General features: G+C 45.1%; 1 protein-coding gene across 1 annotated transcript; it reads left to right on the forward strand.

The window, feature by feature from the left end:
- Positions 1-16,319: 16,319 nt before the first annotated feature.
- Positions 16,320-19,969, forward strand: LOC144607747 (interferon alpha-H-like). The gene is made up of 3 exons (XM_078424786.1): positions 16,320-16,601; positions 19,525-19,764; positions 19,871-19,969. Exons 1-3 carry the CDS (start codon positions 16,320-16,322, stop codon positions 19,967-19,969), a joined length of 621 nt encoding a protein of 206 aa, XP_078280912.1.
- The last annotated feature ends 52,120 nt before the right edge of the window (positions 19,970-72,089 follow it).

Raw genomic sequence — 72,089 nt, forward strand, 5'->3', positions numbered from 1 at the left:
TACATTGGCGCCAACCAGACGACATCGAATTCAACCGCCTCCCCAGAACGACCAGATCCATTTACTTTAACTGTTCCTGTGCGCCAGACTTTAATTGTTTTCCTTCTGTCTACACCTCATCCACATTACTCTGCTCCCCTTACACTGGCCCATGCTCCCTGCGACAATCCTGTCCCGCCCTAATTCGCCGAATAGTTTGACTGTCCTGATTAATTTTACTGTTTGTATGCCTCCTTATCACCTCCGCCTCAGCCAATAACGAACCATTCTACATTTCCTTCGTCAGGCGTGCTTTCATCTTTCGTTTTCACATATCACCCTTCCATATCTCCAGTTTCCTTCTCCCCTGACTCTTAGTCTGAAGAAGTGTCTCGACCCAAAATGTCACCAATTCCTTCTCTCCAGAGATGCTGCCTGTCCCGCTGAGTTACTCCGGCATTTAGTGTCCGCCCCCCACTCTCTGATCATTTCCCCTTTCTCTGCAGCCGGCGGCTCGCTTGGTTGCAAACGTTCTCAGCTGTGGAGAGGTCGTCGAGCTGAAACATTAACGCTGCTTGTCGCGCTACAGCGGCCGCCTGCCCACTTACAGTTCCACCGAGGTCTGTTTCTGACAACATCACACTGATATTCACACTTCACTCACTTTAGTACTACAATGCGCTTCTCTATTTGTACTTACCATTTCATTCAGCACAATCTGAGCTTGCTGATTAATTTCTTCCTGCACATGCGGACCCCGGCAGCCCTGCGCCAGGACCACCGCCAACAACACTGGTAAAGCGCAGAATCTCCATGCGTTCGCGAAGGACATGTTCAACCAACCCAGGGACAGACGGCAGTCTGGAATCTGAGCAGTGGCGAGACCAGGAATCAGGTCGGAATGCAATATCTGTCGAGATGACCTGCGTTGCTCTTGGATTGAAACGATAGCCTCTGCTCGAGGCGATGGGCCCATCTTAAGGTGTACATCAGGATATTCCTTTGACGTTTCAAAATCAAACCCCTTTTGCTTCTCACCGCAATACTTGGAGGGAATCTTTAATTTCGTTGCGAGCTGAGTGAGTATAGCTGAAACCTTTCACTTTCTGCTCCATTCAAAGAGTGAATTGCCTCTGACCAACAGACTTAATTGAGGTCGGTTGGTTTTCAGTATCTCAGGGGCGATGTTCTTAGATACCGTGATTCATAAAGCCAATGAGTAAAATTCCATTTTTTGCATATTTAATTTTCTACCAATGCAGAATGATTTCAGTATTGGAAATCAAGGTACTGTCTGACGATTAGAAGGGGATTTTCTTTGGGTGTTTCAGGCTTTTGAGGGGGGATCTTATAGAAGCTTACAAAATTCTTAAGGGGTTGGACAGGCTAGATGCAGGAAGATTGTTCCCGATGTTGGGGAAGTCCAGAACAAGGGGTCACAGTTTAAGGATAAGGGGGAAGTCTTTTAGGACCGAGATGAAAAAGGTTTTTTTCACACAGAGAATGGTGAATCTGTGGAATTCTCTGCCACAGAAGGTAGTTGACGCCAGTTCATTGGCTATATTTAAGAGGGAGTTAGATGTGGCCCTTGTGGCTAAAGGGATCATGGGGTATGGAGAGAAGGCAGGTACAGGATACTGAGTGGGATGATGAGCCATGATCATATTGAATGGCGGTGCAGGCTCGAAGGGCCGAATGGCCTACTCCTGCACCTATTTTCTATGTTTTTATGTTTCTATGTTTTTTGATCCCTCACTCCACTGCAAGGGGAAAACAAAGCCATGTTCCTTGTACCTTTTCAAACCTCTTCCCCTGACTGCAACTGTTGAAAATCTTGAGACAATATTAGCGAATAATTTAAATAGCTATAATGCGCTGGTTGATGCCTGGTTAGTGGGTTTATAAATAGTGAGATACTAAAACTTATTATGAATATCCGAAATATCAGAAGATGTTTAGTTTAGTTTAGAGATACAGAGTGGAAACATGCCCTTCGGCTACTGAGTCGCGCCAACGATCGCCGTACACTAGTACTGTCCTACACACACTGGGGACGATTTACAATACTACCAAGCCAATTAACCTACAAACCTGCACACCTTTGGAGTGTGGGAGGAAACCGGAGCACCCGGAGAAACCCCACGCAGGTCACGTGAAAACGTGCAAACTCCTTGCAGACACCTCCCGTAGTCAGGTTCAAATCTGGGTCTCTGGTCTGTAAGTCAGCAACTCTCCCGCCGCGCCTTAAAGCGGTTATATTTTTATTCGGTTGTCGCGGGCAACCAAGCCGGTTGCCTTGTGGGGCTTGAGTGAAGATTGAAATATCTGCCCATCATTTACCCTTTATCTCACCTTACTAAAATGCATCAGCATTCTCTCCAAAGCGTTGATATACTTTAAAAAAAAAGTAAATTGCCAGATTTGAGGATAACTTTGACCTAACACGACAGCTATTGCCAGGTGAGTAAATTGTAAATGGCTAATATGATTGCCATATTTACCTTGTAATGGTCCTGCTTACAAAGTCAACGATTTGCAGCGTTTACTTGCCCGTTTATCAACTTGCCCTTAAATATCTGAGAATACATAGCAGCTAACGCTGTTACTCTGCTTTTTCTTCCCCTCAAGACAGAACCATTTGGATGGCCCTGTCTTTCCAAGCGGATTCACTCAATATATATTCCTATTCAATTTCATTTCCCCATTATGCCTCCCATTTTCCCTGACATATTTTTTCTGAATTCTGTAATTAGCATGCTCGCTATTTGCCAAGGCGCGTCCGATTTCCTGAAAACTATCTGCGGTGATATTATCATTATCCACTCCTCTGATGAAGACGACGCCTCTGAAATCACTTTTCATTCTTTATCCGTAATCAGATTCAATTAAAGGACAGAACGGACCCACAAGGCAACCGGCTTGTTTGTCCGCTATAACCGAAGTAAGATCATATCGGGTAGATGCACATTGATCGACAGAAGGGAATCAAGAAGTAGAGGGCATGGGTTAAAGGTGAGAGGAAATGGAGGAACCTGGGGGCAATATTTTTCACACAATTTATCTTGTGGTTATGTGGGACATGCTGCCAGAGGAGGTAGTTGAGGCAGGTATTATAACAACATTTAAAATACATTTAGACAAATACATTCATTGGGAATGTTTAGAGGGATATGTGACAAATGCGGCAGGTGGGACGTGTAGATGTGGCATCTTAGTCGTAATGTGCAAGTTGTGCCGAAGAGTATGTTTGCATGTGGTGTGTCTCTATGACTTGATGACTCGATAACTGATTCTGATGAATTCATTCAACTTATTTGTATATATGTCAAATCAAAAATAACAAAAGCAATACATATATTTTCAAGTGACATGTTCATTGAAAATTATAATATTAAATTAATTAATTTATTTCATAAAGTTATATTTTTTGTACATCAAATATATGGTCAGTTTCCAAAGGGGCTGACTTGATTCGTTGTCACAGTTGGAGTCAGAGTGGTGGATTGAACACCTCTGAAAGGGAATAGCAGCTTTCATTTTGTTTTTGTTTTCCACGGCAGCATCTCTGTTTTGGTTATTGACAACTCAGCAGACGAGCAGTATCCCACCCAGCAGTATCCCACCCAGCAGTATCCCATCCAGCAGTATCCCATCCAGCAGTATCCCATCCAGCAGTATCCCATCCAGCAGTATCCCATCCAGCAGTATCCCATCCAGCAGTCATCTCTGTCATTTTCTGAATAGCACCATTCGGCATTCAAAGTGTGGATTTTCAAACCAGAACCCTTTTCCCTGATTTGCAATGACCTCTGCATATTCAGTATGTTGTGCCATACACATTCAGTTAGTCCAGATCAAGACCTATGTTCATTAATATTGTATTAAATTGTGTTTTTAATGGAATGACTTTTCATTTTTAATTATTTTCAAATGTCTGTGTTGATCTGGGTCAGTTGGAAATAAGAATATGCCTTCCGAACACGTGCCTGGCCTGTGTATTATAGTCATGTACCACATCACCAGCTTATACCTTTTATTGATTTTTAAGCACACACCTGCTTATCATGTTGATCAAATCAAGGCACGGCCACAAAATAATATTGATCACCGCTAGATGCCAACATTGATCTGTTTGATTCATCAGGTTCTGTGACACCCAGGGTTACTATCATGGAACTAGAGTCATTCTGAATCTGGCACAGAATGGAGTTAAAATGAAGTAGGTATGGTGGTCAACAGAATCTTTCACCAGTAGGCAGCCTGGAAACCTAGCAAAGGCACAGGTTCCATCCACTTAATTTGGCGACAGAGAATGCAATGTGTTTATCTCGCTTAAAAACACCTCAGTGATCGTCTTGGCAAAATCATGTATTGTCTTTCTGTTGAATGGTTAGCACGCAACAAAAGCTTTTCACTGTACCTCGGTACACGTGACAATAGATTAAACTCAACTCAAACTCAACTCATAATCAAGGAAGAGGGCCACTCCCTCTTCTCCCCTCTCCCATCGTGTGAAAACGCCCAGCTCCAGGTTCAGGAACAGCTTCTTCCCTGCTGTTATGAGGTAACTGAACTATTCTACCACAAATAGAGAGCAGTCCTGAACTACTATCTACCTATTTGGAGACACTCGGACTATCTCTGATCGGACTTTATCTGTTTTATCTTGCATGAAATGATATTCACGTTATTTCCTTTATCATGTATCTGTACACTGTGGATGGCTCAATTGTAATCATGTACTGTCTTTCTGCTGGCATGTTAGTGCATGACAAAAGCTTTTCACTGTACTTTGGTACATGCGACAATAACCTAAGCTCAAGCTCATATTCAGGGTCAAAGCATGGCGGAATTAACTGGGGCTTCCAAAATGCACTTTAAAACAAACTTTGAAGTTCTCACCTTGCAAGATAAGTGATGGTTTTGGCATTATGTTCAGCATGGACATTGTGGGCCATAGGGTCTGTTCTTGTGTAGGAAGGAACTGCAGATGCTGCTTTAAATGGACTATAGACACAAATGCTGGAGTAACTCAGCGGGACAGGCAGCATCTCAGGAGAGAAGGAATAGGTGACATTTTAGGTCGAGAACCTGAGAGTTAGGGGAGGGGGAGGGGGACATACACAGATAAGGTAGTGTAAGATGTGAGAATGAGACATCAAAGGGGGTGGAGATCAAGGGAAATGTAGAATAGATGATTGTTAGCAAGGAGAAGGTAACAATAAAGCAAACAGAGATAAAATGTAATCATGGACAGTCAGACTGGTCTGAGAACTGTGGAAGGGAGAAGGATGGAGAGAGAGAGAGAGGGAAAGCAAAGGCAACTTGAAATGAGAGAAGTCAATGTTCATACCACTGGGGTGTAAGCTGCCCAAACGAAATATGAGGTGTTGTTCCTCCAATTTGCTCTGGGCCTCACTCTGACAATGGAGGAGGCCCAGGACAGAAAGGTCAGTGTGGGAATTGGAAGGGGAGTTAAAGTGTTTAGCAACAAGGAGATCAGGTAGCTGTAGGCGGACTGAGCGGAGGTGTTCAGCGAAACGATTGCGGTGCCTGCATTTGGTCTCACCGGTATATAGGAGTCCACAGCTGGAACAGCGCATACAGTAGATGAGTTTGGAGGAGGTGCAAGTGAACCTCTGCCTCACCTGAAAAGACTAACGGGGTATTTGGATGGTGACGGTGATGGTGACTGGTCTGTTCTTGTGTTGTATGTGCTCTGTAGCATAGCTAGACATGGTGGTTAAGAAATCACACAGGATTCTGACCTTCATTTGTCCAGATATGGAGTATGGGAGCATGGAACATGGAAAGCTTAGTCTGTTTGCTTTGCTGTGGAGGTAGCTGAAGAGTGACTTGACTGAGATTTGCAAAATTATGCTGACATCGGTAGGATAGATAGTGAGAAACGTTTCCTTACATTGAAGATATGAAAAAACAGGGGACTTGGTTTAAGGTGATGCGTGTGAGTACTGAAGGGGATCTGAGGGGAATCAAGATTACCGAGATGGTGTTTTCAATCTAGAAACCATTTACTGAGAAGGTGGTGGCTGCAGGTACTCTTACACCATTTTAAAAGCACCTAGACAAGTACATAAATTGCCAAGGGACAGAAGGCTGCAGACCAAGTGCTGGCAGTGGGATTAGTGTAGATGGTTACTTGATGGTCAACATGGCATGCTGGTCCAAGTGACCCTTTTCCTGTCCGGTCTGAATACATAACTCTTTATCTCTATGAAATATGTACGTGCAATGGAGATCTTTACAAATAAATTGAACCTAATTAAATAAATCTTTCAGTGCTGTGATATATGATTTTGAAATTCTTTGATTTTTTTGCTTTCTTTCCTTTGATGTATTCCTTCATTTTCTCATTTTCAGCATTTTTTCCTTTCCTATTTTAACATTCTCCTGCTGAATGAAGGAGAGAGCCTTGAACAATAGTCTCTAGGTAAACTAACTGTAAAGTGCACTGTAGCGGTTTGCCTTAACTAACACTATAGAGTCATAATTTCATAAAGCATGGAAAAGGCCCTTTGGCCCAACTTATCCATCCCAAATAAAATGGCGTATCTAGGCTTGGCCTCCCGGCCCAGATTTCCCTTGTATCCCTCTAACCCTTTCCCTTCCATCTACCTGTCCAAATGTATTTTAAGTGCTGTTATATTACTTGCCTCGTCTACCTCATCTGACACCACATTCCATATACCCACTGTCAGGACATTACATCCACCATTACCTGTGTGGAAAGGTGCCTCTTAGGTTCCTTTATAATCTTGCAACTTACACCTTAAACCTGTCCTCTGGTTCTTGATTGCTCTCCCATGGGAAGAAGACTGCAATCTCCCTATCTGTTCCCCTCATGAAGGAGACTGCAATCTCCCTATCTGTTCCTCTCATGATTTTATGCTCTATAGATCAGCTGTAGCCTCCTTTGTTCCAAGGAATACAGTCCTACTTGATAATGGAATGAGTTGGTCAGATGTCCCTCTATGTTGCCACAACCTAATATATTTCCTGCAAGAGTATTTGAATAGTTTCCTTAATTTTTTTTCTTTGCCTTTGGTTCTCTTTCTCACGGTGGTGTGGCGGTGACCTCCATTAATCACCGCCAGTCTTCTGCAAGTTTCACAGTTGCTGTCAGTCTGAGTATCACTTTCATCTTATTTTAATCAACTGTGGGGAGTGAGGTTTGTCAGTGTGTGTAGTTGGTCAAAAGCATTCTCCTGCATAGGTCAGGAAGGAAGCTTAAACCACCAACAAATGCGATGTGGTGACACCCCTGAAAGTTAGGTTTCCGCACACAACGTTTGCAGCTTCTTGCTGAACTTAAAAATACTTTACACACAGTGGCTGGTTATAGGAAATGGAAAATGTTACAATGGCGTAAGAGGGCAATCTTCAGAATTCTAGGTTAAGTCCCTTCCATAGCCTCCACCTCCACACCACACGGCACTGTGGGCACAGCGGAATAGTTGCTTCCTTACAGTAACCGGGTTCGATCCTGACTACGGTTACTGTCTGTACTGAGTTTATGCGTTCTCCCTGTGACCAGCTGGGTTTTCTCCTGGTGCTCTGGTTTCCTTACACAATCCAAATGTGTACAGGTTTGTGGGATAAATGGGATTGGTAAAAATTGGAAGTTGTCCCTGATGTGCAGGAAAGCACTAGTGTGTAAGGACCACTGATCGGCATAGACTTAGTGGTCCAAAGGAACTGTTTCTTTGTGGTATCTCTAAACTAAACTAAAAACTAAACTAAGCCACACTCTCAACATCATCCCATTCCCAATTCCTGTAAGGAAAGATTCCCAGAAATGTGTGGAATACTGCAGCAGAGAAAGAGGTCCTCCTGCCCATCGTCCAACCTGACCTTCAACCACCCATTTATACTAATCCAATACTAACTTAACATCTTTTCTCTTCATATTTCGCAAAGTTATACCACTCACCTACATACTAGGGACAGTTTATAGTAATCAAACCATATGACTTTTACATGTGGGAAAAATCCGGAGCACCCAGATAAAATCCACGAGCCACAATAGAAATGTGCAAACTCCACGGAGACAGGTCAGGATTGAATCCATGTCACTGTGAGGCAGCATCTCTACCAACTACACCACTGTTCCACCCTGTTTGCTGTGGGCTGTTTGGGAAAATATTTATTTTTTCTAAATAATAACATTTAATGAGGGAGGTCCTAAAAATTCTTAAAACCAGAAGAAGTAGGAACTCTGACGCATTCAAAAAGATCTGCTGGACCATTCAAAAGGATCATGGCTGATTGATTTCCGCAAATCCATTCCCCTCTCTTTTCGCATAGCCTGTGGTTCCCTCACCAAGTCTATATAACTCAATCTTACATGTATTCAGGTGTAGGGACATACGGATTGGCGGGGGGGTCTCGAACCCTCGGTTGGGCTAACGGGTCAAGTGGTGCGGGAGCGCGACGTATAGGAGTGTCTGGCGCCAAACTAGACAGATTAGATTAGAATATATTAGCTAGTTAAGTAGTGTGTGTCCCGCTTCCGTGCCTGGAGGTCGGGACTGGATCCAGAGAACCCACCCGTGCCCGGAGGGAACCCAACACCGATGTGACGGGCGGCGGCAAGGCGGGGGCGGAAGGGAGAATGTCACCCGGCACCCGCAGGGGCGAACCGTAGACGAGCTCGGCCGAGGATGTGCCTAGCTCAGCCTTTGGGGCCGTACGAATGCCGAGGAGGACCCAAGGCAACTGGTCTGCCCAATCGTGGCCGGTCAGTCAGGCACAGAGGGACGCCTTCAGCTGCCGATGGAAACGCTCAACCATCCCGTTGGATTAGGGATGGTAGGCGGTGGTCTGCTGTAAGCGAGACCCATACAGCTGTGCCAGTGCGGCCCAGAGGGAGGAGGTGAACTGGGCTCCCCGATCTGTGGTGATGATAGCCGGGACGCCGAAACAGGCCACCCAATGCAACGCCAGGGCCCGTGCACAGGAGGCCGCCGAGGTGTCCGGCAACAGGAGCGCATCCGGCCAATGTGTAAACCGATCAACCACCGTCAGCAGATGAGTATAACCCCTGGAATAGGGCAATGGACCCCTCCAAATCCGCGTGGATGTGGAAAAAACGGACGGGGGGAACCTCGAATCTCTGGTATGGGGGCTGGACATGGCGATGAACTTTGGAGGTCCGGCACGGAATGCAGGCACGTGCCCAGGCCGCCACCTGCTTCCGCAGGCCGTGCCAGACAAACCGGGCGGCCACCATGGCTGAAGTCGCTCTGATGGACGGATGTGCCAGGCCATGAATGGCCTCAAAAACCTTACGCCGCAGGGCGGCAGGCACCTCCGGGCGAGGGCGTGGAAAGGAAACGTCACACCACAACTTGGTACCTGTGGGGCCACACGCCACCTGTTCCAAACGAAGTCCCGAGTTTGTGGAGGCGTACACCGCGGCAGTTCCTTCCAGGCGCTGAGCCTCCGCTAGCTCCTGGAAATCCACCTGTCTGCCTACCACGGCTACAGAGGGAATGGCCGGCCGGGACAGGGCATCAGCAACAGCATTAAGCCTACCCGCAATATGACGGACATCGGTGGTAAACTCCGAAATCAGGGTGAGGTGCCGCTGCTGGCGAGCCAACCACGGATCAGAAACCTTAGCAAAAGCGAATGTCAGAGGTTTGTGATCCGTGTAGGCCACAAAAGAGCGGCCTTCCAAAAAATAACGGAAGTGGCGGACTGCTAAATAGAGGGCCAGGAGCTCCCTATCAAACGCACTATATTTGAGCTCGGCTCGCGAGAGCTGCTGGCTGAAAAACGCCAGTGGCTACCAGCGACCTTCGACCTGCTGCTCCAAAACCCCACCCACCGCCATGTCTGAGGCGTCCACCATCAGAGCCGTGGGGATGGAGTAGCGCGGGTGCACCAGCATGGTGGAATTGGCGAGGGCCTGTTTGATCGCGACAAAAGCCGTCTCTGCAACTGCGGACCATACTAACTCAGCGGGGTTACCTACGAGGCATTGAAAAAGGGGGCGCATGACCCGAGCTGCTGCAGGCGCGAACCGGTGATAAAAGTTCACCATGCCCACGAATTCCTGCAAACTCTTGATGGTAGTAGGGCGTGGAAAAGAGCGGACTGCGTCCACCTTAGCTGGCAAAGGAGTGGCACCGGCTGGTGTAACCCGGTGACCCAAAAAATCTATCACCGACAGGCCGAATTGGCATTTGGACGGATGGAGAATCAGGCCGTGGTCTTGCAGCCTCTGGAATACAGTGTGGAGGTGGACTAAGTGCTCCTGGACCGAACGGCTGCCCAATCAAAATGACATCGAGGTAAATAAACACGAACGGCAAACATTGACCCACACGGTCCATCAGACGCTGGAATGCCTGAGCTGCGTTTTTAAGGCTGAAAGGCATGTGCAACCACTCAAACAACCTGAACGGAGTAATGGTAGCCGTCTTTGGAACGTCCAGTGGGTGGACCGGGATCTGATGATATCCCCGCACTAAATCGATCTTAGAAAAAATTGTAGCCCCCTCCAGGCTGGCTGAAAAGTCCTGTATGTGCGGAATCGGGTAGCGGTCCGGCCGTGTTGCCGCGTTAAGTCGTCGGAAATCCCCACATGGTCTCCACCCCCCAGATGCTTTGGAAACCATATGCAAGGGGAAGGCCCACGGACTACTCGAAGGCCGCACAATTCCCAGCCTCTCCAAGTTTAGGAACTCCTCTCGAGCCATGGCCAGCTTGTCGGGTGGGAGGCGCTGTGCCCGGGCAAAAACCGGCGGCCCCTCGGTCGGAATGAAATGCACGACCCCATGCTTCTCGGAAGGTGCATCGAACCGCTGAACGAGGAGCTGCGGGAAGTACGCTAGGACCGCATCGAACTGACCGGGGGCCGTTGTAATGGTCTGGATTGCTGAACTGGGTGGGGTGGCGCTTGGAGGGGCCACAGGCCCCGTACCTCGGGGCTGTACGCTAGCCGAGGGCTGCAGGCCCCTCCCGCGGACGTCTACGACCAACGAAAACGCCCATAGGAAATCCGCACCCAAAATGGCCTGGCCCACATCCGCAACGATGAAATCCCAACGGTAGGTCCTGGACTCGAAGGACAGGGACATAGCCCTTTTACCGCAATGAGGGGCGGCCCCTCCCCCCCCCCCCCCCCCCCGCTTGAACTTCGCAGTCATAGGGGGGCACAATACTCACAACCGCTCCCGTATCCACCAGAAAAACGACCCCGGTACCTTGGTCCGTCGAATAGAGGCGGCAATTACGGCCAATCGAGACTGCCTCTACATTCGATCGGCCCAGGCATTTCCCAGATACGAACACGGGGCTCTGCAGCTTCGAGCCTCACTGCCCCACCGCCGATGGAAGAAACACCAGCCGCGCCTATTCGGCCCTGTTGCTCGAGCCCGCGACCAATAAACATGTTCCGCAGCCCCTTCTTGGCGGGCTGACTGCGAAATAGCGGCCGATGCGTCGCTCTCTCGGCCGCTCCACCGACTGCCGCTGGGCCTCGAGACCCGATTAACTGAGTCGTCTCGGGTGTGTCGCTCCCTGACGAGCGCGTCGGCTTTCTCGGCGAACGCTACCGGATCTTCAAACGAGATGTCGGCCAACACTAGCCGGACGTCCCGGGGTAGTTTCTCCCGAAAAGCCGCTTCGAAAACCATGCACGGCTGATGGTCGCCCACCAAGGTCAGCATCTCGGTCATCAACTCCGACGGTAGCCGCTGCCCCAGCTCTGGTAAATGGAGGAGCTTCAGAGCCCGCTGGTTCTGGCTCCAGCCAAAAGTCCTCAGTAGGAGCCTCTTGAGCCCCACGTACTGCTCCGTTTGGGGTGGACTGGTCAGGTATTGACTGACCCGCGCAGCCACCTCCGACTGCAGACAGCTCACCAGGTGGTGGAACTTCTCCTGGTCTTTCTCCACCCTCTTAAGATGGAACTGGGATTCCGCCTGCACAAACCACAGGTGCGGCTGATGGGCCCAGAACGGCGGTAGGTGAACCTCGCCCGCGCTCGCTCCCACCTGTGACATTCTGCGTGTTCGCTTCAGATCTTACGTTCGAGGTCACCAATGTAGCGAGTCCAAATCGAGCGATGTTATCAAAAGACTTTATTCTTGGTAAAAAATCTTGGTCTTTTGATAACATCGCTCGATTTGGACTCGCTACACAGGGAACTTTTCTGACACAGCTTCCTGTCCAAACATTTCCAGAGATTGATAACCCCCTGAGAGAATAAACTTTTCCTCCTTATTCTGAGACCATCCCTCTGGTGCTGGACTCTCCCGTGAGTGTCGTGTTGGCATTTATTCTTTCTTGTCCTCAATCTTACATGTTTCCCGACTTAAGGACATCCAAATCCTTTTGTTCTGGTGCTTTCTGGTGTTTCTCCATTTTACATAATGCCCTGTTATTTTGTTCTTCCTACAAAAATGAACTGCTTGAATTTCCCCACGTATATATCGAGGAGGGCTATCAAACTAGACAGGGGGATATAGATCAGCTGCAGAAATGGGCGGAGAAATTGCAGATGGAGTTTAATCTAAGCAAGTGTAAGGTGTTGCACTTTGGGAGATTCAATGTAAGGAGAGAATATATAATTAATGGCAAGACCCTTATCTTCTTTAATGTACCGAGGGATCTTGGGCTCCAAGCCCATAACTCCTTAAAAGTGACAACACAAGAAGATAGAATGGTAAAGGTATTGTATGCTTGCTTTCATTGGCCGAGGCATTGAGTGTAAAAGCTGGGAAGTCATGATGCAGCATCTTAGGACTTTGGTTAGGCTCCATGTGCAGTATTGCATGCAGTTATGGTCACACAAGTACTGGAAGGATGTGAAGGCTTTATAAAGGTGCAAAGAAGATTTACCACAATGATACCTGGATTAGAGCATAGTAGTTGGAGTCTTGGATCTTCGCCCTTGTGAGATTGTTGTGCTTTGGTAAGTAGTTGAAACCTATTCCTGAGAGCCATCACCTCCCCTATTCGTTCTGTTCTCCTCCAATAAGACTGTTTTTTTCCTGGTTTAGGTTCCAACCCAATTTGGCCAACTTCAGGTAGAAACAAAAACAGCAGATGCTGGTATATACCAAAGAGAGATACAAAGTGCTGGAGTAACTCAGTGGGTCAGGTAGCCGCCGGAAAAAAAGGATAGGTGACGTTTCGGGGTGGGTCCCTCTGAAGAGGTGTCCCAACTTAAAATGTCACTATCCTTTTTCTCCAGAGATATGCCTGACCTAATGAGTTACTACAGCACATTGTGTCTATCTTTGGCTAACTTCGTTCCTTACATAACAGGGACAGCAAAATCTATTGGCAACCAGGGAAGAATGAAAGCTCGGTAGAGATACAGCCAAAGGTAGACACAAAGAGTTGGAGTTCCACAGTGGTTCAGGCAGCATCTCAGGAGACCATGGATAGGCTACGTACGTAGGTACAGCTGCTGAAGGATCAGAAAGAGTTACATACAAAATAAATCTGAAAATAAAAGAGAAACTATTGGAAATACTCAGGACATCAATCATGATCATCGAGAAAAATGTGGTTAGAAGAATTGTTTTCAAAACCAGTGTCCTTTAATTTCCTGTTCATTTCAAAGTACCAGTACAAGTAATTTTAATTTATAACTCATATAAATAATACATATGTATGTATATTATGGATATTATAATAAACATATAAGTATGAAATAAAAAAGTTCAACATGGAAACATTAATGGTGTGTCTTTGGAAGTGGTTTTAGGTGTAATATAGACTCTCGGAAGTAGGACAGACAGCATCTTTGGAGAGAAGGAATAAGTAACATTTCAGGTCGAGACCCTTCTTCAGACTAGTCAGCGGAAAGGGAAACGATAGATGATGTAGAGAGATATAGAACGACAGTAATGTAGAGAGATATAGAACAAATGAATGAAAGATATGCAAAAAAGTAACGATAATAAACAAACAGGCCATTGTTAGCTGTTTGCTAGGTGAGAACGAGAACCTGGTGCGACTTGGATGGGGAGGGATGGACTGAAAGGGAAGGCAGGGGTTACTTGAAGTTAGATAAATCATATTCATACCACTGGGTTGAAAGCTGCCCAAGCAAAATATGAAATGCTGTTCTTCCAATTTGCGATTAGCCTCATTATGCCAAGTCCAAAACATCACCCACTCCTTCACTCCAGAGACGCTACCTGTCCGCTGCGTTACTTCAGCATTTTGTGTCTATCGTCGGTTTTAACCAGCATCTGCAGTTCCTTCCTACATATTTCCTCTGAAGAATAGTTTTGACTCAAAATGTCACCAATCCATGTTCTCCACACATGCTGCTTGACCTGCTGAGATAGTCCAGCACTGTGTTTGGCAGTTTATACCAGAACATGCCAGCACAGACAAAGGAGCAGGAGCAGACCACTCTGCCATACTGTATGTGTGTCCTCTGCCATACTATACGACCATGAATCATCTCCTCTTCTGTGCCAGTTCCATGAAGCCCTCAGTTCCATGATCTTCTAAATAATCATTGTGTTCCTTTTTAAGGTTACAGGTGCTACTGGTGGGATAGAGTTGGAAGAAAGAGAGTAAAAGGGAGTGTATTTTTGCTTAAGGAGAATATCACTATAGTAGTTTGAGACGAAATTAATGATTTACAGGAATGAGTTTAGTTTAGTTTAGAGTTACAGCGCAAAAACAGCCACTTCGGCCCACTGAGACTGCACCGACCAGCGACCCCCACACATTAACAGTATCCTACTCACACTGCGGACAATTTCACACACACACCAAGCCAATTAACATACATACTGTATCTGTACGTCCTTGGTGTGGGATGAAACCGAAGATCTCAGTGAAAACCCACGCAGTCACAGGGATAACGTAATTAGTCTCATGAATTCCCTTTGTATTGTCCCCATTAACAATATATAATTTATAATGGTCATGGGATAGCATCGTGGCGCAGTGGTAGAGTTGCTGCATCACAGCACTAAGGGCTCGGGTTCGATCCTGACGATGGGTGCAGTCCGTACGGAGTTCGTATGTTCCCCCTGTGACCACGTAGGGTTTCTCCAGGGGCGCCGGTTTCCTCCCACATTCCAAAGACGTGCAGGTTTGTAGGTTTATTGATTTCTTTAAATTGGAATTGTCCCTAGTGTGTAGGATAGTGCTAGTGTACGGGGTGATTGCTGGTTGATGTGGAATCGGTGGGCTAAAGGACCCTTTTCGCACCTGTATCTCTAAAGACTAAAGTAAAGTCTAAATAAAAGGACAAAAACTGTGTACAGTACTCATCCACTTTGCGTACAATTTGAACAAAATGTTCGTACATCTACAATCAAACCCTCTTATAATAAAGGCCTATATACCATTTACCTTTTGTTCACCCCTGTCTGCTATCTTTTTGTAGGTTCAGATATAAGAACACCTGAACACCATCAATCATCTGCAATCTTTCTCCATTTAGATTCATCTTATGGAAGTGCACGACCTCACACTTTTCCATACCAAATGTTATTTGCCAAATTCCTCACTCATTCAATCTATCTAGATCCTGTTACAGACTCCTAATATCCTAATATCCCCATCATAATCTTTCCAGTTACAGGTCTTCAATTGCATATCCAAGTACCTTGTAAAATGGATGATGGTTTTTGCATCTTCTACCCTTGTAGGCATCGAGTCGCTGACTCTTCCCATACTCCTCAACTCCTCTGTATTTATTCTACCGTTACTTTAAAACCACGCCTTTGGTCATTTATGTCTCTGCTGTGGGAAAGTAGGTAATTCCTATCAATTGCATCATGATACCTCAAACATTTAAGTACTGCTGTTAAATTTCTAGTGAAATATGTACCTAACCTTATTAATACTTAATATTCTGCACTAAGGGGGGGGGGGGGGGGGAACAGATGATGTTTTGGGCAGAGACCTTTCAGACTGAGAGTCATGGGAGATGGAAGCTGGAGGTACTGAAAAGGTACAAAGCACATGTCTTTGTTTTCCCCTTGCAGTAGAGAGGGATGAATAGAGCCTGAACGCCCCCAAAAATCCCCGTCTAATCATCAGATAGTACCATGATTCCCAACACTGAAAACATTCTGCATTTATAGAAAACGAAACATTCATAATATGGAATTTTACTAATTGGCTTTGTGAATCCCTATATCTAAGAACATCCCACCTGAGATACTGAGAACCAGCCGGCCTCTATGTTGGTCAGAAGCAAGTCGTTCTTTGAATGGAGCAGAAAGTGAAAGGTTTCAGCTATACTCAGCTCGCTACGAAATTAAAGATTCCCTCCAACTATTGCGGTGAGAAGCAAAAGCGATTTGATTTTATAACGTCAAAGGAATATCCTGATGTACACCTTAAAATGGGCCCATCGCCTCGAGCAGATCATTTCAATCCAAGAGCAACGCAGGTCATCTCGACAGATATTGCATTCCGACCTGATTCCTGGTCTCGCCACTGCTCAGAACTGCCGTCTGTTCCTGGGTTGCTTGAACATGTCCTTCGCGAACGCATGGAGACTCTGCGTTTTACCAGTGTTTTTGTTGGCGGGGGTCCTGGCGCAGGACTGCCGGGGTACGCATGTGCAGGAGGAAATTAATCAGCAAGCTCAGATTGTGCTGAATGAAATGGTAAGTACAAATAGAGAAGCGCATTGTAGCACTAAAGTGAATGAAGTGTGAATATCAGTGTGATGTTGTCAGAAACAGGCCCTGGTTGAGCTGTCAGTGGGCCAGGCGGCCGCTGTAGCGCGACAAGCAGCGTTAATGTTTCAGCTCGACGACCTCTCCACAGCTGAGAACGTTTGCAAAGAAGCGAGCCTCCGGCTGCAGAGAAAGGGGAAATGATCAGAGAGTGGGGGGCGGACACTAAATGCCGGAGTAACTAAGCGGGACAGGCAGCATCTCTGGAGAGAAGGAATTGGTGACGTTTCGGGTCAAGACCATTCTTCAGACTGAGTTAGGGGAGAAGGAAACTGGAGATATGGAAGGGCAGATGCTGACCAAGGAAGTTTAGAATGGTTGATTGTTGACTGAGGGATTGGTGTCAACGAGGCATGCAATCAGTACAATTAGTCAGGAGGACAGTGAAACTAGTCAGAATACCAGGGCGGGACAGGATTGTCACAGGGAGCATGGGCCAGTGTAAGGGGAGCAGAGTAATGTGGAGGAGGTGTAGACAGAAGGAAAACAATTAAAGTCTGGCGCACAGGAACAGTCAAAGTAAATGGATCTGGTCGTTCTGGGGAGGCGGTTGAATTCGACGTCGTCCGGTTGGCGCCAATGTAGCGAGTGGGCGGGTGAGCCTCGCTGAAGAAGTGGGAAGATGGAGTAGACCCCAGTCAGCTCCGCATCGCACTTGCCGACTGAACTGAAAGTTCAGCAGAGCGGTCACTCAAACTGCGTCTGGTTTCTCCACTATAGCGGAGAACACGCGGTGTGCGGGATGCGCGGTGCAATAAACCGCATGCAGAACTGTACCGCTTCACGTCGGATGAGAGAAGGGGAGGGGGCAATAGGGCGGGTGCGTTCAAATAGTCAGGTGTAACCCAAAGGGTTGCCCGATAGCAAACCATGTTGTTAGAGATAAAGTTGCCGTGAGTGTGAACTGTGTGCCGGAACCGGACTTGACCGCTTCCCTTGTTGCAGGGAGTCCCCCTGACCCGGCGGTGCGCAGCTGAAAGGATATCATTGGAAGTCAGGACATTAAACTTGTCTAAACTCATGGAGAGAGGACGGGTGAGTGTGCATTTATCAGCGTCGTTTAATGTATCCGCGAATGTTCCCGGGGACAATGAATATAAGGGGCGCATGTAAATTTAATCAGGGACGCGTTGTTTGGAAGATAATCACATTATTTTGCCCAATTTAATAAATACCCACAACTCCTGGGGTTTCAACGAACGCAGCAGTTCTGGGAAGAACGCTTTCATGTCCGTTGGTTGAAGGAGTTAGTCTGCTAACGTAAAACATGGCACAGAATGCTAGAGTAACTCAGCGGGTAAGGGAGTATCTCTGGAGAGAAGGAATAGGTGATGTTTCGGGTCGAGACCCTTCTTCCGACGGGTCAGTGACTATCTGAAGAGTGGTATCGACCCGAAACGTCACCTATTCCTATTCTCCATAGATGCTTCCCGACCCACTGAGTTACTCCAGCATTGTGTGTCTATCTTCGGTGTAAACCAGCATCTGCAGTTCTTTCCTAACGTGAGTTGTGTAGGAAAGAACTGCAGATGCTGGTTTAAATCGAAGGTGGATCTGAAAATGCTGGAGTAACTCAGCGGGATAGGCAGCATCTCTGGAGAGAAGGAATGGGTGACGCTTCAGTACGAGACCCTTCTTCAGACTGATCTCACGCCGTAAAGGTGCCAACAAAAATGGTTATACAAGGTTTTCAAGACAATTTTTGTAAACATGCATAAACTATTGATTATTCTCCGACTTCAAGTAACCATTGCTTTCCCTCTGTCCCCATCCCGCTCCCTTCCTAGTTCTCCGACCACTCTGACTGCCCCCAGATTAGATTTTGCCATTGTATGCTTCGTTGTCACCTTCTCCTAGCTAACAATGACCTATTCTACATTTCTGAGCTGCATCCCCTTTGATGTTTCGTTTTCAGACCTTACCATTCCTTATCTTTGTACCTCCCTCTCCCCTGACTCTCAGTCTGAAGAAGGGTATCGACCCGAATCGTCATCCGTTCCTTCTACCCGGAGATAAAACATAGACATAGAAAATAGTTGCAGGAGGAGGCCATTCGGATCTTCGAGCCAATACCGCCATTCATTGTGATCGTGGCTGATCATCCACAATCATTAACCTGTGCCTGCCTTCTCCCCATATCCCTTGAAACCACTAGCCCCTATCTAACTCTCTCTTAAATCCATCCAGTGATTTGGCTTCCACTGCCCTATGTGGCAGAGAATTCCACAAATTCACAACTCTCTGGGTGAAAAAGTTTATTCTCAGTTTTAAATGGCCTCCCCTTTATTCTAAGACTGGTTCTGGACTCGCCCAACATTGGGAACATTTTTCCTGCATCTTGCTTGTCCAGACCTTTTTATAATTTTATATGTTTCTATAAGATCCCCTCTCATCCTTCTAAACTCCAGTGAATACAAGCCTAGTCCTTTCGATCTTTCCTCATATGTCAGTCCCGCCATCCCAGGGATCATTCTCGTGAACCTACGCTGCACTGCCTCAATTACAAGGATGTCCTTCCTCAAATTAGGAGACCAAAACTGTACACAATACTCCAGATGTGGCCATATACAACTGCAGAATAACCTCTTTACTCCTATACTGAAATCCTCTTGTTATGAAGGCCAACATTCCATTAGCTTTCTGGCTGTCCCGCTGAGTTACTCCAACTACATCTGCAGTTCCTACTGACACATCTGTATGCAGTTGCTTCCACATTGTATTACACTATGGCTCTATGGCTCTATGACTTCTATTGATCACTATTGGATTTGGAAATGAGTGTAATATTGTCCCCTCCCGGCCGTTGTCACGGGTCCATGGGCGCGCTCATGTATCTCTGTGTTGTGTGCAGGCCCCGGACGCGGTCCGTGTTGTCTACCAAGTGTTGCGTCAGTTCAGCAAGATCTACAGCATGAACATGGCCTCGGTCACATGGCCCCGGGACAAGGTGGAGAATCTCAGGCTTCTCCTGGATGCGCAGGTCAGAGAGCTGGAAAACTGTGTGAGGAACCGAGGCTCCGGGACCCGGCCACGGAGAAGCGCCGCGATTCACAACTACTTCAGGAAACTCAGCAAGTTTCTTAAACGGAAGGTGAGACGGTTGAAACTTATCATCTAACGAAACGCGGGAAATTATTTCACTCAATCTAAATCTATTTATTCTCTGATGCGTGTTTCTGAACGTTTCTCTTTTGCAGAGATTCGGCGCCTGCGCCTGGGAGGTTACCCGCGCCGAGACCAGGGCGTCTTTCCAACAGTTGCCTGGCGTAATGGCAAGAATCAGCGAGGCGAACTGAAGATGTGGCCAATATACATTTAACCAGATTTATGTTATTTATTTACATAGTTGAAAAGATAACCTATTTTTACACTATTAACATGCTGTCAGTATTTATTTTACAATACTGTCAGTATTTATTTTATTTTGAAGAATTTTCCTGGAAGTTACCAATATACATTTAACCAGATTAATGTTATTTATCCACAGTTGAAAATGACACCTATTTTATAACATTAACATGCAAAAGTATACTGTCAGTATTTATTTTATTTTGAGGATGTTTACTGGAAGTCTGTTGCTTACTATGTAGAGAATATACACATTAATATAAGTTAGAGACTATTTATTTAAAACTGCTGTTTTTAATTGAAACGAGGTAATAAAGATTTTGTATTGGAGCACTTTTGAAATTCTTATTTTTAGAAAAGTCTTTGTGCCTCTTGCCCGTCGGTGAATGTTGAAATGAGTAGACTCTTGGTCGTTGAAGTTTCGTCCAAAGTAACGCGACCCTCGGGCATTCAATCGGAAAAATCCCCCACCTACTCCCTAAAGAACTCCACTGAACACTCTTTGCGGTCCAGTCCTTTCTTATTTTATACTTTACTTTAGATTTTGGAGATAGGCCCTTCCGCGCAATGAGTTCACGCTGACCAGCCTGCACTACCCAACAACACACCAGCGCGACTTTCTCTCTTGTCATGTCGTTTCTGATGATACTGCCGTGAGCGGATGTTCTTATGAATTAAGTATACAATATAAAGGCCTGTTTTAATTTTGATAAATTTTGTAAATATGAATAAATTTAGGCTTAAGAGATACAGCGCGGAAACAGAGGGAAGTGACCAACAAACAAGTCCTGGGGTTTGGTGCGATGAGCGTGGTAATGGGGGGACTCTTTGCCATGTTTAATTTAAATACCCCCTACTGTGTAGGGAGTGGATGCGAAAGTGGGATAACAGAACTAGTGTGAACCCGGCGATCGATGGTCAGTGTGGACTCGGTGGGCCGAAGTGCCTGTTTCCATATTGCACCTTTCCTTCAAATAAATCTATAAGTTCCGCGTCTTATGGGTGGGGGCATGCGATTGATTTTCTTCAGAGAATTGTGGCCCCAGTAAGCTTCTGTGAAAGACAAGGTGCGATGCGAAGAATAAATGCTGGTATAACCCAAGTTTAACACAAACCATCGTCCTCGGGAGTTGCAGCTGCGCCGGGCTTCAACACTCTGGAGTTTAGGAGCTGCCTTCTCGCACTCTTGCGGAGGCCGCACGGCTTGCAGCTGGGAAGAAGGCGACACTGTAGTCGGCTCCAACTGTACAAGGTCTGGGCGGATTGAGAGATATACGCTCCCAGCTCCACAAGTTGCTTTAATAAAAGTACTTCAATATTTTAAAAAGGGAAAGGCGGAAACCGGAAGATTTTCTTTTTACTGGAACCTGTTATGTCCGAGTATTTCAACATTGTTTATTAGTTATATCTGTCCAGAGATGATCTGGTACCTTGGAGACAACTGTGATTCGCCGCAGGACATTTAGTCTACAAGTATGTTGTTGGGAGGCCGTTATTTTAAAATTGTATGGCGCAGGAGGCAGCGCGGTCTTAGTTATCATCGCGCCCTTTCTTACTTTATGGAGGCTGAAGAAAACAATAAACCTGGGGTTTGGTCCGATGAGCGATGTGAATAGGGTAGATGTTTGCGCTGGTTGGCCTGGAATCGCGGGTCAATAAGGAGCAGTGATCCGCTGGCGGGAAATAGTTACGGAGAAGTCCGGAGAGTGCAGGAACTACGAGAGCGAGGTTCAAGCGAGACACAGAGAGGACGAGGGTTGGACTAGTGACCACAGTGAGATGAGGGAGTTAACCTGTTGATGGGAGGGTTGGAGTTGTGGAACAGCCGAGATATTTCAGTCTTTCAAATATACACACCATTTTATTCAGTGCAATTGGTGTTTCCATATTAATTCCTCTGCACCTACAGACATCTGGAACAAGATCCCTGCTAAGAAATGTAACACAATGCATCATCTCCAGACGTTTCAGAGCAGTATTACAACAAAGATATGTAAAGGAAATGGGCGACAGAATAGGTCAATACATTTTTATCGGGATATTTCTTGAGTGAATCAACGTGGAAAGACGGGGTCATTCAGGGGAAGGAAAAGTAAACACTGATAATCGTTGCATTTGTAAACAGGACCATTACAAGGTAAATCCGGCAATCATATTAAAATTTTACAACTCACTAACCGGGCATCTACTGGCGTGATATAGTCAAATCTGGCAATCTAAGTTCAAAAATGAACGTCAAAGCTTTGGAGAGAATGCAGATGCATTTTAGGGAGACGATATCAAGAATAAAAGACGTGCAGACATTTCAATAAAGTAGAGATTCACTCAAGTATTCAGAAGAAAAAAAGGTTAAGGGAAAATTTAACAGAAGTGTTCAAAACCCCGAAGAGTTCTTGGAGATAATATATTGGGAAATTGCTTTTTCTCGTAAATTAATCTACAAAAATTGTAAGTCGGAGCGGGAGTCGGTAACCTGGTCCAACCCGCGCTATGCATTGGGTCGTGCTGATCCTCTGCTTAATACCACGTTCCGGTCCCCTCCCCCTCCCCATGCCTATTTTCTCTAGAAAATTTCCTCCTTCTTCAATATGTTGAGGCACTTGTATGCTACCTCAGTCCTAAATGACTTTTACCATAGGTTTAAGGTGAGGGGGAAAAGATTTAAAGGAATCTGAGGGGTATTTTTTTGACATGTATGGAGCAAGCTGCCAGAGGAGGTAGTTGAGGCAGGTACTATCCCAACATTTAAGAAGTGGTTACACAGGTACATGGATGGGACAGGTTTGGAGGGATATGGACTAAATGTAGGCAGGTGGGACTAGTGTAGCTGGAACATGTTGGCCGGTGTGGGCAAGTTAGGCCGAAGGGCCTGTATCACTGTATCACTCCATGACTCTATGACTCTATCCTATGGTCCCTCATTCCCCAACCAGAAGAAACTTGCTTCATGCACCAAGCCTGTTTTGCTTGTCAGAATATTATTACTTACATGTACAACTATGGTTGTATGTTGCAACTTGCACGTACAACGGGAAATGCGTGATAATTAAATAAATGGGACCGTAAACCTTTAATACATATTTTATTTTTTTAATATTTGAAATAAATTCTATTTAATATACAAGTGAAATAAGAGTCATGTTTTTTTTTAAATATATAAAGACTGTTGATTAGAGCGTGCTACCTGAATGGATGTGGGATTTCATTCTTATGTCATTTTCACCCAAAAATATATTTGATCATTTAAGTTTCAAAAGTTAAGAATAGGCAGTGAAAGATTTCAAGTGAACATAGATGGGAACGAAATTAAAGATTTCCTCAAAACAATTCGATTGGAAGTATTTTTGTTCCTAACATCAGAGAAGTAATATTGTTTGCACCTTAAAAAACCCACAGATCTCATCGAGAAAGAACGAACGTTTCATGACACCGGGTTCCTGGCAGGAAGATGCCGCTGTTTTCTCACCTCCTCTTTTCAAATCACAAAAAAAAGGATATAAAATGCTGGAGAAACTCAGCAGGTCAGGCAGCATCTTTGGAGAACAAGGGCAGGAGACGGAGACCCTTCTTCAGACTCTAAAGTGTGCATTAAAGCACAGTGTGTTACTGGGAGTCCCATTCTTGCATCTGCACTGCCCCAGGCAGGCGTGGAGCAAGTTTGAGCCGGCTACCGTCTCACGTCCTTTCGCCAGACGCTGAGCCGCCACCTTAAGGAAAATAGATAGGTCCAGGTTGTCCAGGCTCCAGGTTGTCTTTGCCCGGAACAGCTCCAACACATTTCCCAGCTGATGTGGTGTGTTAAACGTCAGACCCGCCCTTGCCCATCTCTGAAGCTGGCCTTAATTATCGAGAAAAAGTGAGGCCCACTTTTCCATCCTTAAGTTTGAAGTTCTATTTGGATTGATTTAAAGGCACTCCATCAACAGATACTGCCAAGAGCGACACAGTAGCGTTGTAGGTAGAGCTGCAACCTCATAGCGCCAGACACCGGTTTCGATCCTCACCTCGGAGGCTCTCTGTGTGGAGTTTGCACGTTCTCAATGTGACCGCGAGGGGAACTGGTTTCCACCCAAATTCCAAAGACGCGCGTGTAGACGCGTAGGTTAATTGGCCTCTGTAAATTGCCCCTAATGTGCAGGGAGTGATGTGAAAGTGGGATAGCATGGAACTTGTGTGAAGGGTGGAAGTGGGATCGAGGGGCCGAAGTGCTTGTTTCCATGCTGCCTATCTAAACACCGAACTTCAACGATGATACTCCGAACCCTGGTATCTTTGCTCCAGCAGTCACAAAGCCGCTTCGAAAACCATGCACGGCTGATGGTCGACCACCAAGGTCAGCATCTCGGTCATCAACTCCGACGGTAGCCGCTGCCCCAGCTCTGGCAAATGGAGGAGCTTCAGAGCCCGCTGGTTCTGGCTCCAGCCAAAAGTCCTCAGTAGGAGCCCCTTGAGCCCCACGTACTGCTCCGTTTGGGGTGGACTGGTCAGGTACTGACCCACCTGCGCAGCCACCTCCGACTGCAAACAGCTCACCAGGTGGTGGAACTTCTCCTGGTCTTTCTCCACCCTCTTAAGATGGAACTGGGATTCCGCCTGCACAAACCACAGGTGCGGCTGATGGGCCCAGAACGGCGGTAGGTGAACCTCGCCCGCGCTCGCTCCCACCTGTGACATTCTGCGTGTTCGCTTCAGATCTTACGTTCGAGGTCACCAATGTAGCGAGTCCAAATCGAGCGATGTTATCAAAAGACTTTATTCTTGGTAACAATTCTTGGTCTTTTGATAACATCGCTCGATTTGGACTCGCTACACAGGGAACTTTCCTGAAACAGCTTCCTGTCCAAACATTTCCAGAGATTGATAACCCCCTGAGAGAATAAACTTTTCCTCCTTATTCTGAGACCATCCCTCTGGTGCTGGACTCTCCCGTGAGTGTCGTGTTGGCATTTATTCTTTCTTGTCCTCAATCTTACATGTTTCCCGATTTAAGGACATCCAAATCCTTTTGTTCTGCTGCTTTCTGGTGTTTCTCCATTTTACATAATGCCCTGTTATTTTGTTCTTCCTACCAAAATTAACTGCTTGAATTTCCCCACGTATATATCGAGGAGGGCTATCAAACTAGACAGGGGGATATAGATCAGCTGCAGAAATGGGCGGAGAAATTGCAGATGGAGTTTAATCTAAGCAAGTGTAAGGTGTTGCACTTTGGGAGATTCAATGTAAGGAGAGAATATATAATTAATGGCAAGACCCTTATCTTCTTTAATGTACCGAGGGATCTTGGGCTCCAAGCCCATAACTCCTTAAAAGTGACAACACAAGAAGATAGAATGGTAAAGGTATTGTATGCTTGCTTTCATTGGGCGAGGCATTGAGTGTAAAAGCTGGGAAGTCATGATGCAGCATCTTAGGACTTTGGTTAGGCTCCATGAGCAGTATTACGTGCAGTTCTGGTCACACAAGTACTGGAAGGATGTGAAGGCTTTATAAAGGTGCAAAGAAGATTTACCACAATGATACCTGGATTAGAGCATAGTAGTTGGAGTCTTGGATCTTCGCCCTTGTGAGATTGTTGTGTTTTGGTAAGTAGTTGAAACCTATTCCTGAGAGCCATCACCTCCCCTATTCGTTCTGTTCTCCTCCAATAAGACTGTTTTTTTTCCTGGTTTAGGTTCCAACCCAATTTGGCCAACTTCAGGTAGAAACAAAAACAGCAGATGCTGGTATATACCAAAGAGAGACACAAAGTGCTGGAGTAACTCAGTGGGTCAGGTAGCCACTCTGGAAAAAAAGGATAGGTGACGTTTCGGGGTGGGTCCCTCTGAAGAGGTGTCCCAACTTATAATGTCACTATCCTTTTTCTCCAGAGATATGCCTGACCTAATGAGTTACTACAGCACTTTGTGTCTATCTTTGGCTAACTTCATTCCTTACATAACAGGGACAGCAAAATCTATTGGCAACCAGGGAAGAATGAAAGCTCGGTAGAGATACAGCCAAAGGTAGACACAAAGAGTTGGAGTTCCACAGTGGGTCAGGCAGCATCTCAGGAGACCATGGATAGGCTACGTACGTAGGTACAGCTGCTGAAGGATCAGAAAGAGTTACATACAAAATAAATCTGAAAATAAAAGAGAAACTATTGGAAATACTCAGAACATCAATCATGATCATCGAGAAAAATGTGGTTAGAAGAATTGTTTTCAAAACCAGTGTCCTTTAATTTCCTGTTCATTTCAAAGTACCAGTACAAGTAATTTTAATTTATAACTCATATAAATAATACATATGTATGTATATTATGGATATTATAATAAACATATAAGTATGTAATAAAAAAGTTCAGCATGGAAACATTAATGGTGTGTCTTTGGAAGTGGTTTTAGGTGTAATATAGACTCTCGGAAGTAGGACAGACAGCATCTTTGGAGAGAAGGAATGAGTGACATTTCAGGTCGAGACCCTTCTTCAGACTAGTCAGCGGAAAGGGAAACGATAGATGATGTAGAGAGATATAGAACGACAGTGATGTAGAGAGATATAGAACAAATGAATGAAAGATATGCAAAAAAGTAATGATAATAAACAAACAGGCCATTGTTAGCTGTTTGCTAGGTGAGAACGAGAACCTGGTGCGACTTGGATGGGGGAGGGATGGACTGAAAGGGAAGGCAGGGGTTACTTGAAGTTAGATAAATCATATTCATACCACTGGGTTGAAAGCTGCCCAAGCAAAATATGAAATGCTGTTCTTCCAATTTGCGATTAGCCTCATTATGCCAAGTCCAAAACATCACCCACTCCTTCACTCCAGAGACGCTACCTGTCCGCTGAGTTACTTCAGCATTTTTTGTCTATCGTCGGTTTTAACCAGCATCTGAAGTTCCTTCCTACATATTTCCTCTGAAGAATAATTTTGACTCAAAATGTCACCAATCCATGTTCTCCACACATGCTGCTTGACCTGCTGAGATGGTCCAGCACTGTGTTTTGGCAGTGTAATATGGCTCCTCTCCTCAAGAATTCCATGAGTTAGGTCCCTTCAAACACATGTCTGTCTGCAGGTCCCCAAGGTTCACAAAACCATAGAAGCATATAAAACCATTCCTCATGCCTGTGGTAGCTGAATTTCATTTACAAGGTTTTGGTCAGAACCTTTTATATCCTTTATGCCAGAACATGCCAGCACAGACAAAGGAGCAGGAGCAGACCACTCTGCCATACTGCATGTGTGTCCTCTGCCATACTATACGATCATGAATCATCTCCTCTTCTGTGCCAGTTCCATGAAGCCCTCAGTTCCCTGATCTTCTAAATAATGACTGTGTTCCTTTTTAAGGTTACAGGTGCTACTGGTGGGATAGAGTTGGAAGAAAGAGAGTAAAAGGAGTGTATTTTTGCTTAAGAATATCACTATAGTAGTTTGAGCCGAAATTAATGATTTACAGGAATGAGTTTAGTTTAGTTTAGAGTTACAGCGCAAAAACAGCCCCTTCGGCCCACTGAGACTGCACCGACCAGCGACCCCCACACATTAACAGTATCCTACTCACACTGCGGACAATTTCACACACACACCAAGCCAATTAACATATATTGTATCTGTACGTCCTTGGAGTGTGGGAGGAAACCGAAGATCTCAGTGAAAACCCACGCAGTCACAGGGATAACGTAATTAGTCTCATGAATTCCCTTTGTATTGTCCCCATTAACAATATATAATTTATAATGGTCATGGGATAGCATCGTGGCGCAGTGGTAGAGTTGCTGCATCACAGCACTAAGGGCTCGGGTTCGATCCTGACGATGGGTGCAGTCCGTACGGAGTTCGTACGTTCCCCCTGTGACCATATAGGTTTTCTCCAGGGGCTCCGGTTTCCTCCCACATTCCAAAGACGTGCAGGTTTGTAGGTTTATTGATTTCTTTAAATTGGAATTGTCCCTAGTGTGTAGGATAGTGCTAGTGTACGGGGTGATTGCTGGTTGATGTGGAATCGGTGGGCTAAAGGACCCTTTTCGCACCTGTATCTCTAAAGACCAAAGTAAAGTCTAAATAAAAGGACAAAAACTGTGTACAGTACTCATCCACTGCGTACAATTTGAACAAAATGTTCGTACATCTACAATCAAACCCTCTTATAATAAAGGCCTATATACCATTTACCTTTTGTTCCCCCCTGTCTGCTATCTTTTTGTAGGTTCAGATATAAGAACACCTGAACACCATCAATCATCTGCAATCTTTCTCCATTTAGATTCATCTTATGGAAGTGCACGACCTCACACTTTTCCATACCAAATGTTATTTGCCAAATTCCTCACTCATTCAATCTATCTAGATCCTGGTACAGACTCCTAATATCCTAATATCCCCATCATAACCTTTCCAGTGACAGGTCTTCAATTGCATATCCAAGTACCTTGTAAAATGGATGATGGTTTTTGCATCTTCTACCCTTGTAGGCATCGAGTCACTGACTCTTCCCATACTCCTCAACTCCTCTGTATTTATTCTACCGTTACTTTAAAACCACGCCTTTGGTCATTTATGTCTCTGCTGTGGAAAAGTAGGTAATTCCTATCAATTGCATCATGATACCTCAAAAGTTTATGTACTGCTGTTAAATTTCTAGTGAAATATGTACCTAACCTTATTAATACCTAATATTCTGTACAAAGGGGGGGGGGGGACAGATGATGTTTTGGGCAGAGACCTTTCAGACTGAGAGTCATGGGAGATGGAAGCTGGAGGTACTGAAAATGTACAAAGCACATGTCTTTGTTTTCCCCTTGCAGTAGAGAGGGATGAATAGAGCCTGAACGCCCCCAAAAATCCCCGTCTAATCATCAGATAGTACCATGATTCCCAACACTGAAAACATTCTGCATTTATAGAAAACTAAACATTCATAATACGGAATTTTACTAATTGGCTTTGTGAATCCCTATATCTAAGAACATCCCACCTGAGATACTGAGAACCAGCCGGCCTCTTTGTTGGTCAGAAGCAAGTCGTTCATTGAATGGAGCAGAAAGTGAAAGGTTTCAGCTATACTCAGCTCGCTACGAAATTAAAGATTCCCTCCAACTATTGCGGTGAGAAGCAAAAGCGATTTGATTTTATAACGTCAAAGGAATATCCTGATGTACACCTTAAAATGGGTCCATCGCCTCGAGCAGATCATTTCAATCCAAGATCAACGTCGGTCATCTCGACAGATATTGCATTCCGACCTGATTCCTGGTCTCGCCACTGCTCAGATTCTAGACTGCCGTCTGTCCCTGGGTTGGTTGAACATGTCCTTCGCGAACGCATGGAGACTCTGCGTTTTACCAGTGTTGTTGGCGGGGGTCCTGGCGCAGGACTGCCGGGGTCCGCATGTGCAGTGGGAAATTAATCAGCAAGCTCAGATTGTGCTGAATGAAATGGTAAGTGCAAATAGAGAAGCGCATTGTAGCACTAAAGTGAGTGAAGTGTGAATATCAGTGTGATGTTGTCAGAAACAGGCCCTGGTTGAGCTGTCAGTGGGCCAGGCGGCCGCTGTAGCGCGACAAGCAGCGTTAATGTTTCAGCTCGACGACCTCTCCACAGCTGAGAACGTTTGCAAAGAAGCGAGCCTCCGGCTGCAGAGAAAGGGGAAATGATCAGAGAGTGGGGGGCGGACACTAAATGCCGGAGTAACTAAGCGGGACAGGCAGCATCTCTGGAGAGAAGGAATTGGTGACGTTTCGGGTCAAGACCATTCTTCAGACTGAGTTAGGGGAGAAGGAAACTGGAGATATGGAAGGGCAGATGCTGACCAAGGAAGTTTAGAATGGTTGATTGTTGACTGAGGGATTGGTGTCAACGAGGCATGCAATCAGTACAATTAGTCAGGAGGACAGTGAAACTAGTCAGAGTACCAGGGCGGGACAGGATTGTCACAGGGAGCATGGGCCAGTGTAAGGGGAGCAGAGTAATGTGGAGGAGGTGTAGACAGAAGGAAAACAATTAAAGTCTGGCGCACAGGAACAGTCAAAGTAAATGGATCTGGTCGTTCTGGGGAGGCGGTTGAATTCGACGTCGTCCGGTTGGCGCCAATGTAGCGAGTGGGCGGGTGAGCCTCGCTGAAGAAGTGGGAAGATGGAGTAGACCCCAGTCAGCTCCGCATCGCACTTGCCGACTGAACTGAAAGTTCAGCAGAGCGGTCACTCAAACTGCGTCTGGTTTCTCCACTATAGCGGAGAACACGCGGTGTGCGGGATGCGCGGTGCAATAAACCGCACGCAGAACTGTACCGCTTCACGTCGGATGAGAGAAGGGGAGGGGGCGATAGGGCGGGTGCGTTCAAATAGTCAGGTGTAACCCAAAGGGTTGCCCGATAGCAAACCATGTTGTTAGAGATAAAGTTGCCGTGAGTGTGAACTGTGTGCCGGAACCGGACTTGACCGCTTCCCTTGTTGCAGGGAGTCCCCCTGACCCGGCGGTGCGCAGCTGAAAGGATATCATTGGAAGTCAGGACATTGAACTTGTCTAAACTCATGGAGAGAGGACGGGTGAGTGTGCATTTATCAGCGTCGTTTAATGTATCCGCGAATGTTCCCGGGGACAATGAATATAAGGGGCGCATGTAAATTTAATCAGGGACGCGTTGTTTTGAAGACAATCACATTATTTTGCCCAATTTAATAAATACCCACAACTCCTGGGGTTTCAACGAACGCAGCAGTTCTGGGAAGAACGCTTTCATGTCCGTTGGTTGAAGGAGTTAGTCTGCTAACGTAAAACATGGCACAGAATGCTGGAGTAACTCAGCGGGTAAGGGAGTATCTCTGGAGAGAAGGAATAGGTGATGTTTCGGGTCGAGACCCTTCTTCCGACGGGTCAGTGACTATCTGAAGAATGGTATCGACCCGAAACGTCACCTATTCCTATTCTCCATAGATGCTTCCCGACCCACTGAGTTACTCCAGCATTGTGTGTCTATCTTCGGTGTAAACCAGCATCTGCAGTTCTTTCCTAACGTGAGTTGTGTAGGAAAGAACTGCAGATGCTGGTTTAAATCGAAGGTGGATCTGAAAATGCTGGAGTAACTCAGCGGGATAGGCAGCATCTCTGGAGAGAAGGAATGGATGACGCTTCAGTACGAGACCCTTCTTCAGACTGATCTCACGCCGTAAAGGTGCCAACAAAAATGGTTATACAAGGTTTTCAAGACAATTTTTGTAAACATGCATAAACTATTGATTATTCTCCGACTTCAAGTAACCATTGCTTTCCCTCTCTCCCCATCCCGCTCCCTTCCTAGTTCTCCGACCACTCTGACTGCCCCCAGATTAGATTTTGCCATTGTATGCTTCGTTGTCACCTTCTCCTAGCTAACAATGACCTATTCTACATTTCTGAGCTGCATCCCCTTTGATGTTTCGTTTTCAGACCTTACCATTCCTTATCTTTGTACCTCCCTCTCCCCTGACTCTCAGTCTGAAGAAGGGTCTCGACCCGAATCGTCATCCGTTCCTTCTACCCGGAGATAAAACATAGACATAGAAAATAGTTGCAGGAGGAGGCCATTCGGATCTTCGAGCCAGTACCGCCATTCATTGTGATCGTGGCTGATCATCCACAATCATTAACCTGTGCCTGCCTTCTCCCCATATCCCTTGAAACCACTAGCCCCTATCTAACTCTCTCTTAAATCCATCCAGTGATTTGGCTTCCACTGCCCTATGTGGCAGAGAATTCCACAAATTCACAACTCTCTGGGTGAAAAAGTTTATTCTCAGTTTTAAATGGCCTCCCCTTTATTCTAAGACTGGTTCTGGACTCGCCCAACATTGGGAACATTTTTCCTGCATCTTGCTTGTCCAGACCTTTTTATAATTTTATATGTTTCTATAAGATCCCCTCTCATCCTTCTAAACTCCAGTGAATACAAGCCTAGTCCTTTCGATCTTTCCTCATATGTCAGTCCCGCCATCCCAGGGATCATTCTCGTGAACCTACGCTGCACTGCCTCAATTACAAGGATGTCCTTCCTCAAATTAGGAGACCAAAACTGTACACAATACTCCAGATGTGGCCATATACAACTGCAGAATAACCTCTTTACTCCTATACTGAAATCCTCTTGTTATGAAGGCCAACATTCCATTAGCTTTCTGGCTGTCCCGCTGAGTTACTCCAACTACATCTGCAGTTCCTACTGACACATCTGTATGTAGTTGCTTCCACATTGTATTACACTATGGCTCTATGGCTCTATGACTTCTATTGATCACTATTGGATTTGGAAATGAGTGTAATATTGTCCCCTCCCGGCCGTAGTCACGGGTCCATGGGCGCGCTCATGTATCTCTGTGTTGTGTGCAGGCCCCGGACGCGGTCCGTGTTGTCTACCAAGTGTTGCGTCAGTTCAGCAAGATCTACAGCATGAACATGGCCTCGGTCACATGGCCCCGGGACAAGGTGGAGAATCTCAGGCTTCTCCTGGATGCGCAGGTCAGAGAGCTGGAAAACTGTGTGAGGAACCGAGGCTCCGAGACCCGGCCACGGAGAAGCGCCGCGATTCACAACTACTTCAGGAAACTCAGCAAGTTTCTTAAACGGAAGGTGAGACGGTTGAAACTTATCATCTAACGAAACGCGGGAAATTATTTCACTCAATCTAAATCTATTTATTCTCTGATGCGTGTTTCTGAACGTTTCTCTTTTGCAGAGATTCGGCGCCTGCGCCTGGGAGGTTACCCGCGCCGAGACCAGGGCGTCTTTCCAACAGTTGCCTGGCGTAATGGCAAGAATCAGCGAGGCGAACTGAAGATGTGGCCAATATACATTTAACCAGATTTATGTTATTTATTTACATCGTTGAAAAGATAACCTATTTTTACACTATTAACATGCTGTCAGTATTTATTTTACAATACTGTCAGTATTTATTTTATTTTGAAGAATTTTCCTGGAAGTTACCAATATACATTTAACCAGATTAATGTTATTTATCCACAGTTGAAAATGACACCTATTTTATAACATTAACATGCAAAAGTATACTGTCAGTATTTATTTTATTTTGAGGATGTTTACTGGAAGTCTGTTGCTTACTATGTAGAGAATATACACATTAATATAAGTTAGAGACTATTTATTTAAAACTGCTGTTTTTAATTGAAACGAGGTAATAAAGATTTTGTATTGGAGCACTTTTGAAATTCTTATTTTTAGAAAAGTCTTTGTGCCTCTTGCCCGTCGGTGAATGTTGAAATGAGTAGACTCTTGGTCGTTGAAGTTTCGTCCAAAGTAACGCGACCCTCGGGCATTCAATCGGAAAAATCCCCCACCTACTCAGGAGACGGAGACTCAGGTTCGATCCTGACTACGGGTGCTGCACTGTAAGGAGTTTGTACGTTCTCCCCGTGACCTGCGTGGGTTTTCTCCGAGATCTTCGGTTTCCTCCCACACTCCAAAGACGTACAGGTATGTAGGTTAATTGGCTGGGTAAATGTAAAAATTGTCCCTAGTGGGTGTAGGATAGTGTTAATGTACGGGGATCGTTGGGCGGCACGGACTTGGTGGGCCGAAAAGGCCTGTTTCCGGCTGTATATATATGATATGATATGATATGATATGATATGATATGATATGATATGATATGATATGATACTCCCTAAAGAACTCCACTGAACACTCTTTGCGGTCCAGTCCTTTCTTATTTTATACTTTACTTTAGATTTTGGAGATAGGCCCTTCCGCGCAATGAGTTCACGCTGACCAGCCTGCACTACCCAACAACACACCAGCGCGACTTTCTCTCTTGTCATGTCGTATCTGATGATACTGCCGTGAGCGGATGTTCTTATGAATTAAGTATACAATATAAAGGCCTGTTTTAATTTTGATAAATTTTGTAAATATGAATAAATTTAGGCTTAAGAGATACAGCGCGGAAACAGAGGGAAGTGACCAACAAACAAGTCCTGGGGTTTGGTGCGATGAGCGTGGTAATGGGGGGACTCTTTGCCATGTTTAATTTAAATACCCCCTACTGTGTAGGGAGTGGATGCGAAAGTGGGATAACAGAACTAGTGTGAACCCGGCGATCGATGGTCAGTGTGGACTCGGTGGGCCGAAGTGCCTGTTTCCATATTGCACCTTTCCTTCAAATAAATCTATAAGTTCCGCGTCTTATGGGTGGGGGCATGCGATTGATTTTCTTCAGAGAATTGTGGCCCCAGTAAGCTTCTGTGAAAGACAAGGTGCGATGCGAAGAATAAATGCTGGTATAACCCAAGTTTAACACAAACCATCGTCCTCGGGAGTTGCAGCTGCGCCGGGCTTCAACACTCTGGAGTTTAGGAGCTGCCTTCTCGCACTCTTGCGGAGGCCGCACGGCTTGCAGCTGGGAAGAAGGCGACACTGTAGTCGGCTCCAACTGTACAAGGTCTGGGCGGATTGAGAGATATACGCTCCCAGCTCCACAAGTTGCTTTAATAAAAGTACTTCAATATTTTAAAAAGGGAAAGGCGGAAACCGGAAGATTTTCTTTTTACTGGAACCTGTTATGTCCGAGCATTTCAACATTGTTTATTAGTTATATCTGTCCAGATATGATCTGGTACCTTGGAGACAACTGTGATTCGCCGCAGGACATTTAGTCTACAAGTATGTTGTTGGGAGGCCGTGATTTTAAAATTGTATGGCGCAGGAGGCAGCGCGGTCTTAGTTATCATCGCGCCCTTTCTTACTTTATGGAGGCTGAAGAAAACAATAAACCTGGGGTTTGGTCCGATGAGCGATGTGAATAGGGGAGATGTTTGCGCTGGTTGGCCTGGAATCGCGGGTCAATAAGGAGCAGTGATCCGCTGGCGGGAAATAGTTACGGAGAAGTCCGGAGAGTGGAGGAACTACGAGAGCGAGGTTCAAGCGAGACACAGAGAGGACGAGGGTTGGACTAGTGGCCACAGTGAGATGAGGGAGTTAAACTGTTGATGGGAGGGTTGGAGTTGTGGAACAGCCGAGATATTTCAGTCTTTCAAATATACACACCATTTTATTCAGTGCAATTGGTGTTTCCATATTAATTCCTCTGCACCTACAGACATCTGGAACAAGATCCCTGCTAAGAAATGTAACACAATGCATCATCTCCAGACGTTTCAGAGCAGTATTACAACAAAGATATGTAAAGGAAATGGGCGACAGAATAGGTCAATACATTTTTATAGGGATATTTCTTGAGTGAATCAACGTGGAAAGACGGGGTCATTCAGGGGAAGGAAAAGCGGAGCAGCAGTATTGTTAGCTGGTGTATATTCCCAGATATTTCAGGGCAAGTTAATAAACGGGCAAGTAAACACTGATAATCGTTGCATTTGTAAACAGGACCATTACAAGGTAAATCCGGCAATCATATTAAAATTTTACAACTCACTAACCGGGCATCTACTGGCGTGATATAGTCAAATCTGGCAATCTAAGTTCAAAAATGAACGTCAAAGCTTTGGAGAGAATGCAGATGCATTTTAGGGAGACGATATCAAGAATAAAAGACGTGCAGACATTTCAATAAAGTAGAGATTCACTCAAGTATTCAGAAGAAAAAAAGGTTAAGGGAAAATTTAACAGAAGTGTTCAAAACCCCGAAGAGTTCTTGGAGATAATATATTGGGAAATTGCTTTTTCTCGTAAATTAATCTACAAAAATTGTAAGTCGGAGCGGGAGTCGGTAACCTGGTCCAACCCGCGCTATGCATTGGGTCGTGCTGATCCTCTGCTTAATACCACGTTCGGGTCCCCTCCCCCTCCCCATGCCTATTTTCTCTAGAAAATTTCCTCCTTCTTCAATATGTTGAGGCACTTGTATGCTACCTCAGTCCTAAATGACTTTTACCATAGGTTTAAGGTGAGGGGGAAAAGATTTAAAGGAATCTGAGGGGTATTTTTTTGACATGTATGGAGCAAGCTGCCAGAGGAGGTAGTTGAGGCAGGTACTATCCCAACATTTAAGAAGTGGTTACACAGGTACATGGATGGGACAGGTTTGGAGGGATATGGACTAAATGTAGGCAGGTGGGACTAGTGTAGCTGGAACATGTTGGCCGGTGTGGGCAAGTTAGGCCGAAGGGCCTGTATCACTGTATCACTCCATGACTCTATGACTCTATCCTATGGTCCCTCATTCCCCAACCAGAAGAAACTTGCTTCATGCACCAAGCCTGTTTTGCTTGTCAGAATATTATTACTTACATGTACAACTATGGTTGTATGTTGCAACTTGCACGTACAACGGGAAATGCGTGATAATTAAATAAATGGGACCGTAAACCTTTAATACATATTTTATTTTTTTAATATTTGAAATAAATTCTATTTAATATACAAGTGAAATAAGAGTCATGTTTTTTTTAAAATATATAAAGACTGTTGATTAGAGCGTGCTACCTGAATGGATGTGGGATTTCATTCTTATGTCATTTTCACCCAAAAATATATTTGATCATTTAAGTTTCAAAAGTTAAGAATAGGCAGTGAAAGATTTCAAGTGAACATAGATGGGAACGAAATTAAAGATTTCCTCAAAACAATTCGATTGGAAGTATTTTTGTTCCTAACATCAGAGAAGTAATATTGTTTGCACCTTAAAAAACCCACAGATCTCATCGAGAAAGAACGAACGTTTCATGACACCGGGTTCCTGGCAGGAAGATGCCGCTGTTTTCTCACCTCCTCTTTTCAAATCACAAAAAAAAGGATATAAAATGCTGGAGAAACTCAGCAGGTCAGGCAGCATCTTTGGAGAACAAGGGCAGGAGACGGAGACCCTTCTTCAGACTCTAAAGTGTGCATTAAAGCACAGTGTGTTACTGGGAGTCCCATTCTTGCATCTGCACTGCCCCAGGCAGGCGTGGAGCAAGTTTGAGCCGGCTACCGTCTCACGTCCTTTCGCCAGACGCTGAGCCGCCACCTTAAGGAGAATAGATAGGTCCAGGTTGTCCAGGCTCCAGGTTGTCTTTGCCCGGAACAGCTCCAACACATTTCCCAGCTGATGTGGTGTGTTAAACGTCAGACCCGCCCTTGCCCATCTCTGAAGCTGGCCTTAATTATCGAGAAAAAGTGAGGCCCACTTTTCCATCCTTAAGTTTGAAGTTCTATTTGGATTGATTTAAAGGCACTCCATCAACAGATACTGCCAAGAGCGACACAGTAGCGTTGTAGGTAGAGCTGCAACCTCATAGCGCCAGACACCGGTTTCGATCCTCACCTCGGAGGCTCTCTGTGTGGAGTTTGCACGTTCTCAATGTGACCGCGAGGGGAACTGGTTTCCACCCAAATTCCAAAGACGCGCGTGTAGACGCGTAGGTTAATTGGCCTCTGTAAATTGCCCCTAATGTGCAGGGAGTGATGTGAAAGTGGGATAGCATGGAACTTGTGTGAAGGGTGGAAGTGGGATCGAGGGGCCGAAGTGCTTGTTTCCATGCTGCCTATCTAAACACCGAACTTCAACGATGATACTCCGAACCCTGGTATCTTTGCTCCAGCAGTCACAAAGCCGCTTCGAAAACCATGCACGGCTGATGGTCGACCACCAAGGTCAGCATCTCGGTCATCAACTCCGACGGTAGCCGCTGCCCCAGCTCTGGCAAATGGAGGAGCTTCAGAGCCCGCTGGTTCTGGCTCCAGCCAAAAGTCCTCAGTAGGAGCCCCTTGAGCCCCACGTACTGCTCCGTTTGGGGTGGACTGGTCAGGTACTGACCCACCTGCGCAGCCACCTCCGACTGCAAACAGCTCACCAGGTGGTGGAACTTCTCCTGGTCTTTCTCCACCCTCTTAAGATGGAACTGGGATTCCGCCTGCACAAACCACAGGTGCGGCTGATGGGCCCAGAACGGCGGTAGGTGAACCTCGCCCGCGCTCGCTCCCACCTGTGACATTCTGCGTGTTCGCTTCAGATCTTACGTTCGAGGTCACCAATGTAGCGAGTCCAAATCGAGCGATGTTATCAAAAGACTTTATTCTTGGTAACAATTCTTGGTCTTTTGATAACATCGCTCGATTTGGACTCGCTACACAGGGAACTTTCCTGAAACAGCTTCCTGTCCAAACATTTCCAGAGATTGATAACCCCCTGAGAGAATAAACTTTTCCTCCTTATTCTGAGACCATCCCTCTGGTGCTGGACTCTCCCGTGAGTGTCGTGTTGGCATTTATTCTTTCTTGTCCTCAATCTTACATGTTTCCCGATTTAAGGACATCCAAATCCTTTTGTTCTGCTGCTTTCTGGTGTTTCTCCATTTTACATAATACCCTGTTATTTTGTTCTTCCTACCAAAATTAACTGCTTGAATTTCCCCACGTATATATCGAGGAGGGCTATCAAACTAGACAGGGGGATATAGATCAGCTGCAGAAATGGGCGGAGAAATTGCAGATGGAGTTTAATCTAAGCAAGTGTAAGGTGTTGCACTTTGGGAGATTCAATGTAAGGAGAGAATATATAATTAATGGCAAGACCCTTATCTTCTTTAATGTACCGAGGGATCTTGGGCTCCAAGCCCATAACTCCTTAAAAGTGACAACACAAGAAGATAGAATGGTAAAGGTATTGTATGCTTGCTTTCATTGGGCGAGGCATTGAGTGTAAAAGCTGGGAAGTCATGATGCAGCATCTTAGGACTTTGGTTAGGCTCCATGAGCAGTATTACGTGCAGTTCTGGTCACACAAGTACTGGAAGGATGTGAAGGCTTTATAAAGGTGCAAAGAAGATTTACCACAATGATACCTGGATTAGAGCATAGTAGTTGGAGTCTTGGATCTTCGCCCTTGTGAGATTGTTGTGTTTTGGTAAGTAGTTGAAACCTATTCCTGAGAGCCATCACCTCCCCTATTCGTTCTGTTCTCCTCCAATAAGACTGTTTTTTTTCCTGGTTTAGGTTCCAACCCAATTTGGCCAACTTCAGGTAGAAACAAAAACAGCAGATGCTGGTATATACCAAAGAGAGACACAAAGTGCTGGAGTAACTCAGTGGGTCAGGTAGCCACTCTGGAAAAAAAGGATAGGTGACGTTTCGGGGTGGGTCCCTCTGAAGAGGTGTCCCAACTTATAATGTCACTATCCTTTTTCTCCAGAGATATGCCTGACCTAATGAGTTACTACAGCACTTTGTGTCTATCTTTGGCTAACTTCATTCCTTACATAACAGGGACAGCAAAATCTATTGGCAACCAGGGAAGAATGAAAGCTCGGTAGAGATACAGCCAAAGGTAGACACAAAGAGTTGGAGATCCACAGTGGGTCAGGCAGCATCTCAGGAGACCATGGATAGGCTACGTACGTAGGTACAGCTGCTGAAGGATCAGAAAGAGTTACATACAAAATAAATCTGAAAATAAAAGAGAAACTATTGGAAATACTCAGAACATCAATCATGATCATCGAGAAAAATGTGGTTAGAAGAATTGTTTTCAAAACCAGTGTCCTTTAATTTCCTGTTCATTTCAAAGTACCAGTACAAGTAATTTTAATTTATAACTCATATAAATAATACATATGTATGTATATTATGGATATTATAATAAACATATAAGTATGAAATAAAAAAGTTCAGCATGGAAACATTAATGGTGTGTCTTTGGAAGTGGTTTTAGGTGTAATATAGACTCTCGGAAGTAGGACAGACAGCATCTTTGGAGAGAAGGAATGAGTGACATTTCAGGTCGAGACCCTTCTTCAGACTAGTCAGCGGAAAGGGAAACGATAGATGATGTAGAGAGATATAGAACGACAGTGATGTAGAGAGATATAGAACAAATGAATGAAAGATATGCAAAAAAGTAATGATAATAAACAAACAGGCCATTGTTAGCTGTTTGCTAGGTGAGAACGAGAACCTGGTGCGACTTGGATGGGGGAGGGATGGACTGAAAGGGAAGGCAGGGGTTACTTGAAGTTAGATAAATCATATTCATACCACTGGGTTGAAAGCTGCCCAAGCAAAATATGAAATGCTGTTCTTCCAATTTGCGATTAGCCTCATTATGCCAAGTCCAAAACATCACCCACTCCTTCACTCCAGAGACGCTACCTGTCCGCTGAGTTACTTCAGCATTTTTTTGTCTATCGTCGGTTTTAACCAGCATCTGAAGTTCCTTCCTACATATTTCCTCTGAAGAATAATTTTGACTCAAAATGTCACCAATCCATGTTCTCCACACATGCTGCTTGACCTGCTGAGATGGTCCAGCACTGTGTTTTGGCAGTGTAATATGGCTCCTCTCCTCAAGAATTCCATGAGTTAGGTCCCTTCAAACACATGTCTGTCTGCAGGTCCCCAAGGTTCACAAAACCATAGAAGCATATAAAACCATTCCTCATGCCTGTGGTAGCTGAATTTCATTTACAAGGTTTTGGTCAGAACCTTTTATATCCTTTATGCCAGAACATGCCAGCACAGACAAAGGAGCAGGAGCAGACCACTCTGCCATACTGCATGTGTGTCCTCTGCCATACTATACGATCATGAATCATCTCCTCTTCTGTGCCAGTTCCATGAAGCCCTCAGTTCCCTGATCTTCTAAATAATGACTGTGTTCCTTTTTAAGGTTACAGGTGCTACTGGTGGGATAGAGTTGGAAGAAAGAGAGTAAAAGGAGTGTATTTTTGCTTAAGAATATCACTATAGTAGTTTGAGCCGAAATTAATGATTTACAGGAATGAGTTTAGTTTAGTTTAGAGTTACAGCGCAAAAACAGCCCCTTCGGCCCACTGAGACTGCACCGACCAGCGACCCCCACACAGTAACAGTATCCTACTCACACTGCGGACAATTTCACACACACACCAAGCCAATTAACATATATATTGTATCTGTACGTCCTTGGAGTGTGGGAGGAAACCGAAGATCTCAGTGAAAACCCACGCAGTCACAGGGATAACGTAATTAGTCTCATGAATTCCCTTTGTATTGTCCCCATTAACAATATATAATTTATAATGGTCATGGGATAGCATCGTGGCGCAGTGGTAGAGTTGCTGCATCACAGCACTAAGGGCTCGGGTTCGATCCTGACGATGGGTGCAGTCCGTACGGAGTTCGTACGTTCCCCCTGTGACCATATAGGTTTTCTCCAGGGGCTCCGGTTTCCTCCCACATTCCAAAGACGTGCAGGTTTGTAGGTTTATTGATTTCTTTAAATTGGAATTGTCCCTAGTGTGTAGGATAGTGCTAGTGTACGGGGTGATTGCTGGTTGATGTGGAATCGGTGGGCTAAAGGACCCTTTTCGCACCTGTATCTCTAAAGACCAAAGTAAAGTCTAAATAAAAGGACAAAAACTGTGTACAGTACTCATCCACTGCGTACAATTTGAACAAAATGTTCGTACATCTACAATCAAACCCTCTTATAATAAAGGCCTATATACCATTTACCTTTTGTTCCCCCCTGTCTGCTATCTTTTTGTAGGTTCAGATATAAGAACACCTGAACACCATCAATCATCTGCAATCTTTCTCCATTTAGATTCATCTTATGGAAGTGCACGACCTCACACTTTTCCATACCAAATGTTATTTGCCAAATTCCTCACTCATTCAATCTATCTAGATCCTGGTACAGACTCCTAATATCCTAATATCCCCATCATAACCTTTCCAGTGACAGGTCTTCAATTGCATATCCAAGTACCTTGTAAAATGGATGATGGTTTTTGCATCTTCTACCCTTGTAGGCATCGAGTCACTGACTCTTCCCATACTCCTCAACTCCTCTGTATTTATTCTACCGTTACTTTAAAACCACGCCTTTGGTCATTTATGTCTCTGCTGTGGGAAAGTAGGTAATTCCTATCAATTGCATCATGATACCTCAAACGTTTATGTACTGCTGTTAAATTTCTAGAGAAATATGTACCTAACCTTATTAATACCTAATATTCTGTACAAAGGGGGGGGGGGGACAGATGATGTTTTGAGCAGAGACCTTTCAGACTGAGAGTCATGGGAGATGGAAGCTGGAGGTACTGAAAAGGTACAAAGCACATGTCTTTGTTTTCCCCTTGCAGTAGAGAGGGATGAATAGAGCCTGAACGCCCCCAAAAATCCCCGTCTAATCATCAGATAGTACCATGATTCCCAACACTGAAAACATTCTGCATTTATAGAAAACTAAACATTCATAATACGGAATTTTACTAATTGGCTTTTTGAATCCCTATATCTAAGAACATCCCACCTGAGATACTGAGAACCAGCCGGCCTCTTTGTTGGTCAGAAGCAAGTCGTTCTTTGAATGGAGCAGAAAGTGAAAGGTTTCAGCTATACTCAGCTCGCTACGAAATTAAAGATTCCCTCCAACTATTGCGGTGAGAAGCAAAAGCGATTTGATTTTATAACGTCAAAGGAATATCCTGATGCACACCTTAAAATGGGTCCATCGCCTCGAGCAGATCATTTCAATCCAAGATCAACGTAGGTCATCTCGACAGATATTGCATTCCGACCTGATTCCTGGTCTCGCCACTGCTCAGATTCTAGACTGCCGTCTGTCCCTGGGTTGGTTGAACATGTCCTTCGCGAACGCATGGAGACTCTGCGTTTTACCAGTGTTGTTGGCGGGGGTCCTGGCGCAGGACTGCCGGGGTCCGCATGTGCAGGGGGAAATTAATCAGCAAGCTCAGATTGTGCTGAATGAAATGGTAAGTGCAAATAGAGAAGCGCATTGTAGCAGTAAAGTGAGTGAAGCGTGAATATCAGTGTGATGTTGTCAGAAACAGGCCCTGGTTGAGCTGTCAGTGGGCCAGGCGGCCGCTGTAGCGCGACAAGCAGCGTTAATGTTTCAGCTCGACGACCTCTCCACAGCTGAGAACGTTTGCAAAGAAGCGAGCCTCCGGCTGCAGAGAAAGGGGAAATGATCAGAGAGTGGGGGGCGGACACTAAATGCCGGAGTAACTCAGCGGGACAGGCAGCATCTCTGGAGAGAAGGAATTGGTGACGTTTCGGGTCAAGACCATTCTTCAGACTGAGTTAGGGGAGAAGGAAACTGGAGATATGGAAGGGCAGATGCTGACCAAGGAAGTTTAGAATGGTTGATTGTTGACTGAGGGATTGGTGTCAACGAGGCATGCAATCAGTACAATTAGTCAGGAGGACAGTGAAACTAGTCAGAGTACCAGGGCGGGACAGGATTGTCACAGGGAGCATGGGCCAGTGTAAGGGGAGCAGAGTAATGTGGAGGAGGTGTAGACAGAAGGAAAACAATTAAAGTCTGGCGCACAGGAACAGTCAAAGTAAATGGATCTGGTCGTTCTGGGGAGGCGGTTGAATTCGACGTCGTTCGGTTGTCGCCAATGTAGCGAGTGGGCGGGTGAGCCTCGCTGAAGAAGTGGGAAGATGGAGTAGACCCCAGTCAGCTCCGCATCGCACTTGCCGACTGAACTGAAAGTTCAGCAAAGCGGTCACTCAAACTGCGTCTGGTTTCTCCACTATAGCGGAGAACACGCGGTGTGCGGGATACGCGGTGCAATAAACCGCATGCAGAACTGTACCGCTTCACGTCGGATGAGAGAAGGGGAGGGGGCAATAGGGCGGGTGCGTTCAAATAGTCAGGTGTAACCCAAATGGTTGCCCGATAGCAAACCATGTTGTTAGAGATAAAGTTGCCGTGAGTGTGAACTGTGTGCCGGAACCGGACTTGACCGCTTCCCCTGTTGCAGGGAGTCCCCCTGACCCGGCGGTGCGCAGCTGAAAGGACATCATTGGAAGTCAGGACATTGAACTTGTCTAAACTCATGGAGAGAGGACGGGTGAGTGTGCATTTATCAGCGTCGTTTAATGTATCCGCGAATGTTCCCGGGGACAATGAATATAAGGGGCGCATGTAAATTTAATCAGGGACGCGTTGTTTTGAAGACAATCACATTAGTTTGCCCAATTTAATAAATACCCACAACTCCTGGGGTTTCCACGAACGCAGCAGTTCTGGGAAGAACGCTTTCATGTCCGTTGGTTGAAGGAGTTAGTCTGCTAACGTAAAACATGGCACAGAATGCTGGAGTAACTCAGCGGGTAAGGGAGTATCTCTGGAGAGAAGGAATAGGTGATGTTTCGGGTCGAGACCCTTCTTCCGACGGGTCAGTGACTATCTGAAGAATGGTATCGACCCGAAACGTCACCTATTCCTATTCTCCATAGATGCTTCCCGACCCATTGAGTTACTCCAGCATTGTGTGTCTATCTTCGGTGTAAACCAGCATCTGCAGTTCTTTCCTATCGTGAGTTGTGTAGGAAAGAACTGCAGATGCTGGTTTAAATCGAAGGTGGATCTGAAAATGCTGGAGTAACTCAGCGGGATAGGCAGCTTCTCTGGAGAGAAGGAATGTGTGACGCTTCAGTACGAGACCCTTCTTCAGGCTGATCTCACGCCGTAAAGGTGCCAACAAAAATGGTTATACAAGGTTTTCAAGACAATTTTTGTAAACATGCATAATCTATTGATTATTCTCCGACTTCAAGTAACCATTGCTTTCCCTCTCTCCCCATCCCGCTCCCTTCCTAGTTCTCCGACCACTCTGACTGTCCCCCAGTTAGATTTTGCCATTGTATGCTTCGTTGTCACCTTCTCCTAGCTAACAATGACCTATTCTACATTTCTGAGCTGCATCCCCTTTGATGTTTCGTTTTCAGACCTTACCATTCCTTATCTTTGTACCTCCCTCTCCCCTGACTCTCAGTCTGAAGAAGGGTCTCGACCCGAATCGTCATCCGTTCCTTCTACCCGGAGATAAAACATAGACATAGAAAATAGTTGCAGGAGGAGGCCATTCGGATCTTCGATTGTGATCGTGGCTGATCATCCACAATCATTAACCTGTGCCTGCCTTCTCCCCATACCCCTTGAAACCACTAGCCCCTATCTAACTCTCTCTTAAATCCATCCAGTGATTTGGCTTCCACTGCCCTCTGTGGCAGAGAATTCCACAAATTCACAACTCTCTGGGTGAAAAAGTTTATTCTCACCTCAGTTTTAAATGGCCTCCCCTTTATTCTAAGACTGGTTCTGGACTCGCCCAACATTGGGAACATTTTTCCTGCATCTTGCTTGTCCAGACCTTTTTATAATTTTATATGTTTCTATAAGATCCCCTCTCATCCTTCTAAACTCCAGTGAATACAAGCCTAGTCCTTTCGATCTTTCCTCATATGTCAGTCCCGCCATCCCAGGGATCATTCTCGTGAACCTACGCTGCACTGCCTCAATTACAAGGATGTCCTTCCTCAAATTAGGAGACCAAAACTGTACACAATACTCCAGATGTGGCCATATACAACTGCAGAATAACCTCTTTACTCCTATATTGAAATCCTCTTGTTATGAAGGCCAACATTCCATTAGCTTTCTGGCTGTTCCGCTGAGTTACTCCAACTACATCTGCAGTTCCTACTGACACATCTGTATGTAGTTGCTTCCACATTGTATTACACTATGGCTCTATGGCTCTATGACTTCTATTGATCACTATTGGATTTGGAAATGAGTGTAATATTGTCCCCTCCCGGCCGTTGTCACGGGTCCATGGGCGCGCTCATGTATCTCTGTGTTGTGTGCAGGCCCCGGACGCGGTCCGTGTTGTCTACCAAGTGTTGCGTCAGTTCAGCAAGATCTACAGCATGAACATGGCCTCGGTCACATGGCCCCGGGACAAGGTGGAGAATCTCAGGCTTCTCCTGGATGCGCAGGTCAGAGAGCTGGAAAACTGTGTGAGGAACCGAGGCTCCGAGACCCGGCCACGGAGAAGCGCCGCGATTCACAACTACTTCAGGAAACTCAGCAAGTTTCTTAAACGGAAGGTGAGACGGTTGAAACTTATCATCTAACGAAACGCGGGAAATTATTTCACTCAATCTAAATCTATTTATTCTCTGATGCGTGTTTCTGAACGTTTCTCTTTTGCAGAGATTCGACGCCTGCGCCTGGGAGGTTACCCGCGCCGAGACCAGGGCGTCTTTCCAACAGTTGCCTGGCGTAATGGCAAGAATCAGCGAGGCGAACTGAAGATGTGGCCAATATACATTTAACCAGATTTATGTTATTTATTTACATAGTTGAAAAGATAACCTATTTTTACACTATTAACATGCTGTCAGTATTTATTTTACAATACTGTCAGTATTTATTTTATTTTGAAGAATTTTCCTGGAAGTTACCAATATACATTTAACCAGATTAATGTTATTTATCCACAGTTGAAAATGACACCTATTTTATAACATTAACATGCAAAAGTATACTGTCAGTATTTATTTTATTTTGAGGATGTTTACTGGAAGTCTGTTGCTTACTATGTAGAGAATATACACATTAATATAAGTTAGAGACTATTTATTTAAAACTGCTGTTTTTAATTGAAACGAGGTAATAAAGATTTTGTATTGGACCACTTTTGAAATTCTTATTTTTAGAAAAGTCTTTGTGCCTCTTGCCCGTCGGTGAATGTTGAAATGAGTAGACTCTTGGTCGTTGAAGTTTCGTCCAAAGTAACGCGACCCTCGGGCATTCAATCGGAAAAATCCCCCACCTACTCCCTAAAGAACTCCACTGAACACTCTTTGCGGTCCAGTCCTTTCTTATTTTATACTTTACTTTAGATTTTGGAGATAGGCCCTTCCGCGCAATGAGTTCACGCTGACCAGCCTGCACTACCCAACAACACACCAGCGCGACTTTCTCTCTTGTCATGTCGTATCTGATGATACTGCCGTGAGCGGATGTTCTTATGAATTAAGTATACAATATAAAGGCCTGTTTTAATTTTGATAAATTTTGTAAATATGAATAAATTTAGGTTTAAGAGATACAGCGCGGAAACAGAGGGAAGTGACCAACAAACAAGTCCTGGGGTTTGGTGCGATGAGCGTGGTAATGGGGGGACTCTTTGCCATGTTTAATTTAAATACCCCCTACTGTGTAGGGAGTGGATGCGAAAGTGGGATAACAGAACTAGTGTGAACCCGGCGATCGATGGTCAGTGTGGACTCGGTGGGCCGAAGTGCCTGTTTCCATATTGCACCTTTCCTTCAAATAAATCTATAAGTTCCGCGTCTTATGGGTGGGGGCATGCGATTGATTTTCTTCAGAGAATTGTGGCCCCAGTAAGCTTCTGTGAAAGACAAGGTGCGATGCGAAGAATAAATGCTGGTATAACCCAAGTTTAACACAAACCATCGTCCTCGGGAGTTGCAGCTGCGCCGGGCTTCAACACTCTGGAGTTTAGGAGCTGCCTTCTCGCACTCTTGCGGAGGCCGCACGGCTTGCAGCTGGGAAGAAGGCGACACTGTAGTCGGCTCCAACTGTACAAGGTCTGGGCGGATTGAGAGATATACGCTCCCAGCTCCACAAGTTGCTTTAATAAAAGTACTTCAATATTTTAAAAAGGGAAAGGCGGAAACCGGAAGATTTTCTTTTTACTGGAACCTGTTATGTCCGAGCATTTCAACATTGTTTATTAGTTATATCTGTCCAGAGATGATCTGGTACCTTGGAGACAACTGTGATTCGCCGCAGGACATTTAGTCTACAAATATGTTATTGGGAGGCCGTTATTTTAAAATTGTATGGCGCAGGAGGCAGCGCGGTCTTAGTTATCATCGCGCCCTTTCTTACTTTATGGAGGCTGAAGAAAACAATAAACCTGGGGTTTGGTCCGATGAGCGATGTGAATAGGGGAGATGTTTGCGCTGGTTGGCCTGGAATCGCGGGTCAATAAGGAGCAGTGATCCGCTGGCGGGAAATAGTTACGGAGAAGTCCGGAGAGTGGAGGAACTACGAGAGCGAGGTTCAAGCGAGACACAGAGAGGACGAGGGTTGGACTAGTGGCCACAGTGAGATGAGGGAGTTAAACTGTTGATGGGAGGGTTGGAGTTGTGGAACAGCCGAGATATTTCAGTCTTTCAAATATACACACCATTTTATTCAGTGCAATTGGTGTTTCCATATTAATTCCTCTGCACCTACAGACATCTGGAACAAGATCCCTGCTAAGAAATGTAACACAATGCATCATCTCCAGACGTTTCAGAGCAGTATTACAACAAAGATATGTAAAGGAAATGGGCGACAGAATAGGTCAATACATTTTTATAGGGATATTTCTTGAGTGAATCAACGTGGAAAGACGGGGTCATTCAGGGGAAGGAAAAGCGGAGCAGCAGTATTGTTAGCTGGTGTATATTCCCAGATATTTCAGGGCAAGTTAATAAACGGGCAAGTAAACACTGATAATCGTTGCATTTGTAAACAGGACCATTACAAGGTAAATCCGGCAATCATATTAAAATTTTACAACTCACTAACCGGGCATCTACTGGCGTGATATAGTCAAATCTGGCAATCTAAGTTCAAAAATGAACGTCAAAGCTTTGGAGAGAATGCAGATGCATTTTAGGGAGACGATATCAAGAATAAAAGACGTGCAGACATTTCAATAAAGTAGAGATTCACTCAAGTATTCAGAAGAAAAAAAGGTTAAGGGAAAATTTAACAGAAGTGTTCAAAACCCCGAAGAGTTCTTGGAGATAATATATTGGGAAATTGCTTTTTCTCGTAAATTAATCTACAAAAATTGTAAGTCGGAGCGGGAGTCGGTAACCTGGTCCAACCCGCGCTATGCATTGGGTCGTGCTGATCCTCTGCTTAATACCACGTTCCGGTCCCCTCCCCCTCCCCATGCCTATTTTCTCTAGAAAATTTCCTCCTTCTTCAATATGTTGAGGCACTTGTATGCTACCTCAGTCCTAAATGACTTTTACCATAGGTTTAAGGTGAGGGGGAAAAGATTTAAAGGAATCTGAGGGGTATTTTTTTGACATGTATGGAGCAAGCTGCCAGAGGAGGTAGTTGAGGCAGGTACTATCCCAACATTTAAGAAGTGGTTACACAGGTACATGGATGGGACAGGTTTGGAGGGATATGGACTAAATGTAGGCAGGTGGGACTAGTGTAGCTGGAACATGTTGGCCGGTGTGGGCAAGTTAGGCCGAAGGGCCTGTATCACTGTATCACTCCATGACTCTATGACTCTATCCTATGGTCCCTCATTCCCCAACCAGAAGAAACTTGCTTCATGCACCAAGCCTGTTTTGCTTGTCAGAATATTATTACTTACATGTACAACTATGGTTGTATGTTGCAACTTGCACGTACAACGGGAAATGCGTGATAATTAAATAAATGGGACCGTAAACCTTTAATACATATTTTATTTTTTTAATATTTGAAATAAATTCTATTTAATATACAAGTGAAATAAGTCATGTTTTTTTAAAAATATATAAAGACTGTTGATTAGAGCGTGCTACCTGAATGGATGTGGGATTTCATTCTTATGTCATTTTCACCCAAAAATATATTTGATCATTTAAGTTTCAAAAGTTAAGAATAGGCAGTGAAATATTTCAAGTGAACATAGATGGGAACGAAATTAAAGATTTCCTCAAAACAATTCGATTGGAAGTATTTTTGTTCCTAACATCAGAGAAGTAATATTGTTTGCACCTTAAAAACCCCACAGATCTCATCGAGAAAGAACGAACGTTTCATGACACCGGGTTCCTGGCAGGAAGATGCCGCTGTTTTCTCACCTCCTCTTTTCAAATCACAAAAAAAAGGATATAAAATGCTGGAGAAACTCAGCAGGTCAGGCAGCATCTTTGGAGAACAAGGGCAGGAGACGGAGACCCTTCTTCAGACTCTAAAGTGTGCATTAAAGCACAGTGTGTTACTGGGAGTCCCATTCTTGCATCTGCACTGCCCCAGGCAGGCGTGGAGCAAGTTTGAGCCGGCTACCGTCTCACGTCCTTTCGCCAGACGCTGAGCCGCCACCTTAAGGAGAATAGATAGGTCCAGGTTGTCCAGGCTCCAGGTTGTCTTTGCCCGGAATAGCTCCAACACATTTCCCAGCTGATGTGGTGTGTTAAACGTCAGACCCGCCCTTGCCCATCTCTGAAGCTGGCCTTAATTATCGAGAAAAAGTGAGGCCCACTTTTCCATCCTTAAGTTTGAAGTTCTATTTGGATTGATTTAAAGGCACTCCATCAACAGATACTGCCAAGAGCGACACAGTAGCGTTGTAGGTAGAGCTGCAACCTCATAGCGCCAGACACCGGTTTCGATCCTCACCTCGGAGGCTCTCTGTGTGGAGTTTGCACGTTCTCAATGTGACCGCGAGGGGAACTGGTTTCCACCCAAATTCCAAAGACGCGCGTGTAGACGCGTAGGTTAATTGGCCTCTGTAAATTGCCCCTAATGTGCAGGGAGTGATGTGAAAGTGGGATAGCATGGAACTTGTGTGAAGGGTGGAAGTGGGATCGAGGGGCCGAAGTGCTTGTTTCCATGCTGCCTATCTAAATACCGAACTTCAACGATGATACTCCGAACCCTGGTATCTTTGCTCCAGCAGTCACAAAGCCGCTTCGAAATCCATGCACGGCTGATGGTCGACCACCAAGGTCAGCATCTCGGTCATCAACTCCGACGGTAGCCGCTGCCCCAGCTCTGGCAAATGGAGGAGCTTCAGAGCCCGCTGGTTCTGGCTCCAGCCAAAAGTCCTCAGTAGGGGCCCCTTGAGCCCCACGTACTGCTCCGTTTGGGGTGGACTGGTCAGGTACTGACCCACCTGCGCAGCCACCTCCGACTGCAAACAGCTCACCAGGTGGTGGAACTTCTCCTGGTCTTTCTCCACCCTCTTAAGATGGAACTGGGATTCCGCCTGCACAAACCACAGGTGCGGCTGATGGGCCCAGAACGGCGGTAGGTGAACCTCGCCCGCGCTCGCTCCCACCTGTGACATTCTGCGTGTTCGCTTCAGATCTTACGTTCGAGGTCACCAATGTAGCGAGTCCAAATCGAGCGATGTTATCAAAAGACTTTATTCTTGGTAACAATTCTTGGTCTTTTGATAACATCGCTCGATTTGGACTCGCTACACAGGGAACTTTCCTGAAACAGCTTCCTGTCCAAACATTTCCAGAGATTGATAACCCCCTGAGAGAATAAACTTTTCCTCCTTATTCTGAGACCATCCCTCTGGTGCTGGACTCTCCCGTGAGTGTCGTGTTGGCATTTATTCTTTCTTGTCCTCAATCTTACATGTTTCCCGATTTAAGGACATCCAAATCCTTTTGTTCTGCTGCTTTCTGGTGTTTCTCCATTTTACATAATGCCCTGTTATTTTGTTCTTCCTACCAAAATTAACTGCTTGAATTTCCCCACGTATATATCGAGGAGGGCTATCAAACTAGACAGGGGGATATAGATCAGCTGCAGAAATGGGCGGAGAAATTGCAGATGGAGTTTAATCTAAGCAAGTGTAAGGTGTTGCACTTTGGGAGATTCAATGTAAGGAGAGAATATATAATTAATGGCAAGACCCTTATCTTCTTTAATGTACCGAGGGATCTTGGGCTCCAAGCCCATAACTCCTTAAAAGTGACAACACAAGAAGATAGAATGGTAAAGGTATTGTATGCTTGCTTTCATTGGGCGAGGCATTGAGTGTAAAAGCTGGGAAGTCATGATGCAGCATCTTAGGACTTTGGTTAGGCTCCATGAGCAGTATTACGTGCAGTTCTGGTCACACAAGTACTGGAAGGATGTGAAGGCTTTATAAAGGTGCAAAGAAGATTTACCACAATGATACCTGGATTAGAGCATAGTAGTTGGAGTCTTGGATCTTCGCCCTTGTGAGATTGTTGTGTTTTGGTAAGTAGTTGAAACCTATTCCTGAGAGCCATCACCTCCCCTATTCGTTCTGTTCTCCTCCAATAAGACTGTTTTTTTTCCTGGTTTAGGTTCCAACCCAATTTGGCCAACTTCAGGTAGAAACAAAAACAGCAGATGCTGGTATATACCAAAGAGAGACACAAAGTGCTGGAGTAACTCAGTGGGTCAGGTAGCCACTCTGGAAAAAAAGGATAGGTGACGTTTCGGGGTGGGTCCCTCTGAAGAGGTGTCCCAACTTATAATGTCACTATCCTTTTTCTCCAGAGATATGCCTGACCTAATGAGTTACTACAGCACTTTGTGTCTATCTTTGGCTAACTTCATTCCTTACATAACAGGGACAGCAAAATCTATTGGCAACCAGGGAAGAATGAAAGCTCGGTAGAGATACAGCCAAAGGTAGACACAAAGAGTTGGAGTTCCACAGTGGGTCAGGCAGCATCTCAGGAGACCATGGATAGGCTACGTACGTAGGTACAGCTGCTGAAGGATCAGAAAGAGTTACATACAAAATAAATCTGAAAATAAAAGAGAAACTATTGGAAATACTCAGAACATCAATCATGATCATCGAGAAAAATGTGGTTAGAAGAATTGTTTTCAAAACCAGTGTCCTTTAATTTCCTGTTCATTTCAAAGTACCAGTACAAGTAATTTTAATTTATAACTCATATAAATAATACATATGTATGTATATTATGGATATTATAATAAACATATAAGTATGAAATAAAAAAGTTCAGCATGGAAACATTAATGGTGTGTCTTTGGAAGTGGTTTTAGGTGTAATATAGACTCTCGGAAGTAGGACAGACAGCATCTTTGGAGAGAAGGAATGAGTGACATTTCAGGTCGAGACCCTTCTTCAGACTAGTCAGCGGAAAGGGAAACGATAGATGATGTAGAGAGATATAGAACGACAGTGATGTAGAGAGATATAGAACAAATGAATGAAAGATATGCAAAAAAGTAATGATAATAAACAAACAGGCCATTGTTAGCTGTTTGCTAGGTGAGAACGAGAACCTGGTGCGACTTGGATGGGGGAGGGATGGACTGAAAGGGAAGGCAGGGGTTACTTGAAGTTAGATAAATCATATTCATACCACTGGGTTGAAAGCTGCCCAAGCAAAATATGAAATGCTGTTCTTCCAATTTGCGATTAGCCTCATTATGCCAAGTCCAAAACATCACCCACTCCTTCACTCCAGAGACGCTACCTGTCCGCTGAGTTACTTCAGCATTTTTTGTCTATCGTCGGTTTTAACCAGCATCTGAAGTTCCTTCCTACATATTTCCTCTGAAGAATAATTTTGACTCAAAATGTCACCAATCCATGTTCTCCACACATGCTGCTTGACCTGCTGAGATGGTCCAGCACTGTGTTTTGGCAGTGTAATATGGCTCCTCTCCTCAAGAATTCCATGAGTTAGGTCCCTTCAAACACATGTCTGTCTGCAGGTCCCCAAGGTTCACAAAACCATAGAAGCATATAAAACCATTCCTCATGCCTGTGGTAGCTGAATTTCATTTACAAGGTTTTGGTCAGAACCTTTTATATCCTTTATGCCAGAACATGCCAGCACAGACAAAGGAGCAGGAGCAGACCACTCTGCCATACTGCATGTGTGTCCTCTGCCATACTATACGATCATGAATCATCTCCTCTTCTGTGCCAGTTCCATGAAGCCCTCAGTTCCCTGATCTTCTAAATAATGACTGTGTTCCTTTTTAAGGTTACAGGTGCTACTGGTGGGATAGAGTTGGAAGAAAGAGAGTAAAAGGAGTGTATTTTTGCTTAAGAATATCACTATAGTAGTTTGAGCCGAAATTAATGATTTACAGGAATGAGTTTAGTTTAGTTTAGAGTTACAGCGCAAAAACAGCCCCTTCGGCCCACTGAGACTGCACCGACCAGCGACCCCCACACATTAACAGTATCCCTACTCACACTGCGGACAATTTTACACACACACCAAGCCAATTAACATATATATTGTATCTGTACGTCCTTGGAGTGTGGGAGGAAACCGAAGATCTCAGTGAAAACCCACGCAGTCACAGGGATAACGTAATTAGTCTCATGAATTTCCTTTGTATTGTCCCCATTAACAATATATAATTTATAATGGTCATGGGATAGCATCGTGGCGCAGTGGTAGAGTTGCTGCATCACAGCACTAAGGGCTCGGGTTCGATCCTGACGATGGGTGCAGTCCGTACGGAGTTCGTACGTTCCCCCTGTGACCATATAGGTTTTCTCCAGGGGCTCCGGTTTCCTCCCACATTCCAAAGACGTGCAGGTTTGTAGGTTTATTGATTTCTTTAAATTGGAATTGTCCCTAGTGTGTAGGATAGTGCTAGTGTACGGGGTGATTGCTGGTTGATGTGGAATCGGTGGGCTAAAGGACCCTTTTCGCACCTGTATCTCTAAAGACCAAAGTAAAGTCTAAATAAAAGGACAAAAACTGTGTACAGTACTCATCCACTGCGTACAATTTGAACAAAATGTTCGTACATCTACAATCAAACCCTCTTATAATAAAGGCCTATATACCATTTACCTTTTGTTCCCCCCTGTCTGCTATCTTTTTGTAGGTTCAGATATAAGAACACCTGAACACCATCAATCATCTACAATCTTTCTCCATTTAGATTCATCTATCGGAAGTGCACGACCTCACACTTTTCCATACCAAATGTTATTTGCCAAATTCCTCACTCATTCAATCTATCTAGATCCTGGTACAGACTCCTAATATCCTAATATCCCCATCATAACCTTTCCAGTGACAGGTCTTCAATTGCATATCCAAGTACCTTGTAAAATGGATGATGGTTTTTGCATCTTCTACCCTTGTAGGCATCGAGTCGCTGACTCTTCCCATACTCCTCAACTCCTCTGTATTTATTCTACCGTTACTTTAAAACCACGCCTTTGGTCATTTATGTCTCTGCTGTGGGAAAGTAGGTAATTCCTATCAATTGCATCATGATACCTCAAACGTTTATGTACTGCTGTTAAATTTCTAGTGAAATATGTACCTAACCTTATTAATACCTAATATTCTGTACAAAGGGGGGGGGGACAGATGATGTTTTGGGCAGAGACCTTTCAGACTGAGAGTCATGGGAGATGGAAGCTGGAGGTACTGAAAAGGTACAAAGCACATGTCTTTGTTTTCCCCTTGCAGTAGAGAGGGATGAATAGAGCCTGAACGCCCCCAAAAATCCCCGTCTAATCATCAGATAGTACCATGATTCCCAACACTGAAAACATTCTGCATTTATAGAAAACTAAACATTCATAATACGGAATTTTATTAATTGGCTTTGTGAATCCCTATATCTAAGAACATCCCACCTGAGATACTGAGAACCAGCCGGCCTCTTTGTTGGTCAGAAGCAAGTCGTTCTTTGAATGGAGCAGAAAGTGAAAGGTTTCAGCTATACTCAGCTCGCTACGAAATTAAAGATTCCCTCCAACTATTGCGGTGAGAAGCAAAAGCGATTTGATTTTATAACGTCAAAGGAATATCCTGATGTACACCTTAAAATGGGTCCATCGCCTCGAGCAGATCATTTCAATCCAAGATCAACGTAGGTCATCTCGACAGATATTGCATTCCGACCTGATTCCTGGTCTCGCCACTGCTCAGATTCTAGACTGCCGTCTGTCCCTGGGTTGGTTGAACATGTCCTTCGCGAACGCATGGAGACTCTGCGTTTTACCAGTGTTGTTGGCGGGGGTCCTGGCGCAGGACTGCCGGGGTCCGCATGTGCAGGGGGCAATTAATCAGCAAGCTCAGATTGTGCTGAATGAAATGGTAAGTGCAAATAGAGAAGCGCATTGTAGCACTAAAGTGAGTGAAGTGTGAATATCAGTGTGATGTTGTCAGAAACAGACCCCGGTGGAGCTGTCAGTGGGCCAGGCGGCCGCTGTAGCGCGACAAGCAGCGTTAATGTTTCAGCTCGACGACATCTCCACAGCTGAGAACGTTTGCAAAGAAGCGAGCCTCCGGCTGCAGAGAAAGGGGAAATGATCAGAGAGTGGGGGGCGGACACTAAATGCCGGAGTAACTAAGCGGGACAGGCAGCATCTCTGGAGAGAAGGAATTGGTGACGTTTCGGGTCAAGACCATTCTTCAGACTGAGTTAGGGGAGAAGGAAACTGGAGATATGGAAGGGCAGATGCTGACCAAGGAAGTTTAGAATGGTTGATCGTTGACTGAGGGATTGGTGTCAACGAGGCATGCAATCAGTACAATTAGTCAGGAGGACAGTGAAACTAGTCAGAGTACCAGGGCGGGACAGGATTGTCACAGGGAGCATGGGCCAGTGTAAGGGGAGCAGACTAATGTGGAGGAGGTGTAGACAGAAGGAAAACAATTAAAGTCTGGCGCACAGGAACAGTCAAAGTAAATGGATCTGGTCGTTCTGGGGAGGCGGTTGAATTCGACGTCGACCGGTTGGCGCCAATGTAGCGAGTGGGCGGGTGAGCCTCGCTGAAGAAGTGGGAAGATGGAGTAGATCCCAGTCAGCTCCGCATCGCACTTGCCGACTGAACTGAAAGTTCAGCAGAGCGGTCACTCAAACTGCGTCTGGTTTCTCCACTATAGCGGAGAACACGCGGTGTGCGGGATACGCGGTGCAATAAACCGCATGCCGCTTCACGTCGGATGAGAGAAGGGGAGGGGGCAATAGGGCGGGTGCGTTCAAATAGTCAGGTGTAACCCAAAGGGTTGCCCGATAGCAAACCATGTTGTTAGAGATAAAGTTGCCGTGAGTGTGAACTGTGTGCCGGAACCGGACTTGACCGCTTCCCTTGTTGCAGGGAGTCCCCCTGACCCGGCGGTGCGCAGCTGAAAGGATATCATTGGAAGTCAGGACATTGAACTTGTCTAAACTCATGGAGAGAGGACGGGTGAGTGTGCATTTATCAGCGTCGTTTAATGTATCCGCGAATGTTCCCGGGGACAATGAATATAAGGGGCGCATGTAAATTTAATCAGGGACGCGTTGTTTTGAAGACAATCACATTATTTTGCCCAATTTAATAAATACCCACAACTCCTGGGGTTTCCACGAACGCAGCAGTTCTGGGAAGAACGCTTTCATGTCCGTTGGTTGAAGGAGTTAGTCTGCTAACGTAAAACATGGCACAGAATGCTGGAGTAACTCAGCGGGTAAGGGAGTATCTCTGGAGAGAAGGAATAGGTGATGTTTCGGGTCAAGACCCTTCTTCCGACGGGTCAGTGACTATCTGAAGAATGGTATCGACCCGAAACGTCACCTATTCCTATTCTCCATAGATGCTTCCCGACCCATTGAGTTACTCCAGCATTGTGTGTCTATCTTCGGTGTAAACCAGCATCTGCAGTTCTTTCCTAACGTGAGTTGTGTAGGAAAGAACTGCAGATGCTGGTTTAAATCGAAGGTGGATCTGAAAATGCTGGAGTAACTCAGCGGGATAGGCAGCATCTCTGGAGAGAAGGAATGGGTGACGCTTCAGTACGAGACCCTTCTTCAGGCTGATCTCACGCCGTAAAGGTGCCAACAAAAATGGTTATACAAGGTTTTCAAGACAATTTTTGTAAACATGCATAATCTATTGATTATTCTCCGACTTCAAGTAACCATTGCTTTCCCTCTCTCCCCATCCCGCTCCCTTCCTAGTTCTCCGACCACTCTGACTGTACCCCAGATTAGATTTTGCCATTGTATGCTTCGTTGTCACCTTCTCCTAGCTAACAATGACCTATTCTACATTTCTGAGCTGCATCCCCTTTGATGTTTCGTTTTCAGACCTTACCATTCCTTATCTTTGTACCTCCCTCTCCCCTGACTCTCAGTCTGAAGAAGGGTATCGACCCGAATCGTCATCCGTTCCTTCTACCCGGAGATAAAACATAGACATAGAAAATAGTTGCAGGAGGAGGCCATTCGGCTCTTCGAGCCAGCACCGCCATTCATTGTGATCGTGGCTGATCATCCACAATCATTAACCTGTGCCTGCCTTCTCCCCATACCCCTTGAAACCACTAGCCCCTATCTAACTCTCTCTTAAATCCATCCAGTGATTTGGCTTCCACTGCCCTCTGTGGCAGAGAATTCCACAAATTCACAACTCTCTGGGTGAAAAAGTTTATTCTCACCTCAGTTTTAAATGGCCTCCCCTTTATTCTAAGACTGGTTCTGGACTCGCCCAACATTGGGAACATTTTTCCTGCATCTTGCTTGTCCAGACCTTTTTATAATTTTATATGTTTCTATAAGATCCCCTCTCATCCTTCTAAACTCCAGTGAATACAAGCCTAGTCCTTTCGATCTTTCCCCATATGTCAGTCCCGCCATCCCAGGGATCATTTTCGTGAACCTACGCTGCACTGCCTCAATTACAAGGATGTCCTTCCTCAAATTAGGAGACCAAAACTGTACACAATACTCCAGATGTGGCCATATACAACTGCAGAATAACCTCTTTACTCCTATACTGATATCCTCTTGTTATGAAGGCCAACATTCCATTAGCTTTCTGGCTGTTCCGCTGAGTTACTCCAACTACATCTGCAGGTCCTACTGACACATCTGTATGCAGTTGCATCCACATTGTATTACACTATGGCTCTATGGTCTATGACTTCTATTGATCACTATTGGATTTGGAAATGAGTGTAATATTGTCCCCTCCCGGCCGTTGTCACGGGTCCATGGGCGCGCTCATGTATCTCTGTGTTGTGTGCAGGCCCCGGACGCGGTCCGTGTTGTCCACCAAGTGTTGAGTCAGTTCAGCAAGATATACAGCATGAACCTGGCCTCGGTCACATGGCCCCGGGACAAGGTGGAGAATCTCAGGCTTCTCCTGGATGCGCAGGTCAGAGAGCTGGAAAACTGTGTGAGGAACCGAGGCTCCGAGACCCGGCCACGGAGAAGCGCCGCGATTCACAACTACTTTAGGAAACTCAGCAAGTTTCTTAAACGGAAGGTGAGACGGTTGAAACTTATCATCTAACGAAACGCGGGAAATTATTTCACTCAATCTAAATCTATTTATTCTCTGATGCGTGTTTCTGAACGTTTCTCTTTTGCAGAGATTCAGCGCCTGCGCCTGGGAGGTTACCCGCGCCGAGACCAGGGCGTCTTTCCAACAGTTGCCTGGCGTAATGGCAAGAATCAGCGAGGCGAACTGAAGATGTGGCCGATATACATTTAACCAGATTTATGTTATTTATTTACATAGTTGAAAAGATAACCTATTTTTACACTATTAACATGCTGTCAGTATTTATTTTACAATACTGTCAGTATTTATTTTATTTTGAGGAATTTTCCTGGAAGTTACCAATATACATTTAACCAGATTAATGTTATTTATCCACAGTTGAAAATGACACCTATTTTATAAAATTAACATGCAAGTCTACTGTCAGTATTTATTTTATTTTGAGGATGTTTACTGGAAGTCTGTTGTTTACTATGTAGAGAATATACACATTAATATAAGTTAGAGACTATTTATTTAAAACTGCTGTTTTTAATTGAAACGAGGTAATAAAGATTTTGTATTGGACCACTTTTGAAATTCTTATTTTTAGAAAAGTCTTTGTGCCTCTTGTCCGTCGGTGAATGTTGAAATGAGTAGACTCTTGGTCGTTGAAGTTTCGTCCAAAGTAACGCGACCCTCGGGCATTCAATCGGAAAAATCCCCCACCTACTCCCTAAAGAACTCCACTGAACACTCTTTGCGGTCCACTCCTTTCTTATTTTATACTTTACTTTAGATTTTGGAGATAGGCCCTTCCGCGCAATCAGTTCACGCTGACCAGCCTGCACTACCTAACAACACACCTGCGCGACTTTCTCTCTTGTCATGTCGAATCTGATGATACTGCCGTGAGCGGATGTTCTTATGAATTAAGTATACAATATAAAGGCCTGTTTTAATTTTGATACATTTTGCAAATATGAATAAATTTAGGCTTAAGAGATACAGCGCGGAAACAGAGGGAAGTGACCAACAAACAAGTCCTGGGGTTTGGTGCGATGAGCGTGGTAATGGGGGGACTCTTTGCCATGTTTAATTTAAATACCCTCTACTGTGTAGGGAGTGGATGCGAAAGTGGGATAACAGAACTAGTGTGAACCCGGCGATCGATGGTCAGTGTGGACTCGGTGGGCCGAAGTCCTGTTTCCATATTGCACCTTTCCTTCAAATAAATCTATAAGTTCCGCGTCTTATGGGTGGGGGCATGCGGTTGATTTTCTTCAGAGAATTGTGGCCCCAGTAAGCTTCTGTGAAAGACAAGGTGCGATGCGAAGAATAAATGCTGGTATAACCCAAGTTTAACACAAGCCATCGCCCTCGGGAGTTGCAGCTGCGCCGGGGTTCAACACTCTGGAGTTTAGGAGCTGCCTTCTCGCACTCTTGCGGAGGCCGCACGGCTTGCAGCTGGGAAGAAGGCGACACTGTAGTCGGCTCCAACTGTACAAGCTCTGGGCGGATTGAGAGATATACGCTCCCAGCTCCACAAGTTGCTTTAATAAAAGTACTTCAATATTTTAAAAAGGGAAAGGCTGAAACCAGAAGGTTTTCTTTTTACTGGAACCTGTTATGTCCGAGCATTTCAACATTGTTTATTAGTTATATCTGTCCAGAGATGATCTGGTACCTTGGAGACAACTGTGATTCGCCGCAAGACATTTAGTCTACAAGTATGTTGTTGGGAGGCCGTTATTTTAAAATTGTATGGCGCAGGAGGCAGCGCGGTCTTAGTTATCATCGCGCCCTTTCTTACTTTATGGAGGCTGAAGAAAACAATAAACCTGAGGTTTGGTCCGATGAGCGATGTGAATAGGGGAGATGTTTGCGCTCGTTGGCCTGGAATCGCGGGTCAATAAGGAGCAGTGATCCGCTGGCGGGAATAGTTACGAAGAAGTCCGGAGAGTGGAGAAACTACGAGAGCGAGGTTCAAGCGAAACACAGAGAGACACAGAGAGGACGAGGGTTGGACTAGTGACCACAGTGAGATGAGGGAGTTAAACTGTTGATGGGAGGGTTGGAGTTGTGGAACAGCCGAGATATTTCAGTCTTTCAAATATACACACCATTTTATTCAGTGCAATTGGTGTTTCCATATTAATTCCTCTGCACCTACAGACATCTGGAACAAGATTCCTGCTAAGAAATGTAACACAATGCATCATCTCCAGACGTTTCAGAGCAGTATTACAACAAAGATATGTAAAGGAAATGGGCGACAGAATGGGTCAATACATTTTTATAGGGATATTTCTTGAGTGAATCAACGTGGAAAGACGGGGTCATTCAGGGTAAGGAAAAGCGGAGCAGCAGTATTGTTAGCTGGTGTGTATTCCCAGATATTTAAGGGCAAGTTAATAAACGGGCAAGTAAACACTGATAATCGTTGCGTTTGTAAACAGGACCATTACAAGGTAAATCCGGCAATCATATTAAAATTTTACAACTCACTAACCGGGCATCAACTGGCGTGATATAGTCAAATCTGGCAATCTAAGTTCAAAAATGAACGTCAAAGCTTTGGAGAGAATGCAGATGCATTTTAGGGAGACGATATCAAGAATAAAAGACGTGCAGACATTTCAATAAAGTAGAGATTCACTCAAGTATTCAGAAGAAAAAAGGTTAAGGGAAAATTTAACAGAAGTGTTCAAAACCCCGAAGAGTTCTTGGAGATAATATATTGGGAAATTGCTTTTTCTCGTTAATTAATCTACAAAAATTGTAAGTCGGAGCGGGAGTCGGTAACCTGGTCCAACCCGCGCTATGCATTGGGTCGTGCTGATCCTCTGCTTAATACCACGTTCGGGTCCCCTCCCCCTCCCCATGCCTATTTTCTCTAGAAAATTTCCTCCTTCTTCAATATGTTGAGGCACTTGTATGCTACCTCAGTCCTAAATGACTTTTACCATAGGTTTAAGGTGAGGGGGAAAAGATTTAAAGGAATCTGAGGGGTATTTTTTTGACATGTATGGAGCAAGCTGCCAGAGGAGGTAGTTGAGGCAGGTACTATCCCAACATTTAAGAAGTGGTTACACAGGTACATGGATGGGACAGGTTTGGAGGGATATGGACTAAATGTAGGCAGGTGGGACTAGTGTAGCTGGAACATGTTGGCCGGTGTGGGCAAGTTAGGCCGAAGGGCCTGTATCACTGTATCACTCCATGACTCTATGACTCTATCCTATGGTCCCTCATTCCCCAACCAGAAGAAACTTGCTTCATGCACCAAGCCTGTTTTGCTTGTCAGAATATTATTACTTACATGTACAACTATGGTTGCAACTTGCACGTACAACGGGAAATGCGTGATAATTAAATAAATGGGACCGTAAACCTTTAATACATATTTTATTTTTTTAATATTTGAAATAAATTCTATTTAATATACAAGTGAACTAAGAGTCATGTTTTTTTTAAATATATAAAGACTGTTGATTAGAGCGTGCTACCTGAATGGATGTGGGATTTCATTCTTATGTCATTTTCACCCAAAAATATATTTGATCATTTAAGTTTCAAAAGTTAAGAATAGGCAGTAAAAGATTTCAAGTGAACATAGATGGGAACGAAATTAAAGATTTCCTCAAAACAATTCGATTGGAAGTATTTTTGTTCCTAACATCAGAGAAGTAATATTGTTTGCACCTTAAAAAACCCACAGATCTCATCGAGAAAGAACGAACGTTTCATGACACCGGGTTCCTGGCAGGAAGATGCCGCTGTTTTCTCACCTCCTCTTTTCAAATCACAAAAAAAAGGATATAAAATGCTGGAGAAACTCAGCAGGTCAGGCAGCATCTTTGGAGAACAAGGGCAGGAGACGGAGACCCTTCTTCAGATTCTAAAGTGTGCATTAAAGCACAGTGTGTTACTGGGAGTCCCATTCTTGCATCTGCACTGCCCCAGGCAGGCGTGGAGCAAGTTTGAGCCGGCTACCGTCTCACGTCCTTTCGCCAGACGCTGAGCCGCCACCTTAAGGAGAATAGATAGGTCCAGGTTGTCCAGGCTCCAGGTTGTCTTTGCCCGGAACAGCTCCAACACATTTCCCAGCTGATGTGGTGTGTTAAACGTCAGACCCGCCCTTGCCCATCTCTGAAGCTGGCCTTAATTATCGAGAAAAAGTGAGGCCCACTTTTCCATCCTTAAGTTTGAAGTTCTATTTGGATTGATTTAAAAGGCACTCCATCAACAGATACTGCCAAGAGCGACACAGTAGCGTTGTAGGTAGAGCTGCAACCTCATAGCGCCAGACACCGGTTTCGATCCTCACCTCGGAGGCTCTCTGTGTGGAGTTTGCACGTTCTCAATGTGACGGCGAGGGGAACTGGTTTCCACCCAAATTCCAAAGACGCGCGTGTAGACGCGTAGGTTAACTGGCCTCTGTAAATTGCCCCTAATGTGCAGGGAGTGATGTGAAAGTGCGATAGCATGGAACTTGTGTGAAGGGTGGAAGTGGGATCGAGGGACCGAAGTGCTTGTTTCCATGCTGCCTATCTAAACACCGAACTTCAACGATGATACTCCGAACCCTGGTATCTTTGCTCCAGTAGTCACTTTAATGCTGTGCAACTTTATTTCTGCAGTTGCTGCTCAGTCTCACTTACATCTTGCATCATAATGAAACCATACTTTATACAGCGTATCTAAATGGGGTAAACATCCAGGTTACCCCATCCTCAAATAGAATCCCACATATAAAATGTTAGCTCAAGTATCCACAAATTGGGCGACAAGTGGTGTTCAGTACAGTTCTTTCGGAAGTGGGGTAAGTAGAAGGAGGGATGTTGAAGAAGGAATGTGTAATAGACAGGATTTGATAAGGGAACTCAAGGTCAAAGAGCCATTAGGAGGTAGTGACCATAATATGATAAGTTTTAGTTTACAATTTGAGAGGGAGAAAGGAAAATCTGAAGTGTCAGTCTTACAGTTAAGCAAAGGAAACTATGGAAACATGAGGGAGGAGCTGACCAAAGTTGACTGGAAAGAGACCCGAGCAGGGATCAGAGTGGAACAAGAATGGCAAGTATTTCTGGAAATAATACAAAAGGTGCAGGATCTGTTCATTCCAAAGAACAAGAAAGATTCTAAGGGGAGTAAGAGGCGACTGTGGCTGACAAGGAAAGTTAAGGGCAGCATAAAAGCAAAAGAGAAGAAGTATAACTTAGCAAAGATGAGCGGGAAGCTTGAGGATTGGGTAACTTGTAAAGAGCAACAGAAGATAAATAAAAGGGCACTACAGGGAGAAAAGATGAGATATGAAGGTAAGCTAGCCAAGAATATAAAGGAGGACCGTAAAAGTTTATTTAGGTATGTGAAGAGGAAACAAATAGTTAAGACAAATGTGGGTCCCTTGAAGATAGAAACAAGTGAATTTATTATGGGGAACAAGGAAATGGCAGACGAGTTGAACAGGTACTTTGGATCTGTCTTCACTAAGGAAGACACACATAATGTCCCAGTTGTACTAGTGGCTAGAAGACCCAGGGTGACAGAGGAACTGAAGGAAATTCACATTAGGCAGGAAATTGTGCTGGGTAGACTGATGGGACTGAAGACTGATAAATGCCCAGGGGCTGATGGTCTGCATCCCAGTGTACTTAATGAGGTGGCTCTAGAAATCGTGGACGAATTGGTGATCATTTTCCAATATTCTATAGATTAAGGATCATAAGGAAGGAGGGAGAGAGAAAACAGGGCATTATACACCAGTTAGCCTGACATCAGTGGTGGGGAAGATGCTGGAGTCAATTATAAAAGATGATATAGCGGCACATTTGGATAGCACTAACAGGATCGTTCTGAGTCAGCATGCATTTATGAAGGGAAAATCCTAACCCTAGGAGGTAGGGGACTAGGATAGAAAATCCTAGAATAGAAAATTGGTTGGCTGATAGGAAACATAGAGTAGGGATTAACAGGTCCCTTTCAGAATGGCAGGCAGTGACTAGTGGGGTACTGCAAGGCTCGGTGCTGGGACCGCAGCTATTTGCAATATACATTAATGATTTAGATGGAGGAAAATTAGCAGATGACACAAAGCAGGGTGGCAGTGTGAACTGTTAGGATGATGCTATGAGGATGCAGGGTGACCTAGACAGGTTGGGTGAGTGGGCAGATGCATGGCAGATGCAGTTTAATATGGATACATGTGAGGTTATCCACTTTGGTGGCAAGAACAGGAAGGCAGATTATTATCTGAATGGTGTCAAGTTAGGAAAGGGGAAGTACAACGAGATCTGGGTGTCCTGGTACCTCAGTCACTGAAAGTAAGCATGCAAGTACAGCAGGCAGTGAAGAAAGCTAATGGCATGGTACACACAAAATGGTGGAGTGACTCAGCGGGGCAGGCAGCATCTCTGGAGAGAATGAATGGGTGACGTTTCGGGTCGAGACCCTTCTTCAGACTGATATCTGAAGGGGAGGGGGCGGGACAAAGATAGGATGTAGTCAGAGACAGGAAGTCTGGTGGGAGAACTGGGAAGGGGGAGGGGATAGAGATGGAAAGCCAGGACTATCTGAAGTTGGAGAAGTCAATGTTCATACCGCTGGGGTGTAAACTATCCAAGCGAAATATGAGGTACTGTTCCTCCAATTTGTGCTGGGCCTCACTCTGGCAATGGAGGAGGCCCAGGACAGAAAGGTCAGATTGGGAATGGGAGGGGGAGTTGAAATGCTGAGCCACCGGGAAATCAGGTAGGTTAAGACGGACTGAGGTGTTCAGTGAAATGATCGCCGAGTCTGTGCTTGGTCTCGCCGATGTAGAGACGTTGACACCTGAAACAACGGATACAGTAGATGAGGTTGGAGGAGGTGGAGGTGAATCTCTGCCTCACTTGGAAAGACTGTTTGGCTGTTTGGATGGAGTCGTGGGGGCAGTTTGAACATATGACAGTCCCCTGACTTACTCTAACCTCTCCCCTCCTGAACTGTCATATGTTGAAAGAATGGAGCGACTGGGCTTGTATACACTGGAATTTAGGAGGATGAGAGAGCATCTTATTGAAACATATGATTATTAAGGGATTGGACACGCTAGTGGCAAGAAACATGTTGATGTTGGGGGAGGGCAGAACCAGGGGCCTAAGAATTTAGAACGATGTGGAAAAACATTTTCACCCAGAGAGTTGTGAATCTGTGGAATTCTGCCTCAGAAGGCAGTGGACGCTGATTCTCTGGATGCATTCAAGAGAGAATTAGATAGAGCTCTTAAAGATAGCAGAGTCAACGGATATGGGGAGAAGGCAGGAAAGGGGTACTGATTGTGGATGATCAGCCATGATCACAGTGAATGGCGGTGCTGGCTGGAGGACCGAATGGCCTCCTCCTGCACCTATTCTCTGTTGTCTATTGTCTATTGTCTATTACCTGTTGTCTATTGAATCCCTCCTGGTTAACCCAGTCTTCCTTGGGATCATTCTCGTAAACCTCATATAGATATATATATATATAATTATCTAATCATGTCAACCACATACACCCGCAAATATTTATTTCCAAATGCGATGTGCGACGGGTATACACGTTATTCTTCTCTGCACCGTTCAAAATTGTTCCGTGTCAGGGCAAGTGGCCCTGGGGAAATGTTGTCGGGGAAATGTTTCGAATAATGTTACAAACGCAAATTGCTTCATTGCAATTGTACTGGCTATGATGAATGGCTGCCTTAGCCGAACGATAAATTACAACAGAATAGAATAGAAAATGGACACATAAGAAACGGAATGCAAATTCAGTTTCTAAATTAAATTAAAAACTAGTATTTAGTAATGTCAACGAAATACACGAAGAATGTTTACGATAAAAAGATGGGTGATTAACCTAACTTTAAATGAAAGCTTCAAATAAAATCATCATTTGAATTGAAGGATTTGTAAAGTGCTCGCCATCAGGTTTGTGATAGAAAAGATGGCAGTTCACACTTGAGGATACTACATTTGTCTTCGTGGAAGAGGGGCTAAGTTGTACATCGGGGTACATGTAACATGCACATATGACTTCTATTTCGGTACTGAGAGAATGGATTAAACGCCTGGGAAGATTCATAAGTTGGAAACTTAGAAATCAGTGAACAGAATAATAGTTCAAGAAGTCTGAAGAACGGTCTCGACCCGAAACGTCACCCATTCCTTCTCTCCTGAGATGCTGACCGACCCGCTGAGTTACTCCAGCATTTTGTGTCTACCTTCGATTTGAACCAGCATCTGCAGCTATTTTCCAACACAGAATAATAGTTGAATTCAGAAGTTCAAACATTCAAGGGAAATGGGTAGATGACAGGCAGATGAAGTTTGACAGGGATATTTATGAAGTGAAACAAGAAGGGAAAACGGAGTGATCCAAACGATTCTGTGTTGAGGGGGCACTGGCATTAACGGGAGAATGTACTCAACCTGGTAAGTTAACCCACCAACCTAAATAGAAGCATTGGACAATAATATGAGAGTCACACTGAACCTTTGTAACTTACTAATGGGCATCAGCTGAAGTGTTGGAGTCAGTCGTGGCAATCATAGTTTACCAAGATTATCAAACCCTTGAGACTGCAAGACTGCACAGAAGGGTCACCAGGGTTATGCAAAGGATGAAGTTTTACAGGTATATTGTTAAAGGAGGAATGAATAAGGAAGTGGAAATTTGATTTGTTAACTAGACGATGACTATTTCGAAAGAATGGAATTTTGAAACTCACGTTGGGTTTTCGATTAATCCGGTCATATTTTGCCAATATTGGATGAGATTTAATATTCAAAGGACTAATATAAACTAATTCTAAGATTAAATTCACATTGTAGGACTAAAATCGAATTATTAAAAATTATTGTTGCATTTATAATGAGTTTTGGACGCAGGCGCAGCTGAGAAAAAATCAACTGTTGAGGCAGCTGTTGTGAAACCAGAAGGAGAGATGATGTAGAAACATGGAACCGCAGATGCTGGTTCACAAAAGGGTACAAGGTGTTGGAGTAATTTAGCGGGTCTGACGGCGTCTCTGGAAAAGATGGATAAGCATTTTTCTGGTTGGGACCCTTCTTCAGACTTAATGTAGTAGAGGGGAAAAAGCGATGGAGAGGTGGGGACGAGACAAAGCCTCGCAAGTTCCGGGCAGATACAGGTGGGGTGGGGTTAATTGACAGATGAGTGGACAAAGGTCAGAGATAATAAACAAAAGGCTGTGAGATACGGACAAAAGGAGAGAAGTGTCGAGAAATGTGAAGTCAGAGGAAGGGAATGGAGGAAGATGATGGAAGAAATAGGTGCGCACCCAGACAGGTCACACGGAAGAGGCGGGGAAAGGGGGAGATGTTGTGTTTGTTGGTTAATTACCTAAAATTGGAGAATTCTATAATCACACTGTTGGGCTATAAGCTACCGAAGCGGAATACGAGGTGTTGTAGAGCTAATGTTTCAGGCGATGGAATGGATGGTGGTGGTACTTGTTGAAGAGCGGTAGCACAGGTGTGCGTGGACGAGGTGAAGCTGCGGCGAAGGGGTAGGCGCTGTCCGCGAGAGGAAGAAAAGTAAATTAATGTTGGTAAGTAGAGATAAAAGTGTGAAATTTGTATTGAATTCAATGTCGACCCCCGGGGGCTCTACTGTACGGGGCTGAAGGTGAACTTCTGTGAGAGTGGAGAAAGTCAAAGACAGAGAGAAGTCAGAGTGGGGGTGGAAGATGCAGTCAAGTGGCTGGAAGCACGAGGACTAAACTGAAAGCGTTAACCCGAGTCCGCGTGTTTGCTCCCCAGAGTAAAGAGCACAACCTGATATCTACCCATTTCCCTTGAATGTTTGAACTAAGCCGGTCTAAATTAATCGCCGCTTTACTTTGCATGGTCACCTGGGTTTCTGGAGGCGGGGGGGGGGGACGGGGGACGGGGGGGGACAGAGCAGTTAAGTGGTCGATTGGAAAAGTTGGAGCCAAAATATTGCCAATGGAATATAACGTGAGCCTGGAGCCTGTCAGTCTCCCCCACTTCAGGCGGTTTCGACACGATTCTCTCTTCTCCTTCTACAGCTTCCAACTTCTCCGGGCTTCGATCTGTTTCTCTTTCCACAGGTGCTGGCCAACTGTTTTTTTTTTTTGCCTCATTTTTTGGGGTTTAGTTTATAATCTCAGCTCCTGCAATTATTTTGATGTATATTCCCCAGTCTCTCCAGGTACAGGGAGGATCCATCATGCGGCATTGCTCAGCTGAAAGCAAGTATTTGGAAGCCAAGATACTGTGTGGGAAGGAACTGCAGATGCTGGTTTACACCGACGAAAGACAAAAAACGGCGGAGTAACTCAGCGGGCCAGGCAGCTTCAGGAGTGAAAGAATGGGTGTTTCGGGTCGAGACCCTTCTACAGACTCTGGGGAGAGGGAGGCCAGAGATATGGATGGGTAAGCTGGGAAATGGAGAGGTCAAAGGGGACGATCAAGCAAAATGTAGAATGGGTGATTGTTGCTGCGGGGAAGGTGGGAACGAGGCATAAACCGGTGAAACTGAATCAAGAGGTCGGTGAGATTAGACCGACTGAGCATACGCCAGTCATCGGTCGCAGGGGGCTGAACATTCTCGCCGGCTGATCTGCTGCGTGTGGACAGACCTGCGTCTCATCCGTATTTTCAGTTTTGCTTCGTAGAAGTAAGAAAATACTGCTTTAAAAATTATGAATTAGGTGTATTTATGGTTAATTTGTATAAGACCACTATGATTTTGTAGGTTTTTATTGCTTTATGCGTTGGTGAGTGAGCGAGATCGTTACGATTTTCTTTTGCTATTCGAGCAGCGATTAGACAGCCGCAGAGGTCAGCATTCAGCTTGCCTATTCAACCCCTCCCTATAATATCACCCGGCTGACACAAAATGCTGGAGTAACTTACCGGGACAGGCAGCATCTCTGGAGAGAAGGAATGGCTGACGTTTCAGGTCGAGACCCCGCAGCTCTTTCTTACACGTTAAAACATCCCCACGCTTGATGCTTCATTGCGGGCTCCAGAGCTCCCTCCAACCCCAGGCAATGCCATTTGTGCCGCCGCCCAGAGCAGACACGGGCGCTGCACAAATTCACCCTTATTCCACACAAACCTCGCTCCTCTTCAGCTCGACACCGCTCCCGGGGACAGCGGAGGCTGCATGAGCGGCTGCGACTCGCCTTGGGCTTGGCCCGCTGTGGACCGTCCGGTGCGGCCTGCAACCACAACAACCTGACTGCGGGCGAGGACAGCAGGAGAAGGGAAAGACATTGTGGCCTTCCATCACAGTGAGGAGAGAGAGGACTGGAGGAGACTCACTGTGATGGATGTTTCTTTGATGGATGTTTCTTTTTTGTGTGTTTTTGGGGTTGGGTAATTTGAATGCCTATTTAATGCTTTTATTGTTGGACTGTGTTTTTGGGGGTTTTGGGGTTGTGTAATTTGAATGCCTATTTAATGCTTTTATTGTTGGACTGTGTTTGGGGGTTTTTGGGGTTGTGTAATTTGAATGCCTATTTAATGCTTTTGTTGTTGGACTGTGTTTTGGGGGGGTTTTGGGGTTGTGTAATTTTAATGCTTATTTAATGCTTTTATTGTTGGACTGTGGGTGACTGAATTTCGTCCAATATTGGATGACAAATAAAGCTATCTTGAATCTTGAATCTTGAATCTTGAATGTAACCAGAAACTGGGTGAGCCTGTTGAAGCCCATATAAACTCGTTAAAGCATGTAGCGAGGAGCTGCAGATTTGGCGATCTCTGTGACAAACTTATTAGAGACAGGCTTGTGTGTGGCATCGTGTATGATAAATTGAAGAGGGACCTTCTGCGTGATTATGATCTGACTTTGGCTAAAGCGATCAGCACCTGTCGGCTCGGCGATCGCTTCGCTGAACACCTGCGCGCTCAGTCCTCAATAACCATTCTGTTCTAGGGCGCTGCCCTAGCAGCTGCGGCTTACCTTTGTCTTTATGTTTGTCTTTGTGTTTCTTTGTTGTTTTTTGTCTTAATTGTAGTGTTTAGATGTGATGTAGTGTTTTTTTGTGGTTGTGTACTGTGTGTGTGTGTGTGTACTGTGTGTGTTTCCGTTCCTGCTGCGGCCTACCATCGGCCAAACACCTGGAGCTGGCGGCCTCCACCTGGGACTACCTGGGCTCTGGTTCGCAGAGCCCACGGACCGGACTTACCATCTACGGAGCCGGCTGTCTTCGGAAGCTTCGGGAGCGGCTGCGACTCGCTTTCGGAGGCTTCGGCCGTCATCGGGAGCTCCGGCAGCGGCAGCGTGTTCGCCCGCGGACCTTTCACCGTCCGGCGCGGCCTGGAACTTCAACAGCCTGACCGCGGGAGAAGACGGCAGGGGAAGGGAAATGACATTCTGGCCTTCCATCACAGTGAGGAGGTGACTGGAGAAGACTCACTGACACTGGTGGATGTTTCTTTTTTTGTTTTGTGTTGGTTTGTGGTTGTGTAATTGCTTATTTTATTGCTCTTACTGTTGGACTGTGGGTGACGAAATCTCGTCCAAAATACTTGCTTTTTTGGATGACAATAAAGGTAATTCTGATTCTGATTCTGAGCACTTCAACTCCCCCTCCCATTCCCAGTCTGACCTTTCTGTCATGGGCCTCCTCCACTGCCATAGTGAGGCCCACCAGAAATTGGAGGAACAGCACTCATATTTCGCCTGGGCAGCTTGCAGCCCGGTGGTATGAACATCGACTTCTCCAACTTTAGATAGTTCCTCTGTCCCTCTCTTCCCCTCCTCCTTCCCAGATCTCCCACTGTCTTCCTGTCTCCACCTATATCCTTCCTTTGTCCCGCCCCCCTGACATCAGTCTGAAGAAGGGTCTCGACCCGAAACGTCACCCATTCCTTCACTCCTGAGATGCTGCCTGACCTGCTGAGTTACTCCAGCATTTTGTGAATAAATACCTTCGATTTGTACCAGCATCTGCAGTTATTTTCTTACAGCACCTGTCGGGTTTATGAAATGACGGATGCTCACACAAAGACTTTGAGCACCATGCCACAGTCTGCTTTCAGCATTGACACGGCAGGACCGTATTTCAGAAAGGAATGTCGACCGAATGAAGCGACACAAGCCCAGCCGAGTAGTTCTGGCATAAGATTTGATTTATTAACGATTGTAGTAATTGTGGAAACTCTCATATTGCCAAACAGGAGAAGTGCCCGGCTTTGAGACAGATTTGTCATGGCTGCAAATGTAGAATCCACTTCTAGAGATGCTGCAGATCGCAGTAAGGACGAGACAAAACAAGCTGTGCATTTGCTACACTCTGAGCTTTCACGCGACTTA

Source organism: Rhinoraja longicauda, chromosome 29 (genome assembly GCF_053455715.1).
Source record: "Rhinoraja longicauda isolate Sanriku21f chromosome 29, sRhiLon1.1, whole genome shotgun sequence".
NCBI classification, from domain to species: Eukaryota; Metazoa; Chordata; class Chondrichthyes; order Rajiformes; family Arhynchobatidae; genus Rhinoraja; species Rhinoraja longicauda.

What these genes read in the sequence shown, in the direction of transcription:
- LOC144607747 (XM_078424786.1), top strand. Translation starts at nt 16,320, where the DNA reads ATGTACACCTTAAAATGGGCCCATCGCCTCGAGCAGATCATTTCAATC. An exon ending in AGATTGTGCTGAATGAAATG is followed by an intron (nt 16,602 to 19,524) that starts GTAAGTACAAAT and finishes TGTTGTGTGCAG; the next exon opens with GCCCCGGACGCGGTCCGTGT. An exon ending in GCAAGTTTCTTAAACGGAAG is followed by an intron (nt 19,765 to 19,870) that starts GTGAGACGGTTG and finishes TCTCTTTTGCAG; the next exon opens with AGATTCGGCGCCTGCGCCTG.